The 71,408-nt window shown below is 37.6% G+C and overlaps 6 protein-coding genes across 11 annotated transcripts in view; 5 read left to right on the top strand and 1 right to left on the bottom strand.

Annotated features, from left to right (window-relative positions):
- The first annotated feature begins 1,033 nt into the window (after positions 1-1,033).
- On the top strand, positions 1,034-2,401 carry LOC140774156 (cyclin-D2-1-like). Its single transcript, XM_073117032.1, has 4 exons — positions 1,034-1,132; positions 1,222-1,504; positions 1,610-1,743; positions 1,982-2,401. Exons 2-4 carry the CDS (start codon positions 1,237-1,239, stop codon positions 2,246-2,248), a joined length of 669 nt encoding a protein of 222 aa, XP_072973133.1. The 5' UTR covers positions 1,034-1,132; positions 1,222-1,236; the 3' UTR covers positions 2,249-2,401.
- Positions 2,402-12,878: 10,477 nt separating this feature from the next.
- LOC140775027 (nucleobase-ascorbate transporter LPE1-like) lies at positions 12,879-19,989 on the top strand. Its single transcript, XM_073118247.1, has 14 exons — positions 12,879-13,241; positions 13,326-13,423; positions 13,521-13,697; positions 13,790-13,890; positions 13,995-14,070; positions 14,162-14,221; positions 14,310-14,494; positions 15,080-15,176; positions 18,018-18,104; positions 18,188-18,246; positions 18,331-18,422; positions 18,504-18,581; positions 19,197-19,357; positions 19,446-19,989. The coding sequence occupies exons 1-14, from the start codon at positions 13,145-13,147 to the stop codon at positions 19,662-19,664; spliced, it is 1,587 nt and encodes a 528-aa protein (XP_072974348.1). The 5' UTR covers positions 12,879-13,144; the 3' UTR covers positions 19,665-19,989.
- A 5,808-nt stretch (positions 19,990-25,797) lies between these two features.
- LOC140774098 (uncharacterized) lies at positions 25,798-27,417 on the top strand. The gene is made up of 3 exons (XM_073116953.1): positions 25,798-26,279; positions 26,392-26,522; positions 27,012-27,417. Exons 1-3 carry the CDS (start codon positions 26,027-26,029, stop codon positions 27,219-27,221), a joined length of 594 nt encoding a protein of 197 aa, XP_072973054.1. The 5' UTR covers positions 25,798-26,026; the 3' UTR covers positions 27,222-27,417.
- Positions 27,418-28,505: 1,088 nt separating this feature from the next.
- Positions 28,506-47,155, bottom strand: LOC140773387 (uncharacterized). Of its 5 annotated transcripts, none has more exons than XR_012106454.1 (3): positions 45,720-47,155; positions 45,408-45,511; positions 28,506-28,897 (listed from the first exon to the last, which is right to left on the bottom strand). XR_012106454.1 is itself a non-coding variant. In XM_073115909.1 (2 exons), the coding sequence occupies exon 1, from the start codon at positions 47,013-47,015 to the stop codon at positions 45,732-45,734; it is 1,284 nt and encodes a 427-aa protein (XP_072972010.1). In that variant the 5' UTR covers positions 47,016-47,155; the 3' UTR covers positions 44,283-45,569; positions 45,720-45,731. The 5 variants fall into 5 exon arrangements, 2 of the variants coding, with proteins under 2 accessions (XP_072972010.1, XP_072972009.1); XR_012106453.1 differs by having other exon boundaries at positions 28,507-28,853; XR_012106455.1 differs by having other exon boundaries at positions 28,507-28,848.
- An 819-nt stretch (positions 47,156-47,974) lies between these two features.
- On the top strand, positions 47,975-51,794 carry LOC140773388 (uncharacterized). Its single transcript, XM_073115910.1, has 4 exons — positions 47,975-48,114; positions 48,196-48,555; positions 48,634-48,767; positions 51,511-51,794. The coding sequence occupies exons 2-4, from the start codon at positions 48,288-48,290 to the stop codon at positions 51,652-51,654; spliced, it is 546 nt and encodes a 181-aa protein (XP_072972011.1). The 5' UTR covers positions 47,975-48,114; positions 48,196-48,287; the 3' UTR covers positions 51,655-51,794.
- Positions 51,795-64,139: 12,345 nt separating this feature from the next.
- Positions 64,140-71,408, top strand: part of LOC140775023 (uncharacterized) — a 9,479-nt gene continuing 2,210 nt past the window's right edge. For both annotated transcript variants that reach the window (XR_012106679.1, XM_073118243.1), the window contains exons 1-8: positions 64,140-64,253; positions 64,358-64,580; positions 64,658-64,815; positions 64,893-65,038; positions 66,783-66,845; positions 66,935-67,027; positions 70,879-71,040; positions 71,151-71,257. Coding sequence is in view for 1 of the 2 variants with exons in the window: in XM_073118243.1 (XP_072974344.1) it covers positions 64,169-64,253; positions 64,358-64,580; positions 64,658-64,815; positions 64,893-65,038; positions 66,783-66,845; positions 66,935-67,027; positions 70,879-71,040; positions 71,151-71,257 (1,037 nt within the window). In the remaining variant the exon portion in view is untranslated. The remainder of the gene's footprint in view (positions 64,254-64,357; positions 64,581-64,657; positions 64,816-64,892; positions 65,039-66,782; positions 66,846-66,934; positions 67,028-70,878; positions 71,041-71,150; positions 71,258-71,408) is intronic.

The raw sequence follows: 71,408 nt of genomic DNA, 5'->3' as shown, positions 1-71,408 counted from the left end.
GAAAGGTATGTATTACTATTCTACTATATATATATATGTGTGTGTGACAAAGTAATTGTTTACTTAGCGTACCAATATAAAAATACTTATATTAGGATGAATGAATTATTATTCCATAAAAAGTGATCCGAGGGCTGCTAGCGTTTTATGTGCCACGGAAGAAAATTCAAATAAGCGAATGCAATTTTGGTTCACGAGGGAATAAATATATTATTGATATCATAATACTGTCAAAAAAGTATGTATGTAAAAATTACATTAGATATAAATTTCCCTGCGAGAGAGAAAAAAGTAAATAATAAAAGAGAGTAGAGTAATACGTAGCTCAAGCGAAACGTCCTTCCCCTCGGCGCACGCGAAACAATATCCCATCTCCTTGCAGTCAAAAGATCTCTCACCACACTCCTCCCCTTTTCAGCAAACAAACAAACAAACAAACATAGAAGAAGTAAGAGAGAGAGAGAGAGAGAGAGAGAGAGAGGGAGAGCTAAACGATACCTTTCTCTCATCCCTTCTTCTCTTCCTCCACCTTCCATGCCCAAACGGGCCAAACCCATTGCCGCCGCCGCCGCCGCCGCCCGCTTCCCCCCATCCACCACCAGCCACGGAAACTCCACCGGCAACCATGCGTCTTCTCCGTCTCCCCTGAGCCCCGTTTCCCCTCCGTTCCCAACTTCTGCCCATGGCCGTCACACCCGACCTCCTCCACTCTGCCTCGTCTAGCCTCCTCTGCCCCGAGGATGCCGACGACGTGGCGTCGTGGGGCGTCGACTGCGCCACCTCGGACGAGTGGGCCTTACCGCTACCCGACCCAGGCGGCAGGCAAGTGCCCGATCTCCTCGCGGCGGAGGCTGAGCACGTGACACACACGGGCTTCCCGGCACTCGAAGGTGCTACTACCTCTCGTCAGGACGCCGTCTACTGGATCCTTAAGGCACCCCCTATTTCTATCTCAAAATAAGATGTCTTCTTTTTTCAAAAGGTTTTTAAAACCCACCACTGTTTTTCTATCTTCTTAATTAATAAATCATTAATTAACCCTCAGGTGAACGAGTTCTACGGTTTCCGGCCGGTGACAGCTTGGCTCTCCGTCAACTACCTCGACCGGTTCCTCTCTACGAACGGTCTCCCGGTAAGCATTACCTTAACTTCGCTATTTGCTAATCAACCCCTGGATTTTCCTTAAATTAACCCAAAAGAGAAAATTTCCCTCAAATGTAGGCGGGCAGGTGGGCGATGCAGCTCGTGGCGGTGGCGTGCTTGTCGGTGGCGGCGAAGATGGAGGAGACGCACGTGCCGCTCCTTCTCGATCTCCAGATCCTCGAGCCCGAGTTCGTGTTCGACCCGCGCACGGTGCGCCGCATGGAGCTCCTCCTCATGTCGGCGCTCGGGTGGCGCATGCTAGCCGTCACCCCCTTCGACTTCCTTCCCCATTTCGTCCCGGAAGCACGTGCCCAAGTTCTCCTCCCACGTGCCGCTCAGTTCATCCTCGGAACGCGTCGCGGTAACGTACACTCTCGTGTTTCGGAAGATAACCTGTTTTTTTTTAAATAAAATGTGGGCTTAATTTTTCTTTTCTTTTTTTTTTTAAAAATAAATTTCATGGCAGTCGTCGATTTCTTGGGGTACCGGCCCTCTGTTATTGCGGCCGCGGGGGTACTCTGCTCGGCTAATGAGATCGCCGATTACGTGGCCGAGGGATTCGACGCGTCACTGTTGTGCTTCGACAAGTGGGTTGACAAGGTAAACTCGTTTAGTACTTGATTATTTGTTAATGTTCACCCCCTTTATTATTAAAGAATTCGAATAAAGCTCTCTTTAACTCTGTCGGTCATCCACCCGGGAGGGTGGGGTGGTGACGGACATGCACAATGGGGTTGGAGAGTCAAATCCTAGCAGTAATTTCTTTTGGCGGTAGTGGTTTAAATATACCACCTTTAATTATTTGTTTAACACTTTCCTACTTGCTCTCGAGAAGCAGGACGCGGTAACCAGATGTCGCCAGCTAATGGAGGAATATTTAACCGACGCGTGTCCCTCATCCCGACTGCCGAAACCACGCCATGAGCCGCCGAGCCCGGTCGGCGTTCTGGACGCCGCCGCTTGCGGGAGCTGCGACACCCACAAGTCCGGCGCCGCGCCGCTTGTCGCTGAGTCAGCCGGTGCCGAGCAGCCGCCTCTCAAGCGCCAGCGGTGTACAGCCAGTATAGATACGGCGGGCGACGGCGGTCAGCCTAAGAAACCTTAATGGTATGACTAAGGAACCTTTCTTTCACCTCCTTAGTATAAATTAAGACTTCGGTTTGGTCCTCCGGAACTATGGAATCCTATTTTTGTTACGTTGTCTCTATTTGTAATAATTCATTAATAGAGGGATTAAGATAGTAATCTTGTTACTTAATCATGCTTACACTTATTCCCAACTTTATTCCGAACACCATGTGCACTTCCGTCATTTCCCGATGCGGGGTATAATAGTAAATGCGTCTCCAAAATCTTTTGGTTTCCTAATTCCCGGTAGAATCCCAACAAAGGACGAGGACGAGCTTTAATACCTGGACAAATCGAGGTGGGACACGTAGACCTAGGTGGTCCCCGCGACCTTTCTATCCGCGCGCTGCGCCAGCGCGGGAGAATGCGTCTCTCGAGATTGATGATATATTCACACTCACTTTACTACGCCGGGCTTCGGGTTATTCATAACGGGCATATGGCCGGCCTGGGAAAAGGACAGGAGTGCGATTTTGATAAAGCGAAGTGAAAATATCTGTGACAGGTGGTTTGGTCCTGTTGACCTCGAGAAGAGATCTCATCCGACCGTTGAATAAACCGACCCATTTGGAGGCCATGTATGGTCAACGGCATCTGACCGTCTGATCCAGGTCCAACGGTGATATCAAATAACACGACTCTTAACGCCGGATGGACGGCCGTTGATCTATCTAGCTTCGATACGAATGACGTCGCGGTGACGCCTGCGCGTCGCAATGCAGGGGTGGGGGTGGAGAGGGTGGTGGACAATGGGAGCCAGCGGGACAAGAGTTACAATGGCTGGATCTTCTCCAGGCGTAGGATCACGAGGAGGTCGTACAGATCCTCGAATGGAAAAGACGCGTGTCGTTTTCCTGCGTGTAACTTTTATGTCCAGTCACATCAAAGCCGAAAGTGCGGTCCGATTTGGATACCAGTCGTCGTGGCCATCGACGTTGATGTTAATAATAAGCGGATATCGGAGTTGGAGATAGAGTGACAACTATCTTACAGAGAATAATGTCTTTGTTGAAACGTTTCTTTAAATTTTTCTTTCTTTTATTTTTTTGGAGAGTGAGAGTGAGAGTGAGAGTGAGAGTGAGAGTGAGAGTGAGAGTGAGAGTGAGCTTAAACTATCTAATAATTTCTAATTAATCTTTTATAATATGTTTATGTGATGGTGTGAATGACTCCACATTCTATTATCTTTTCATCCATACTGCATACAGTGTAGTATAGAGAAGGCACGCGGGGAAGCATCTTGACTGCTGTATGAAGTCTTTTATTATGTACTTAACGCATTGTGCTAGCAAAATCCAAGTTGGTAGAAAGTTAGGGGAGAACGACCGATGGACAGGAAGTATGGGGCTAGAGTGATATGAAGGAGAGCTATATATATATATTTATAATCCTACTAGTTAGAAGGAGATCCATCCAAGGAACATTATTAGGTAGCAATCTGCAATAAATGCTACTTCTGTGCTCATCACATCCCCTGTTTTTTTTTAATTTAGAAATTTAAATATTTATTATTTATAAATTGAGTCTTATAATTTATTAACAATATATAAAAAATGTCTTTGGTTAAATTTGAACTAACTCCATCGAAATATTTTATTAAATAGAGATATTTTATTTTTAAAATAACTAAAATATTATTAGTACGATTTGATTGAAAGTATTTTTATAATTTTTTAAATTTAGTTAACTTAACTCAGAAATTTTATTAAGTTTAACTAGCTGATCTAACGAACAAGGTGATTTCTGTATATATTCATTAAATTATATAGCTTAATTTTTAAATAATAAAAATATAGAATATAAGTTATAATTTTATTAGACTAAAGTTATTTTAATAATTATATTAAAAAATTCTCTTCTTTCTCTTCTAGTACACATCTATCTCATTCCACGAACTATTTTATCCACTTTACTGTACTTTTTTTCCACCTATCTTCTGTCACTCCGCTTTATCTCATTTTATTTAAAAGATATATTACATATATGTCAAATCAAAGATAAATCTACTATTAAAAATACTTGAGTTAATTCTCACTTCTTATTTATACTTTTTCTTATCATAGCTTTATATTACACTAAAGATAATTATTACATTACTGTTCTAAATGAGAATAACTATTCTAGATTCTTTTGACTGACCGGCAATCACAGTGGGCCTTAAGTCCCTTTCTTTATATATATATACATATATACTATATACTGTATATCAGGAGTTAGCCAACTAGTCAGTGATCACTCCCAAGTCAGACTAGGAGACTAGAAGGTCAAGGGAAGAGTACCAGTACCACAAGTCCACAACCCCCGTTTCCTCATAACTCCATTAGATATAAGTATATAACCTAGCTTGCAGTTGTGAGTTGTGAGTCCTCCTCCTTAGCATCGCAGTACGTAGTAAATTACAAGGACATGCAAGAGAGGCAGTCAGTCTCCAGGCTGGAATTAGAGTGAAAAGTGGGCCTGGAACTCCTCAAAGTATACATGTGAAAGACTGGCAAGAGGCAGCGTTAACACAGTGATGGCTATTAAAGGTCTGGTCTTAGAAAGAAAGAAGCCCAAAGAAGTGACAAAACGCCATTAATAAGAACCCTGTAGCTAAGCTAGCAAGTAAGCAAGCACGTGCCACAGCAAAAGTTTGCGTGTGTGTGTGTGTGTGTGTGTGACGAGAGGTCAAATATATATATATCAAGATGCTTTATCCGGCATCGATCGACATGGCCAACCATCGCCGTACCTTCTCTTGGATCTCCAAGCTTGGCCACATTCGAGTTGGCCCCTAGCCATGTCGGACCACCACGTTGGCCGCGTCGGTCTTTCACGTGGCCCGATTGATAGTATTATTATTATTGTTATTATTATGTTTTTGAAAGAGATCTAAGGACCATCTTTTGATGATAGCGTTCTGTTAGAATGCGAGCTTTATAATACTTTGTGTATATATATATGTATAACGTGAGCTATTTAAATTCATCTGAACATAGTCGGTACGTATAACTAGCATATTCATATGCGAGGGGGGTTCATTCGTGCATAAACACACAACCATTCGAAAGAGAGAAAGAAAGAAAGAAATCAAGGGATCAGATAAGAGAACTTTGTAGGTATATATATACGAAAAGTGAGACAGGAAGGTCCAGAGGCAGTTGGCTGTGCTGTTATCATGGAATGATTTGGGTAAACGAAGCTCATCATTAAAGGACAACTACATCCATCGCCTCAGCTTAACAACAATCTACATTATCCCCCCACCTCTCTCTCTCTCTCTCTCTTACTATATGACTAGAATTATCTATATTCAAGAATAAGAGAGAGAGAGAGAGAGAGAGAGAGAGAGAGAGAGAGAGAGAGAGAGAGAGAGAGAGAGCCCCACGTACTGCAGCAATTAATCTCACGGACTCGTGAACTCAATTCAATGATTCGATCTTCTCAAATCGCTGGTCCTACGAGCTCATCTGGATTTGTACCAGCCCCACCGAATTATTGGACTGTGCCCCTTCATCATCCTCTCTACCCTAATTCTTACGTTACAACAATTACAGTCATAGGCCTAAGTTTAATTCAAGCATATCGAAGCAGAAGTTTCCGAGCTTAAATCTGATATTATATATGTTCGAAGGATTAATTACATAAATCCCTGAATCATCACATTATTTTACATAGCTCTCTTTAAATTTTTTTGAGACATAAACCCTATGAACTATTGAAAATTTCTCAAACCATTGGGTTTTCACTGTCTTTTACATTTATAAGTTGTCACCTATAAGTCATGTGAGTGGTTTATGACATGTTTACCTCTAGATTTTGGAGGGAAAGAAAGAGCAAAATTTTAATTTTGCCAAGTGGTATTTTAGTTCTTTTTTTCATTTTTCTTTCCATCTAAAACATTATGGTGTGAGATACTTTAAATAATTTGGAAGGTTCCCATATTTGAATAGAGAGAATAGATTGAATGAGAAATATAATTTAGATGCCATTTCTTTCTCTCTTTTTTTCCTCCTTTTTCTTGTAATTTTGTTTTTTTAATCCAAATGAGAAAAACACCCTCTTATTTTCTCTTCTCTCTTGTTCTCTCTAACCAAACAAGGTAGAAATTTTCTCTAATTTTTCTATTGAAAGACACTATTGAGTGGCAAGGGTCACATGTTATTGATTTCTGAATTAATAAGAGAAGAGAGGAATGGGGAAAATAAATGCAACTGGTTTGAGTCAAACTACAGATATAAACTGTGTTGTTCTTTGTGGGCTTGAAGAGGAGAACTTTGGCCATCAATCCTCATGAGCTGGCTCATATGACTGTAGGGTTATTCCTGTTCTCAAGGGTATAGAGATTAATTACTCCTGTACTAAAGAATTTAATATAGATTGACTTCCTCCCATGTGTTAGTTTGAAAAGGTCTCAAAGTTTTTCTTATATATATATGTGAAATTATATTTTACCTCCAGTAGTAAAGCCTCAATTTACTTCATACTCTATAACTTATTATTATCAGTGTTTTACTTTTAGATAAGTAAAATGTTTAACAATTAAGTGTTTTAGTTAGGGTTATAGTAAAATAGATGACTTTTGATATTTAAGGTTAAGTGTTATTTATTTTGATAAATAAATTTAAATGTAGATCTATTTCGGTCTACAACTCGAAAATAACAGCCCAAAATAAATGGTCTATGGTGATAATGATGCTTTATTATATAGAGAAATTACTAAGTAGCTAGGATTGTAACAGTAAATATAACATAATTAATACTCACTATTTCTATACGTGTTAAAATATTTATGTGTTACTAGCATTATTAGATATTCATAGTGTCACTACAACCACGGGAGACAAAATTAAGGTATAACTTTTAGCTTATAAGAATATCATGTTAGTTAATATAGTATTAAGGAAAAAAATTTCAAACCTCTTGAACTATCATTATTTTTTATATAATTCCTAATATTTCTCTGACATAGACCATTTAAAATATTAAAAATATATTAAACAATTATTTCATTAGGTTTTCATTATTTTTTCATCTGTAAATTATCACATGCAAATCACGTGAACAACTCTATGAAATGTTCACATTCATGCTTTACAATGAAGAAGGAAGAGAAAGTTGAGGGATATTTTAGTTTCTTCATTTTTTTTTTGTCTACAACACGAGCGGGATGAGATATTTTCAATAGTTAGGTGGTCTATGTGTTATAAAAAATAAGTTCAGCGATTATCTAAAAAGGGATGATCATTTAAGGGTCTAAGTGTAATTATCCCATCATTAAATTTTGTATTCTTTCATTTTTATAGCCCAATACCTAATGGAGCCTCATCTTGGGAGGACCTTTTGTGAGACATATATTAGAGCAGGCCTAATTAGGCTTGATCCATCTTAGTTTGGAATTAGCAATGTAGCATTAGGTGGCCATGGCTTGATTTGGGGAGGCCCAAATTGAAATTGCTGGGCCTTCCTAATGAAATCATTGACCTTTTTTCGAAAAAATATTGTATGAATAGTTTCCTCAAAACTATCCAAACCATAATGACAATTGTGAAAGATTCAAAAGATTTTAATGGCAATTATGATACTTTAAAAATTGTAGTGATTTTAATGACAATTATGCAATTGATATCATAAGGGCATTAGTTTGAGATCTTTTAGCAAAAGTTGATAAGCATTAAGGAACATTTTCTAATATTTGAAGCTAGCAGATTTTTTTGAAAAAAAATTTAAGGCCATTTTAAACAGATATGCTATAATCCTTTAAATTTAAAAAAATATGTTCTAATCTGACTGAGTAGTATTTAGCCCACGCAATCTACAAAATAATTTTCCAATATGACATTTTTGTGTAAAACAATTGAAAAGATAGTGTTTGAATTAATTAAGAGCGGCGACCGATTAAAATGTTCGCACCATATAAAGTCAATTTTAAAATATATATTTCTCTTTGTTATCCCTAGAACAAGATATTTATTTTAAGACTAATTATGTTTATGTTCACTTATATTCTAAAATAATAATATAATGATTATTTTTGATGTGATATAAAGTGAAGAAAATATGAGTAGTAACTAGGGGTGGCAATCGGGTCGGGTTAGCCGGGTTCGGGTCGTGTCAGATTCGGGTCGGGTTAAGATAGTACTAACACGAACACGACCCGTTTAATAAACGGGTCAATTTTTCTAAACACGAACACGACCCGTTTATTAAACGGGTAACACGACACGACCCGTATAACCCATTTAATAAATAAATTATATTTTTTATATAACCCGTTTAACCCATTTAATAATATATTATATTTTTTATTCAACTCATTTAACCATCCGTTTAACCCGTAAATACAACCCATTTAAATTTACATCCATTTAACCCGTTTAGAGTTAATCGGCGTAATACATCACCCGCAGAGATAAACTATCACAAATTTACACAAATCCAGCATAATTTACAATATTGTAGGAAAATTTAGTAAAAATAAATTCAAATGTCTCAAGCTTCAACGTTGGTGTTGACAAAGCAGCAGCGGTGGAGGCAAGGCTCTAGGAGCTGGCTCCCATGGCGCGAGCTCCGGATCTGCCAAGGAAGACGAGGTGGTCGGTGCGGCTAGGGACGGAGAGGCGGTTGGAGGAGAGTGAACACATCAAAGAGAGAAGAGGAGGGCAGGCGGAGACGGGGAAGGGGATGGAGGCACCGTGGCAAGCAGATACAAGGACGGAGGCACCGCGGCAGACGGTTGCGGCAAGCAGAGAAAGAGCGGGGGCGGCAGGCGGAGATTGCAGCACGGCGGCAGGTGGAGACTGCAGCACCGCAAAAAGCGAAGACAGGGAGAGGAGGAGAGGAGACGCGGCAAGCGGAGAAAGGGAGCGGGGGCGGTAGGCGGAGACTGCAGCACCGTGAAAAGCGAAGACAGGGAGAGACTCGGTGGTGGGCGGTAGGCGGAGACAGAGAGAGGAGAAGGCAGGCGGAGATGCAGGAGATGGGGAGTGCAGATGGCAGGCGGAGACGCGGGAGGTACGGGAGATGCGGAGTGGAGACGGTAGGAGGCAGGCGGAGATGCGGGAGGCGGCAGGCGGAGACACGGTGGCAGACGATCGCCGCTGGAGAGAGAGATTAGAGATGGGGGCAAATATTTGGAAAGGCAGAGGCGGCTGGAGTGGAGAGTGGGGAGGGTTAGCCGGTTAGGTATATATATATATGTATATATATATATATATATATGAGAGAGAGGGTTAGGTTATATATATATTATATATATATATATATAAACGGGTTGGCGGGTTGACCCGACCCAACTAGACCCGACCCGTATAATTAAACGGGTCAAACGGGTCAAAACGGGTCAGTTGTATAAACCCGAACACGACCCGTTTATTAAACGGGTTAGGCGGGTTGACTCGTTTATGACCCGAACCCGATTATACCAAACCCAAACCCGATTAAATGCCGGGTTATCGTGTCGGGTTATCGGGTCGAGTCAAATTTTGCCACCCCTAGTAGTAACTGTGTTACTTTGTGGTATAAGATATAATTTTAATAAATAATATTTATATTCTAAAATATAATTATTATAATATTTAGTTATTATTTTAAATTAAATATTTATATTTTAGAATAAGAAAAAAAATTATTTATAAGAAATAGAATGCTTAATATAGATATAGCAATGAGTAATTCCATAATGCTGGGTGGAAATAAAATTTTATCATTACATTATACAGAATAATATATTGCTGCTAAACTATCTAAAGATCAATTAAAAATCTCATTAAAAGATAGGAACATAATAAATAATTATTACACTTAGAGTTTTTAAACTATCGCTATTTTTTATATACCTCTCGGATCTATTTAAATGTGTCATCTCTTTGTGTCATAACATAAAAGCTAAAATGTCTAATACCCAATAAGAAGATAAGGATTTTAGTAAACCAAGATTTCTCTCTTCTTTTCTATAATGATTCACGTGACTTACACACGACAAATTATGAATAGAAAAAAATAACGAAAATCTAATGAAAGGGGTGTTCGAGATATTTTTAATAGTTCAGGAGATTTATGTGTCACAAAAAAGTTTAAAATGATATATTTTAAAAATAGTGATAGTTTAAGAGATCTAAATATAATTAACTCTCATACTTATAATATAAAATAAGGTTAACTGTATTTAAACCCCTCCCTATAGTCCATTTTCAGTTTTCACATAGGCCTTATTATTTTATTCCTTTTGACACTTTGAATCCCAAATATCTAATATTTCTCTCGTCTGGCCATATTAATTAATAGAAAACATCAAATGACCATTTAACCTTCAAAAGTTTATATATTTATTTCCTCTAAATAAAAGTAAAATGATTCCTAGAAGACTTAAAATTAAATCAGGTAATATTTTTTTAATCTAACTACTAATAACTAACAAAAGAAGGATTTTAGAGATTTTACATAGTTTACATAGAGATTTTAGAGATTTTACATATAATTATCCCTAAATCTTTCTTTACTTAGGTTTGTAGTTACTAAAAAAATCTAGGGAATTCCTTCTTCATTTTTAAGGCTTTTTTTTTAACCTCACTTTAAAAGTTGATCAATTATAAACTAGTCAACAGGAACACAAAACTAGTACAGCAAATAATAGACTAAAAAGTCTCAACTCAGCTCAGCTTGCTCTATCTAATTCCTTTTTTTTTTAATTAAAGTTTTTAGTGAACTTCACAATCCAAAGCAAATTAGACATCAGAGCATCAAATCCACACGACAATGTTAGATTAACAACTCTACTTTCTCTTTCTTCTGTTAGAAAATTCTAATGGTAGCTGTAACTTAATCAACTACCATTGCTTACAGGCATTGCTTTAAGCTTTGATGATCTGACCTAACTCTTATATCCAAAGCAAGTTTATTCTTTTGATTGATCTTAAATCCACATATTAAATTGCACAATATGATCAAATAGTAAAAGGCAGAAGTGGAGCCAGGAATTTTGATTGGGGTGGGAGCAATATCTCTAAAAACATAAAAATACTTGGAAATAAAAGAGTATATGGAAGGTTTTCTTAATATTTTTTCTTTTTTGATTTAAGAGGTGGCCGATTAGTGCTGCCAATAGAAAGTTATTAAATATTCTTATACCAATATTAAAATAAAAATTATATTTTGGGCGGGCACCGCCGCCTCTTTGGCTATACATGGCTTGATTGATAATTAAAGACTCATATTATGTGAGGTTTTTTTGAGTTTGAATCTCAAGAGTATTAGTTTAATTAGGATACCTATAAACTCTCACTTCTGTCGAAAAATATACAAAGAAAAACTATATCTATTAATGCACTATTCCTACCCTTTTTCTTTTATGATACATAATATCTATACCGTTTTCTGCTTGGTGAGAATGTAAATATAATATATCAAAACATAATGCGCATTAGATTAAAAATAAAATATATGAGAAAAATGATGAATATTAGTTAAGAATAACACTATAGGAAATGCATCAAATGCCTTCTCAAAGAATTTTCCTTCATAATTTGTGTAAGATGGTCAAAGAAGAAGTCAACTTAGGCTTCCAAACCTAATTTTATTTTCTTGGAAGCTTCCAATGATGTTGTAATCCCCTTACCTACTATGATCTCATTCACAAATTAAAGATCTATTTCAAAGCATAAGTCTAAGTATGTTATCCAAATTAAGATCTTCACAAGCACTCTAAATTATGAAATACTAAAATCAAGCAAATCCCTTTGGTTGTTTGATCAATCAAACTATTTGTGGAGTTTCTAATAATGAGATGCCAGGATTTAACTTGGTTTTGGTATTGAAATATATACTTTGCTGTCAATATCAATATTTTGTACCTAATCTCTGTCTATTTTTATCTAGAGATTTTTGCATAGCAGCTAATAAAAGCTATTTTAATATCACAATTGTCATTGTATACTTTAAAAATATCATAATTATCGTTGAAATCATTATGCTTTTCGAAAAAATACTACTTCATTACTTAATAAACATTGGGGCAAATATATATAAAGGATTTTTTTAACATACTTTTCACTAATTATTTTTTTTTCAAGTATTATAATTGCCACTAGATTTTTAAAATAAAGGAAATTATATTTTACCCTCACGTGATAAGACATAATAGTTTTATTTGTGTCACTTTAACTCCTTATTGTTATATTCATATGAAAACTATTATATTTTTTTTATTATACTTTAATAATTTATATCTCAAATTTAAAGTCATAGATAATTGAATAAGCTCCCTAACGCATCTAAAATAATACCGATTAGATTTCAAATGATAAATATGTTAGCGAAAAATAGCATGTCAAAAGTATAGAGCGTAAATGATAAATTTTAAACATTTTGAGCGGAATTCGATAAAATCTGACTCGAATTTATGAACTTAGCGGTAGAAAAAGAGAAAAATTTAAATTTAAATGGTATAATCCTCCATAGAAGAAAAGAAATGAGTAAAAAAAAAAGAATCACAATCAAAAGCATCATAAACATGGAGGTTGAATTGGGTATGCCTATCATTCCCACAACCGTTGGCCAACTCCCATCTAATAAGTAAAAACTAGTAGTACTTAAAGTGGAGGGTTGCTAATAAATCCTACCCAAAAATAACAACCACCAAAGTCCGAATCCTTGCTCCATCAACAACGGTAGTTACTTTTCCGACCAAGCCATCATACACACCGGGTTGCACGAATTGTGTACGCTTATTCTAGTAGTCATTTCCCAGTCAGTATACGCCACGTCTCAAAGAAGAGAAAAAGCGCGGCTCCCGTTTCTTAAACTCGCTTTATATTCTCCCACTCCCTCCCGGGCGTTGCTCTCCCTCTCTCTTCTCCGCAACCCGTCTCTTCGCAAGTGAGAGAGAGAGAGAGTGATGGCTCCTGGCCCAAAGGTAGACGAGTTCGTCCCCTTCCCCGTGAAGGAGCAGTTCCCCGGCATCGACTACTGCATCACTAGCCCCCCTCCATGGCGTTCGTCACCTTCTCTCTCTACTTTCTCTCTCTACCTCACTCTTCTTTACTTAGTTTTTTCTTCCCTTTTGTCTTCTCTTGCAGACGAAGCCATGCTCTTGGGTTTCCAGCACTACTTGGTCATGCTGGGAACCACGGTCATCATTTCCACCATCTTGGTCCCCCTAATGGGTGGCGGAAATGTGAGTTTTTTTTTTTTTTTTTTTGAAAATAAATATATATCATTTTCTGTCTATTTTCGACCAATTTCGAATTGGGTCTTCCATGCTTTAATCGCAGGAGGAGAAGGCGAGGGTGATCCAAACGTTCCTCTTCGTCGCTGGGATTAATACTCTGCTGCAGGTCTTTTTTGGGACTCGGCTTCCAACTGTGATGGGGGGGTCGTTTACTTATCTTCTTCCAACCATTTCAATCATTCTCAGTAGACGCTATGCTTTCATTATCGACCCGCATGAGGTTTGAATTCGATTTCTGGGTTAATTCATTTGTTCATCTGGTTTGAGTTCGTCGGGTTGAATTCTTGTTCTTCTGTTTGAATGGTTTATTAGAGATTTGAGTATACTATGAGAGCAATTCAGGGGGCGCTTATCGCAGCCTCCTTCTTCCAGATAGTTATTGGGTTTTTTGGCCTTTGGAGAATCTTCATCAGGTTCTTCTGCCTCTATTCTCTTTAAATTGGGGATTACGAATAATAATCTGAATATTATATATATATTTTTTGTTACTAATGTGGTCCTCTTACAATTTGGTTAGGTTTCTTAGCCCACTTGCTGCAGTTCCTATTGTGATTTTATCAGCGCTCGGGCTTTTCTATATCGGATTTCCTGAAGTGAGTTATTACTAATTTACTATGAGTCTATGACTTTGATGCTTTTTTAGCATAAATTATCAACAAATAATTCTTGCAATTGCACCTATAGTTGGCAAAATGTGTGGAAGTTGGGCTTCCGGCGCTTGTTCTTTTGGTATTGTTCACACAGGTAATTGTTGTTTTCTTAAAATGATCGAGCAATTTTATTACAGTATCACTCAGATAATCTTATATGCTTGCAATTTTATGATTCACAGTATATTCCTCATATGATTACCAGCAGAAAAGTTATATTCGATCGGTATGCGGTAATAATCGTTGTTGCTATCGTGTGGCTGTATGCATATATTCTCACACTTGCCGGTGCCTATAAAGATAGGCCTCCACAGACTCAATATAGTTGCCGTACTGATCGTTCAGGACTCATTGGTGGTTCTCCCTGGTACTGCTCTGCTTCAGTTTATTATACATGCAGAAACAGCTTATGCTCTTTAGCTGTAACCTCTATGGAGACGCTATCAACACTAGTTTATATATTTTCAGCAGTTCAGTATCTATCAAGATGTTTAGAAGGATGAGTGGCATAATTTCATACAAAAAAGTTCGAACTTCAAAGACTTCAGTTTTCAGATCATAACAGTTCTCAAACATTCTCAGTTAGAACAAAAATCTCTGGTCAAAACTTATATTGGAACCATACCTTTACTATTATCTGCTCTATATTCAATAGATTTTTGCTCTGGGAATTAGGAAATAATGGGTCAATGTACTTTTGGAGAATGGCTATTGCGGCAATTAAAATTTTCTCAACTGATTAACACAGTTCCTTTTATGGATGTGAACAACAGGACTATAGTTTTAGTACAAGTGGAGAGGATGACTTTCTGCATTTTTTATAACAAAAATGGATTGTAGAGTATTTTACTACAATTCAATTACTTGTCGGATTAAAGGATGTTCGTAGAGTGTAAAATTCATGCTGGATATAGGAAAAAGAGAAATAATTTTATCTTCTACAATCTCACAGGATAAGAGTTCCCTATCCATTTCAATGGGGCCGTCCAATTTTCTTTGCAGGAGATGCTTTCGCCATGATGGCTGCTTCATTTGCATCACTTATTGAGGTTTGCATGTTGCATATATATCCTTGCTTTACTTTCTTATTCACATACATTCAGTTTTAGAACCTTGCGTAGATAAATAACATAAAGATATGCTATAACTTATGTTTCCCCTTGTATGTTACTACGCTACCTACTGTGCAATATTCGTATAAATTCTTTCGTAACTATGTTAATTTGAGTTGCAATTTATATAATGTTTGTTTTGCAAAAGCTTGTGCAAATATGTTAATTATTTCTTAATTATGTTGTTTTGTCAACATTTTCCTAATTGGCAGTTGCTAAAGCAACTACGACAAAAGGGATATAGTGATATATCAGGGATAAACTTTTCCTTCTCTAGTTATATTTGGTAGTCTTCATGTCTCTTCTTAAGGAGGAACCGTTCTTTTGAAATGAGTTTTCAATTGTGCTGCTAGTGCTGTTGTAATATATCAGAAGCAGTTGAACACAAATGTTGCATTTTTGTCCTTCGTATCTTTCTTGCTTTTCATATATGTTGACAATACCACAGGCAGCACAAAACCTGTTTGTACTCTCAAACCTTCTGCAGATATTTTGATTACCTGCTGTATGAATAAGGATGGCCTTTATAAAACAAACTGAGCTCTGTATAAAACTCAAAAAGATGATAGTTTTGTTAACATATTTAGTTCTCGGTTTCAAGCACAATGATATCACATTATCATTGGGTATATGTTATAGACCAGATCTGGAACGAGTCTTCCGTAGGATGATTATAAAAATATAGATGGAGGTAGCCTCGTGAGATAGGGTTCTAATAGCTCTGGTTTCACCTAAATCGGAGGTCGGGATAAAAAGATAAAAATAAAATAGTGAAGATAGATCAGGGAGGGCAGAATGGTAATTTTCATCTAAACTTAGATTTTTCTCAATGATCATTATCAACTCATGTCCACCCCTATTTATAGAAGTAAAATTCCTAGCTGATCGGATTCACATGCGAATTATTCGATTTATTTGAAATTTAAAACAGAAAAATAAAGCTAAGTAACTAATTTAACTCAATTCGACGTAACCCATGTAGTCGAATCTTAACAATATATTATTAATGTGATGCACTGTTCTGTTCAACCTCCATTTTTTGAAAAAGACTGACGTTTCTTGTTTCCCGAACATGCTAAATTCATTTAGATTGCTTGGTCTGCGAGCTTTTCTGGTAATTTATTATGTTAACGAGAGAAATAGGACATATAAAAGTCTAGAGGAACAATGGTACTGAAGATAGATTAAAGTTTGTTTTCACTTTTGCAAAGATTACTTTAGATTAGCATTAAGAGATTAAGAATCTTAACTGGTTATTGACAAGTGACAACAATGAGAGCGACCGAGTAATATCAGTTCAACTTTGCACTTCTTTGAAGGAGATTAGTGCAGTCACGTATTCATAGTAAGATTCTGTCTCTTCTGAAGTTTGAGATAAGGAGCAGGATTCTGGGGCATACTACGATTGAATAGTTGGAGAGTAATATCTCTGTTCGTTCATGCTACTTGGCATCCAGGGTTGCATATGATCTGACTGTATTTCTTTAGCAGAAATGAAACCTTTAATTAATATCTCATGCCTATTGTACTGGTCAGAATTACAAGAGCAAGCCAAGAAGGCAGAAGCAATGATGAAAATTTTGAAAAAAAGAGTCCTGCAGTATAGTTTCATGTACTTTCATCACTGCGGAGCTTAGACTATCTATTCCACAAAGAAAAAGGTGGGCAAGGAGATAAACAAATATCATTTAAGAAAAGTTTACGTATCAGTACTGCATTTTGGAGTTCGGACTATCATTGATGGAGGAAGAACAAACACTTGATATCTCCAGATATAGTAGAGTAAGTTAGTTTGAAGATGGAAACAAACACTTGGCCATTCACACTAACTGGTTTTGCATAATGACGATGAGATATTTGGTTTAGGTTCTCCTGGAAGAAGATTAAACAGAAGGTTCATCATTATGTACCTATTGAAGCTTTAGATTTCACTTGGGTGCCCTAATAATTTAGGGTCTGTTTGGTTTGAGTTTAGGGTAATATAATTCAGTAACCGAATATCTTTTCATCTTTTTTATACTTAACAAAGTTCACTCTTCAAAAAATCAAGACTAAGAAATAAGACCAACTAATCAAGTTTAGGACTAGCCTTAGACCGAACAAGCCCTTATTGCTTCTCCGGATCCTATCTATTTCTTTCCAACAATAAGTTTTTGTCTTTCGATTTGTGAAGCTAGGGCCATCTCTATCGAGAAGCTGAAGCTTCTGATGGAAGACAAACCATGTAATAGAGATAGATTATTAGGACCATACCGAGAGTTAATTTCAGCTTGAAGGCTAGTTGCATGTGTATCATGAAAAGCTGATGCAATGCAGATAGCTGAATCTACAATCTCTAAGCTTTGGATTGGTGGTTGGACATCAATAGGCATATATATTTTATGAGGCCGTAAAAGCCCCCTTTCTCTCTATTGTTTCTCTTGTCGGAAGATTGCCTTGATTGTGAGGACAAAACAAAACTAGATTATAGACAAGGATCCAATACTGATTGTATAGTTTTTTCCTTTTTTTTCTAAATCTGAATCATTTTGCTTTGAGTCCAGATTTGTGTCGTAACGTACTAATTTATTGAGATGTGAACTTCCCTGGATCCAGTTTAGGCCTGATGGCCTTATCTGTGCATCATTCCAAGGCTAGTTTGGCTAATGTGACATTTGTTGCTAGGGAATCTTATAGAATTATAGTTTCCTAATATGAGAAATCATTGTTATTTGTCTCTGTTAGGACTATTAAGGAGGATTGCAATTTTATTTTCTTAGAAAGATTCTTGGTTCCCAGTCAACAGGCACTCTGATTGCTGTGTCAAGATTTGCAAGTGCTACATTTGTACCTCCTTCCATTTTCAGCCGGGGAATAGGCTGGCAGGTGAAACAATGTCTGCAAATTGATTACTGATATTCTCTTTGAAATTGTATATGGTATTGCTTATAAGGATGTTTGAATTTCAGGGAATAGCTCTTTTGTTGGATGGGATGTTTGGTACTGCAAATGGCTCAGCACCATCAGTGTAATTAGTTGATTCTCTTGGAATTTAGGGAATAAGCAGTCCAATGATAAAATCTATTACCTAATTGGCGTGTTGCTTCAACAGTGAGAATGCAGGTCTATTGGCTTTGACACGAGTAGGAAGTCGACGAGTTATTAAGATTTCAGCTGGTTTTATGCTGTTCTTCTCAGTATTAGGTAAAACCTTGTATATATTGTCATCAAATTAGCATGATGTTTTTGGAATACTCTTGACATGCTGGTACTAATAATACACAGGAAAGTTTGGGGCAGTCCTTGCTTCTATTCCATTGTCAATAGTTGCTGCTTTGTACTGCATACTCTTTGCCTATGCTGGTATATCTTTTGTTCTTACCTATTCAGTCATTTTATTCCTCTAATTCAAGCATTTATTGTACAACTTGTTTGCTTTTCATTAATTAGACCCAATTGGTTGGTTTACCACAGATGCATGCATGATTTTTGTTTGATTATTATTCTGAACAGGCCCATGTGTTACTTGCTCTGTCTCAGTCACAGTGATGCTAATTAATTGCCCTTATGCTGATCTCCATGCAATAAAAGGCTTGACCCTGTATGCCTTGTTAAAGTTAATGTTTTCATATTGTGGAGCCTGGACTACTTGGCATCAAGTTATTTCACCATTTTGCAATTTGCAGTAGACTAGTAGCCCCACAAAATTTGTTTCTGATTTTCTGTCTTACTCATTGAATTCAATGTTTAAAACTTCTTTGAAGCACAGGAATCAAAAGATGGTGAGTTCTTTTTCACTTTGTACTAGCTATTTATTACTCGTAGCATTGAGCTTATCCATAAGAAAGCAAAACATTAAAAGCAGCATAAATGAAAGATATCTTATCATTCCTTAATTACTCAATTCCCTGTTACACTTTCCTTCAAATTTTATCTCTCTTTGATCTAACAATTACCTATGTTTTTCATGGCAAGCAGCTTCTGCAGGTCTTGGTTTCCTTCAGTTCTGCAACCTTAACAGTCTGAGGAATAAGTTCATATTAGGATTCTCTTTGTTTATGGGCTTGTCGATTCCACAGTATTTCAGGGAATACGAATTAGTAGCTGGTTACGGCCCAGTGCACACTCGTTCTAGAGCGGTATGTGTATTCTGATCATTCCAGAAGTCTCAATATAATTTAGGTTGATTTATGGCCTCAATAACCATACTCGCATTCGCTTTTGCAGTTCAATGATATTGTCAATGTGATATTCTCGTCGCCCGCAACTGTGGCGGCTATAATTGCTTATTCCTTGGATAACTCTCACCTTTACTGGCAATCTTCTGTAAGGAGAGATAGTGGTTGGCATTGGTGGGACAAGTTCAGATCTTTTAGAACAGACACAAGAAGTGAAGAATTCTATGCCCTTCCATACAATCTGAGCAAGTATTTTCCTTCGCTCTAGTTGCAACAATTCAGCTCATCAGAATTTAAGTTGCACGAGTTGAATTGTGCTAAAAAGGAGAAGAATTCAAGTATAGTTATGGAAATTTTGCTGTAAATTTATATGTCGAACAGACTAAGCGCTCTTTTTTTGTTGCTTTTGAGCAACGAATTTGGTGCCAAAGTGTTTTATAACCTACTCCTGGAACAACCATTTTCCATGTATGATTGATTTATCAGCATGAAATCACCTACTAAGTCTAGAGGCGCTGATTTCTTTGTCGTCGAAAATGCCTTCGAATGTATCTTAAAGCTTATTGTGCATTCAGTAGTATTATTCTTGTTCATCTACATGTGCTGATGGATAGACTGTTACAGCTTGTACATGTGGTTCTGTTTCATGGTTAAATTATAAAAACTTGACTATATATTACATACAGATACAGCATTGCATTAATTTTCAACCTGAGGTTTAGTTCATATCAAGCAAGGTACAGGGTTTTAGATTGATTACCAGGGCAGTTGATTGTTGATATATTTATTGGGAGATAGCGAGTCAGTGAAAAATGGAGTTTGTCACACAAACTTCGAATCTGAAATCAATCCAAAATTCTGACTTATCCTCTCAATATGTTCGGCTCACCAAATACTCGCACCAAGTGAAATAGAGTTTGACATAAACATTAAAACCCTAACTTAACATAAAAGTTAAAACTATTAGGTGAATGCCCGAACAGTCTATATATATTTTTTTCTTTATTTTCTAAATGGGACTAAATCCTTACATATGATACTGAATAACATAGCCATCGAAGAACTGGTTTGGTTTTGTTATTAGGTGAACCGCTTTTCTTTTATTTTTTCTTTTTTTCCCTTTCCATCTTTTCCTTTAAAACTACTCCGTAGCCTGTAGGCTAAATTTATAATTCTAAGAATCACCTAACAAATGGAAAAATATTGTTGGAAGATTTGCTTCAAAATATAGAGGGTGTTTAAACGGCTCTATAAGCATTCAAATGTATTGGGCGAACATTATCGAGTAACATACGTGTAGGGCATTCGAGCATACAACCTAGCAAATCTGTGATGATGTGTATATATATATATAGTGAAAATTTAGAGAGCTTTAAATTCTTGATTTTGGGTTGAGAAAATTTATCCCTTATAATTTCTTTTGTTCTACATAGTGAAACCAATAGTACTTCTGTAGACCTAACTCTAGTTAGGTAAAATTACCTAAAATTTGTCTCCTTCCTTATTTTCTTTTCTTTTCTTCCTACATTTCTTGTTTTATCTCCCAACAACTCTGATGCTAAAAAAGAGTGATCTTTTACAAACTAAGTTTGTAGGCACAAGTATGGATTCTATATCCGCATTCGCATTCGAGAAGTTTTAATATGCCTAAGAAATGGATTTACACTCACGATCTCCAGCTCTGATATTATGTTAAAACTCGATCGTTAGAGAATAGTAGGTTTTATTATTTCATGCTATCTAATCTTGCTTATGGTTCTCAAACAAATGTATTAGTGACAATTGATAAAAAGTAGCTTCCTTGTAACAAAATGACAACCTTATTGATTGCAAAATGATAAAAAAAACTGAAAGAAAAGGATGAAGAAGAAAGGCAACGAACTACTGACGTCTCTTCCTGTAGATCTAGTTCTAGGCCTTTTGTCTCATTCCAAAATATTTGGATTGGTCAAGAAGATTGAAAACTTGAGAAGATTTGTTTCTTAGGCTGCAATCCATCACAAAGTGAATAAGAACAAGAGCTAGAGTTATTGGATTTTGTCAGTATCCCAACCTACACTTACATATTATATGCAGCCATGATTCATGCCAATTCACCTAATTGGGTTCCTTAAAGCACCACTCCATGATCCTCTATAATGACTACTAAATAGTTTGACCTCTTTTGCATGAATGAAAGCTATCAAGGAACTACCGAGTTTTTAACCAAACTATCTCTCTTTCAATTTCTTTTTATTTTTATTTTTTTACCAAAATATATTGCCTTTTAAATTCAATATCAAAAATGCTATATTTCAGTGCAATTGATGCTAGTATGTTTAATGTCTTCTTCTTACGTATGACACTCACCGATTTGTTCATTATTTTATGTAGGACAAAAAGAAAAATTAAGACAGACTTAGTGTAATATATTGCTGATAATATTAGTATTTTATTTCATTAATTACATATATAAATGCTGAGCTTATTGATTTAATCAATATTTATTAATAGCTAGTTTGGAGAAAAACTTGAAAACACATCTGGATTGCATTATTCTACTATATATGTAGTAGCATTTGACATAATGTGGCAGAATTTTACTTTCTCTATTGCAATTAACCTATAGATGCATCACTTATAAACCAAGGATTATTTTTAATATAATCATCACTGAAAACTTTTCTTAATGTATTTAACATGCTAAACTTTGAGAAAGAAGGCTATTTTGATCATAATAAATATATATATTTCATGAACATTCCTTCAAAATTAATCATAATATTTAAATTTTTCGAAAGAGGTAGCCTAACGATTTTAGTGACAAACATGAAATATAATATATATAAATATAATGAACAACTATGATATTAATTAAGTGCATATGCTTTTGAAATGTTGCTTGTGAAAGCTTCATAATGAGTAACATTAATTATAAATGTCAATTAGAGATTACTCAGCCATAGAGTTTAACATTCTCTTTCACTCTCTCTCACTTATTCTGAAAACAATGTTTGCCAATGACAGGAAAACCCTAACCTCCTTCCCATTTTAATACACCCTTTGGTTAGAGATGTACATATCCTTTTGGCTTCTCTCGTTACTAAGAAGAGAGCAAACTTAATGAATGAGAAAGACCTCCAACTCCCATAAACTATGTCTCCCCATTCTCCTTTTGGCTTTGTACTACATAATTGCCTTTTAAAATAGCATACTTAGCATTATATTATTTCAAAATTATCACTATGATTAGTATTTAATAAAATATTCCTAACAGATTCTTATTAGAGTTAACAAATATACATATATAATTAACTAAAATATTATTCTTTTTTTGAAGTATAGATTGTAAAATATTTATTCACAATTTTATTATACAAGTGATGTTGGATAAATTGTTGAATAACTTTTATACTATTTAAAATATTTTATATAAGGGAAATTTTTTTAAAATCTAAGTTTAGTTTAAAATATGATTATTTATTTAGCAAACAAAATGGTATTTTTAAAAGTGCCCGTATATAACACCCTGATTTTTAATGAAATTATAGTTTACGACCTATATTTTTATTATTTACATATCGAGCCCATGATTTAGCAAATATATATAGAAATAAAATATTTTGTTAAGTAGAAGTATATTATTTTTGAAATGACTAAATTGCCCGTAGTATGACTTAGTTGAGAGTATTTTTATAATTTTTTTAGTACAGTTAATTTAACCCAGATATTGGTTAAGTTTAACTAACAGATCTAAATCATAGAGCTCGATTTACAAACAGTAAAAATGTAGGGTGTAAATTATGATCTTGTTAAAATACCGGGCATTATATTTTTCCTATTTTAATATTTAAAATATCCCTTCTCTTTTTAGCATGAAATTAAAGATGTCAATTTGATTGATAGAAACAATACAACAATCCTTATGAGGAGTCAATTTGGAGTCCCCCCTCTCTCTCTCTCTCCTCTCATATTAATTTCATGACTTGAATGAAGTATTTCTCTCTACATAAGAATCCAAAAGATGATGCTAACTACTACTATAAATAAAAAATCACGAATTTTTCTCTTTTTCTTTTTAAATTTAAAAATACACCAATATAGGTGGATATGTTCAAATATGTACATATAGCAACACTTTATTCATCAAACTTCTTTCTGATCCCTTGCTGACAATAAATAAGGAAGATTTTAATTAATGACGAACATACCAAATAAAAGCAACAGATTTTGATAGTGGATTAATTCAAGTTTGCAAAAATGACACTAGTGCAGGTTTTGCAAATAGCCCACCATTTAATGATTATGTTATGTCTTAAGCCCTCGTATTAAGCATACGTGCACATACCCATTTTATGTTTGTGGTTGTGACCTGGTGATCTTTTATGATAGGAGAATATGTGTACTATATATATATATTGAGGGCTTATATGAATACACTTGAAATTCTAAAACCCTTGGCATTAGTTTCTAACATCTTGCTTATTAAAATATTAATGCAAAATAATAATAATAATAATAATAACTAAATAAATAAGCGGAAGCGAACGCCAAGTTCTTTAATGTAGAAAAATCTAAAATGAATAGAAAAATCACGGATCCAAACTTAAATCAAAATAAATTACTAAGATGCACTTATAGACACCCATCAATCTCTATGATTCTACTTAAAAAATTTCTTACTCATTAGATACTAAGACTTTCTATAATTTTGGATTGATTCTCAATCTCTATGACTCTCGAAATTAAAATAATCGCTTCAGAAACCCTCGAGATGATGTCCTCGATGATCAAGAACTTAGTCATATAGATTGAAGATTGAAGTATATTCCATCTGAGAAAGTTAAGTTGTTTAAGTTTTTTGATTGAATTGAATATCTAAGATCTATCCCAAAGCCTTTTTTTTTTTTTATCTAGATTAGGACTTCCCCGGCTCCTTAACAAAGCTCAAATATCTATCCTAAGGTAAGAGAACAAATCTAATTTGCTTAAAGTTTACCTATATTCTATGGTTTTTCTTATATGCCATATAGGATTATTATCACTAATTTTCATATGGCCCATCATTTTATAATTAAAATAAAACTCTGACAATAAGAGAAGTAAGACATTAAATATAATTTAAATTTTAATATTTATCTCAACTCAAATATATTTTCACATGTAGATTAGTAATCACAAAATCAAATAGTCGAGTCAAATTAGTTATTTAGATTTATTTATTATTTTAAATTTAAATAAAGCGGATGTAAGTCAAAAAGGCAGATTGGATCCGACACACTATGATTTTACTCCTATAAATATGAAATGTCATGGGTTAATTATTAGGTGTAGATATCTTTACTTCTGTCCCGTTTTAACTTTTTCTCACTATTTTATTTTTATCTTTTCATCCTAATTTTAAAATCACATGAAACTAAAATAATAGATACGTAACTTGTAGGGCTATCACTTACATAAATCTCAGAATTTTTTTTATATCGAATCGGTCCAGACGTGGTTTGCAACAATAAGATAAAATATTATAACACATCATAATAATTAAAATAATATCATTACACCATACATTATACCTATTTTGTGATTCATAGTCCGTATTTGATGATTTTGTAATCCAACCCCTTATTTTTCTTTATAATTCTCGTTTAACATTGTGACATTATTTTGACTAACTTATATCAATTAACTAAAATACCCTTACCACTATTTTTCCTCTTCTCTACTCCTCCTTTCAAAAAGGCACAAGTTTATAGATATTTATAAATTCTTTTATATGTTATAATGAATATTATTTTGTTGGTACCGTTTAAATTAATGAAGGATGTTAAATATGAATTATAAGGAAAACAGTAAAGGTTGGGCTATAATAACCTCAAAGTCGGGTTGTGAATCATAAAATAGATCAAATGTAACGTGTGATTTATAAAATTTTCTAAAATTAAAAAAAATGTGACTTTATATGAAATCCATGGATAATATTAAGAGAACTAATAATAAAGCCCCGACTACAATGTATTATTTTTCAAAATATTAAAAAATAATTAGAGTTCGACCGATTATAATCTAAAAATTAGAGTGAGTATTATTCTCCAACATTTTTTTTTTCTCTTTACATTTACATGGGTAAGATGTTAGGTAAGAATATTGTGATAATCCTCTAGTGTAGTTAGCTTAATTTAGAAATTTAATTAAATTCAGTTAACCAAACAAATATTTGAGCAAAAAAGCTATTAGAAAAAATTAGTAGAAAAGATGTAAGGTGTAACGTAAATCGAGAATAAGTGAAAAAATGAACAGTGATAAGTGCAAATTTCTCTTTAGACAAGCATAAAAAACAGTGCGGATAAAGCTACTTTATTATCCCCCCCCCCCCCCCCCCCCCCCCAACTCTTCCTAAAAACACAGCTTTTATTCAAATAATTTTGGAAATTTCCTTCCGTCACTTGAGCGGTCGATCGATGCGGATTGCCGAGTTATAAATAAGGTCAAAGGATGGGATAGCAACCCCAACCCCTTAACTCCTCCCTTCCCTCGATATCCCAATCTCTCCTCAACTTATTCTTCAACTTATCCTCCCCCTATCCCGACCCCGAAATAGAAGCATTTCCACCTCCCAGAAACTAATCACAGCCGTGCATTTGTCATCGAGATATGGGGAATTGCCAAGCGGCGGAGGCGGCCACGGTGGTGATCCAACACCCGGGAGGTAAGGTAGAGAGGGTATATCGGTCTTTAAGCGCCAGCCACGTCATGACGGCCAACCCCGGCCACTACGTCGCGGTTATCATCACCTCCTCTTCCGGTAACGGCGGCGGCGGCGGCGCACCGGTGAAGCACCTTAAGCTGCTCCGCCCGGACGACACCCTCCTCATCGGCCAAGTCTACCGCCTCGTCAGCTTCGAAGGTTGGATTCCCCGCTCCACGTTATTATTATTATTATTTTTTTCCTTTTTTTTGCCGATTTATATTTTCTCTTTTCTTCTGTTATATCTAATGGACGACGGAGATTTCATCAGAGGTGCTTAGAGAGTTCTCGTCGAAGCGCCACGTCAGGCTGAGTCGCTTGCTCGTCAAGCCCAAGGTGAAGTCCGCATCCAGAAGAGCCCGTGGAGATCCTGCGCCGGATTCCGTGAGCTCGCCAGTGACGGTATCGAACTGTAATTCATATCACTTTTAGGGGTATATTTGGTAATTTCTCTAGGAAATTTGCATACGACATCCTAAAACACTCACCATGATTCATATTAAAAATAAAGCAACAATTATATTTAGACCCCCCCAAAATATCGTAATTTGTCATATACTATTTTTTTTAATTTTTTTTAACACAGTCTCTCTAAACTATTTAAAATATTAATACAGAAAACAAACCAAGGTATTCTCTTAATATATAAGGGTATTTTGGTAAATTAGATTGTTTTTTCTTTCTTATGTAATATGTTATGTAACTAATCATATAATTTACAATCGACAATTTATAAATAAAGAAGGTAACAAAATTTTAATGTCAATAGTTCATAGGGTTTATATGTTATCAAATATATATATATATAGTCTAAGTGTAATTAATCTTATAAAAAGAAACTATTTTGTTTAACAGCAGAAGTTGAGTTGAGTTCAAATTGATTGAGTGCAGGATCTAACTGTTAAGACGAAGGCGAAGGCGAAGGCGAAGGCGAAGGAGGAGAGGGAGGTGGAGGCGGAGGCGAACGAGTCGTCGGTGGAGTTGGATGAGTTGGACTCGGTGGTGCAAGAAATGGACAGCAGTAGTAGTAATAGAAGGGCGGCTTCACGTCGCTATTGGAAGCCTGCCTTGCAGAGTATAGCAGAAGGAGCCGGTGGTTGATGAGTCGAGCTCAAACTACTTTAAACGCCAATTTAATTAACTGCTAGTTGAGTATATATATCTATATATATGTCGACGTTATTAAGTCAAGTCTCGTGGTTCATTAAATAGTGTGTTAATAGCGGTATTGTTGGTTTCACTGTGTTGTTGATAAGATATATGTGATATGCTGCATGGTTGCCTCGTGTTTAAAGAAGTCGTACATTTTTGCATTAATCTCGTATATTACGTTGCTTAGTGTGGAGAATTAGTATTAGCTAGAGAAGAGATTGGATTAGTGGACATTGGAATTGTCAATAGCTAGCAGATCGTGTGATTGATAGATGGACAGGTTTGATTATGATATAGATATAACGTCTTGTTAATTGTTAGATTTAAGTCAGTGGTCAATTTCACCCGCAGATCTTCCACGTGGAAGGTACAAGAAGTGAACGACCACCAATCCATTTGTGATTATTCGCCTAACCACCACTATTTGTTAATTAATCATCCGTATACATACTTTTAGACTAATTCTACGCAAAGTAGTACGAGGATTCATGAGGAGTCCCAGGGCTGCAATCAAGAGATTAATGAATGAGTGATATAAATATAAGCCCAAAACACACACCTCTCAACACAAACTAACCTCAGCTCACTCATATTTAGCCAATATAACTTGAATTATGTATATATGATATTTATGTCAAACCTAAATCTGCTACTTATTTTATCTCTTAATAACTTCTTTTTTGTCTGTACAAGTTTCTCTAATTGATATTTAAGTAATAAAATAAGAGACTAATGAGAGGTAATTAAAATTACTTAAATAACTAAAAACTCTATAATCAATCTTTCAAATAAAAAACAAAATTGTTTAATTCATATTGTTTGGTTTCCTCAAAAAAGAACTTACTTTATGTTGCGAAAAAGTTATAGTATGGATACTGCAAATTTTGAATGGGGTAGTATCTCTCTCATTCTTCTCATTCTCCTTCTTTTTCTAACTGTATTTCATATTTAATTTATAAATTTTATAAATTAACTATAAATTTTGTAAAAAACCGTGTATTATGGTCATAGTTAATTTACAAATATCGTAGTTAGTTTACAAATTCTATATTTATATATACTAACCTTCTTTCATTTCTTTTTTTTTTCATTAAAAATAATTCTATAAAATTCTTTCATACAAGAGAAATAAGGTGGTGAAAGAATGAGATATAGAAGAATATATAGTTTGTAAAATATACCAAGCTTTGTTGCGAACTTGCACATGAGAGTAAGGTTATCAGATAATGTAGAAAGTGCATCTATTTAAATAGGAAAAATGTTATTCTCTCTTCTTATTCATACAACTTTTAAAACTTAATTTAATAATAATCTAAATTAATATTTTGTTCATACAATCGATTCTTCCATGCCACAACCATTGATAAGAAGAGAAGGAAGAATATCTCTTGCCTCTAGGTGGGAGAGGAGGAACAGACCCAAGATTCATCCAGAATCAAAGCTGCTTTCATCAAGCACTTCAAGACCATGTTCAAATCTACATGCTCGCGTCCATATCCAACTGTTATCATGATAGTCTGAGCAAAGCCCCTATAATCTCAGAGGAAGATCGGAGAAGCATTCTTACCATCCCCTCCTACACTGAGATAGAAGCAGCCTTGAAATCTCTTAGCCCGAATAAGGCCCTGAGCCCAGATGGATTAAATGCAAAAAAAAAATTTCACTTTCTTTTAATGCAAACTAGGTCAAATTAGATCATATTATGAAGACATTTGGCTCAATGGATTGAGCTTATTTATCTTTTAATTGATTCATGCTTATATAAGCACTTAAAATAAGTCTAGTTAAGTCATGCAAACCAATAAGATAAGTTTAATTAAGTCGTGTAAGCCACTAAGGTAAGTTCAATTAAGTCATTTAAGTCTCTCAGATAAGTTCTAGTTCAAGTTATATAAACCCTTAGGACTAAGTCTGAGTATGACTAATTGTACACTATCTTAATATATAAAGGGGTTGGGCTTTATTCATCCAAGCATCCAAGTATTGAGAATTAATTGAGTTTAGTTATTTTATTATTCTCACATTTATTATTTTTATCATAGTCGTTAGATCGTCTTTGTTTTCCTAGGAGTAGATCTAAATTAAAAACCCAAATTTTATCCCCAATCCATAGCCACCATCACCTCTAGCAACCACACTATCTTACGGTCGTCCACCACCACCACCCTTGGCAATCAACCATCCTCCGACGATCACTACAACGTTAGATATTTACCGTTTTACCTCATTTTGACCACGCTCTACTATTTTAATTATATCTTTTCATTCAGATATTCGATTAACGTGAAGCCAAAGCTATTAGAACCCTATTTCGTGAGATTATCACCACCTAAATTTCATAATTTTCTTATGTCCAGATTTGGTTTGTAACATCATTGGCCTAGTCTCAAAAATGAAGTCACAACTGAGGTAAAGAGATTCTTCACCACAGGGAGCATGGACAAAGGTCTGAACAGGTCCATCATTGTCTTAATCCCTAAGAAGGAGAATCTAGTTGTGGTAAGTGACTTCAAACCGATAAGCCTATGCAACACCATTTATAAGTTGATAGCAAAGCTTGTTGCTGCTAGGATTAAATAGTGCCTGAGTTTTATTATTTCCCATAGCCAAAATGCTTTCAACTGGGGCAGGCAAATTGTTGATAGCTCGATAATTGCTCAAGAAGTACTCTTATTCCTAAAATCCATCTAAAGTACTAATGGCGCATTTATGCTAAAAACTGATCTCTCTAAGGCTTTCGACCGCATGGAATGGAGCTTCATTGGCGACTGTCTCAAACTCCACAGCTTCCTAGATAGATTTATAAAGCTGGTCATTACTTGCCTTAGCACTACTAGCTTAATTTTGGATGTTAATAGTAGCACTGTTTCACTCCCTCTAGAGGACTAAGACAAGGGTGTCCATTATCTCCGTACCTTTTCATCATTGGCTCAAACATTCTCTCTATCTTACTTGATGAGGAGCTCAATCTAAAAAGAATTTCTAGTGTCAAAATCTCTAGAACAGCTCTGCTGCTAACCCATCTCATGTTTGTGGACGACCTACTTCTCTTCAATAAATCCACTGCCAAAGATGCTACAAATCTGAGAGCAATCATCGACCTCTATTGTCAAGTCTTAGGCCAAGCCATCAACTATGAAAAATCAGCCATTTTCTTTGGCTCCAAAGTTGACCCAAGTAGGAGAAGTCAAATGATATCAACTCTTTGTGTGAAACTCTTGGAGGGGAGTGAAAAATATCTTGGGAATCCACTGATTACGCCGCTCTAAATGCAAAGCCTATATATTTATCTAGGAAAAATTCAAGAAGCGCCTGGCGAGACAAAAAGCACGTCAGTTATCCCATGCCGGTCGAATGGTTCTTATTAAGGCAATTCTTAGCAGCATTCCAATCTATTTTATGTCAAGCATCCTTTTCCAGAAATCATTGTTAAGGCACTTGATGCAGTTATGTGTGATTTCTGGTGGGGTTTCTCCACCAATAAGAGTAACCTCTATCTAAGAAGGTGGAGTTTAATTTGCCACCCAATAAGGACCGGAGGCCTAGGCATCAGAAGCGTGGGCCTTGTCAATCAAGCCTTGATTATTAAACTAGCCTGGTGTTTCATCACTAATAAGAGTAGTGTCGGGGCAAAGCTCCTCAAGGACAAGTATCTCTCAAGAGCCTTCTTTTGGTTGGCAAAGATCAGTGGAGTTGCATCTTGGACGTGGCACTTTATTATTAAGGGTCGGAGTGAGTTGAGGAAGATGATAAGGTATGAGATAGGTAATAGAAACTCTGTCTCTATCACCAATGACCCATGGTTGTTAACTTTTGATCTCATCTGTACACAACTCCCACCTCATATTTTTGAAGTTGGAGATCATTATTAATCAGGAAGTAAGGTGGAACAATATTCTATTGCAACAACTCTATCCTGTTGAAACTGCGCAAGCTATCATGAGCATCTTCCTCAGCCCAGCCTCAATGGACAGGGAAGATTGATTGCTTTGGACACCCACTGCTGACGGCATTTTTAGCTCGAGGTCAGCTTATGCAGCACTCTTAGAGGGAGCTTGGCATGCCTCTTCATCCAGTATAAGGATGGCTAATACCTGGAAAGCAGTTTAAAAAAATATTGAAACCATCCCTCGTATAAAAGTATTCATCTGGTGCTGCCTGGTAAGAGCCCTTCCAGTTAGGATGGCACTATTCAAGAGAATGTCTCAAGTTGAGACAGTGTGTCCCCTCTGCCTAAATTTGTATGATACGATCTCCCATAGATTAAAGTTTGATCTATCCTGTTTTCAGATATGGACAAGATTTTGCACAAAACTTTAGAAGAAGATTTCTAGAAATATAGCCATTGGATCAATGTGAAATTTTGATAGGTCGTAATCCTAGAAAAGCGCTTTACAACGAATCTATTTCAGGTGAATCGGATAATGGGTTTTGAAGATATCTTTAGATAAGTGGGCAGACATCAGGGAGTCCGTTCTTTGGATCCATGGTGGGGGCATGAGACCTTAGGTGGATTATGGAGGTGGTAGGCTGGTGGTAATGGGGTGGCACCAGTAAGAAAGGTGGTGGTGGAAGGACTATGGATGGTGAAAAGGGTTCGAGCAAAGGTAGAGCATTCTGAAGAAGGAGGAGGAGTGGGCCGCCCCTAAAGGACTAGGGTAAGTGGCCGGTCGAGAGAGGCTAGAGGCAGCGGAGTCGTGGGATGAGGGAACGAGAGAGAAGGAGAAGAAGAAGATTAGGGCAAAAATTCAATTCCTTAATTTTTTTTTCTCTTTTTGGTTGTCATCCGCATCTTAAGAGGCTAACCAAATTATTGAAAAATGACAATTATTAACCCTAGAAATAGTGAATTTTCATCGACCGATTCTCTGTATTTGTGAACACCTATAGGCATTCGCAAGCGCGTTCAAACGCACTCACCCACGTTCGAACGTAATCTACAAAAATTTTATTTTTTTTATCTGAATAAAACACTGACACAATAAGAAAAGACACTCATAAGGTGTATCTTTGCTCGAGACGACATCGGTAAAGTCCAAATCGTATCAATCCACCATGCTTCCGCCACCTTGTCCTCAAGGTGTGAAATTAGGGAAGCAATCCATAATATCTTACTCGAGCTCCTCCATGACTCAATCCTCTGCACTAGCTCTCTGTAGATCTGAAAATAAAGGGAAGGTTGGTACTAAGAAGAAAGCGAGCTCACTTACATCCCCTGTACATGGGAGTCCAAACAGCGGTTGCAACGCTAGCCCTTGCTACGACTGGTTTTCATCAAGCAGCACTCTCTGACCATTTCTCCGAAATATAAGTGTGAGGTTTGTAAAATTAAATATTACGGGCCCCAAGCTTTGAAGCCATTGAGTCCCCAAGATAATGTCGGCACCCTGCAAAGCCAACGGATAAAGATTTAATATGAAAGTTTAGCCTTGCACTTTCAACTCTACACCTCCATAAATAAAATCAGTCCGCAATATGGTGCCATCTCCAACTATCACATCGAACTCATCCATGGGTTTCTGACTCCAGCCCAATTTTCCTAAGAAGCCTCTTGTTAATGAAGTTATGAGTGGACCCGGTGTCAATTAGGATTCTCACTGTGGTCTTCTTGACTACACTGTTCACCCGCAAGGTTTTTGGTGCGGCTGTCCTAGAATAGGCATGGAGGAAGAATTCGACCATAATGTTTTCCATGGGCTACTCCTCCACTACTCCTTGCTGTTTAGCCACATCCTCATCTTCAGCTGCAACCTCATCCTCAGCTTCCTCCAATCCATCTATTAGCATCACCGATCCCATCGGTTTGGCGCAGCGATGTCCAAGTACGAACTTCTCATCACAATGAAAGCAAAAGCCTTTGGCTCTCTGCTCCTCCACTTTAGCAAGTGTGAGTGCTCGACCCGGACCTCTAGGCGCGTACTTCACATCATGGGAGGGCCTTAGGGGTGCCTGACGAGGCACCATTGCAGCAGCTCTTGGTATGCCAGCTGCATTTCCTACTGCTATGGTAGGCCGAACCAAGTTGCAGCTATCTTGGCTTGTCCAGTTTTTTTTTATGTGCATCCTCATTTCTCGATGCTTGTCTTCCATTAGTACCGCATCCTCGAAGGCCTCCTTTAAGGTTTTAGGCCTTAAAACCCTCACATCGGCTTGTATGTCTCCCCACAACCTCGAGATGAAAGTGCTGTGAAGTTTGTTGATCGGTCCAAAGAGGTTGGCAACGGTAACTTATTCTCTCAAATTCTTCTTGGTATGCTCCAACCGTGGTCCTTTGTACCGTCTTTGAGAGGAGAGCGTCAAAGTCTTTATACCCCAATGCTCAATATCGCCGCGTGATATTGGTGCAGAAATTGGCCCAACTTTTAATCGTATCACACGCATTGGCTGCCCGAAACGAATGAAGTGCCATATCTTTAAGGTGGAAGCTCACAAGCGTCACCTTATACTCATCCGCTATACCTTGGTATGTGAAAAATTGTTCCGCCTTATACAACCAATCAATCGGGTTGCCACCTTTGAACTTCGGAAAGTCAAGACACACGGTTCGCCCACGGATACCATTGTCTCAGTCTGGATCATATTTGAGCCCTTGTCTAACCTGAGGAGGATACATCATGAATGGTGGATGATCTCTCCTTCAGTTTATGTTAACCCGACGCGATTCCAATTCGTCTTGCTTCGCCCAAGGGTCTAGACCTCAAAGATGATATCTATTTAGGTTTGCCTGACGGACGAGCTTACCTACAACTTAGCCTAGCGGATTCATCCTTGCTGGTCTCTACCCATAGGTTTGTGGCAATAGGGCTTCTTGCTGGTGAAGGTTCTAAACCGGTGGTGGCGGCTTCATGGTGGTAGACTTGCGTCGGGGAGTCATTGGTGCGCTTCCGATCACTATAGCTTCTCTTATTGCTCGTATTTCTCGCATCATCTCCATCATCATCTGATTATTGATGGCCATCTATTCGGAAAGAGATCCAATCATGGCTTGAATGCTAGGCTCTTCCGTATTCAAATTCGGTCAGGTGGTTCCGTGGGTGGCAGTTCCTGCATCCGTTTCCCTTACTCCATTTGGGGAATCTCATCCTCCTCGTTTCGCCGTGCAACCATGGCTTTGGATGTCATCATAGGAAGAGCGTGTCCAAGAAACGATGGCTCTGGTACCACTTTTGATACGATCTCCCCTAGATTAAGGTTTGATTTATCCTATTTTCAGATCTAGATAAGATCTTGCACAGAACTATAGAACAGGATTTCTGAAAATATAGCCATCGAATCTAATTTCAGGTGAATCGAACTATGGGATCTGGAGATATCTTTGGATAAGTGGGCGGACGTCAGGGAGTCCATTCTTTGAATCCATGGGTGGGGGCATAAGACCTTAGGTGGATTATGGAGATGGCTGGCCAGCGGTAATAGGGTGGCACCGGTAAGAAAGGTGGTGGTGGAAGGACTATGGATGGTGGAAAGGGTTCGGGCGAAGGTATCGCATTCTGAAAAAGGGGGAAGAGTTGACCGCCTCTAAGGGACTAGGATGAGTGGCTGGTCGAGAAAGGCTAGAGGTAGCGGAGCCGGGGGATGAGGAAACTAGAGAAAAAGAGAAGAAGAAGAAGATTAGGGCAAAAACTCAATTCCTTGATTTTTCTTTTTTTTTTTGTTGCCATCCACACCTTAAGAGGCTAACCAAACAATTCAAAAATGACAATTATTAACCCTAGAAACGGTGGATTTTCGTCGACTGCCTTCGAATGGGGTCAACCGCGTTTGACCGCACTAAATGCATTCTCTATATTTATGAACGCCTACAGGTGTTCGAACACACTCACTCACATTTGAACGCAACTTACAGAAATTTTATTTTTTTCTCTGAATGAAATACTAACACAATAAGAAAAGACACACATAAGATATATATTTGCTCGAGACGACATTGGCAAAGTCTGAATCGTATCACCGTAACAACCTATCTTAAAATTTTTCTTAACAATTTCGGCACAACGTGATCAGCCATATTGTGGTTAGCCTCATGCCCAAGCTGAAACCAGCAGGTGAGAAAATTTTCTCACCTGCCATGGTAAGCCATGGGGGCACCATGCGCTGCTAGCCCAGCAGGCCCCGTCACCACCGCCATCCTCCTTTCACCACCTCTCTCCTTCTAACCCTCTCTTTCTCTCTTACCGATGCCGACCTACCACCGCCGCCGTCCTTGGAACCCACCGTTGCCACCTTCACCGAGGGCTGGTGAGCCTTCCTCTCCTCCTCCTCCTCGTCGTCCTCCTCCTCCTCCTCACTCTCTCTCTCTCTCTCTCTCTCTCTCTCTCTCTCTCTCTCTCTCTCTCTCTCTCTCTCTCTCTCTCTCTCTCTCTCCCTTTCTTCCTCTTTCTCTCTCGGGTTTGCTGGAACCGAGCCGCCGGCCTGGCTCTCCTCCCTCCCTCCCCTTCTCTCTCTTCTCTTTTTCTTCTTCCTTCCTTCCTTCCTTTCTTTCTTTCTTTCTTTCCTTTTCCTTTCTTCTCACTCCACGGTTCCTCCTTCTCCTCCTCTTGCTACAAAAGTGTTGGGCTCAGCCCAGCACTATAGCAAGGTTGATTATTATTATTTTTGTTAATTATATAATTTATTTTCTAATGTTAGGTAAATTAGTTTATTTAGGTAATTAATTATTTGAAAATTTACACTCACTAGTATAATTATTAGCTAAGTATTTTTAGTATAATAATTTATTAATTAAATTATAAATATTTGCATATAAATTTTATTTATGGTTTAGTTATTATTTATTAGATTAACATGTAGCCTTATTAATAATAATCTTATATTTATATTTATATTTTATATAACTATATTTAGCATCTTATTATTGTCTACTACTTCGTATAAAATGAAATACTAAGCTTGCATATTATTTTTGTATAATAGGATAATAGCTATTTTTCATATAATCTATGATTAATTAAATAAGAGTAAGTATCACAAAATAATTAATAATAAGATTATATTTATAATTATATTTTTATAAATCATATATATGGTTGTTATTAATGATATACAAAAAGTGATAAATTACTATATTACTTACTTTATAATTAGCAAACTATGATTCTTATAATAAATATAAATTATGGTATTAGCATATTAATATTATCAAATTTAAATTTATCATATGAATCTAATTAATTTTTAAACATAATAAATTATCATATTTTTACTCGAATGGATTATGATTAGATAAACTACCTAAATATTTTTAGACTTTAGACCCCTTTATTTGAAACCCCGGGGACCTTACTAGCGATGAGTGACAGTTGATTGATAGACATGAGGCATACATGTGTTGAGTCTTTTGATCAGATGGTGAGTAGTCTTATCCTCTAGACGTTTTTCTCAAATTAGGATATATTATATAATTATGTATATGTATGTTTTAGCCTCTAGCATAATTATATGACATTATCTAAAGATGATTTTAGTTGAGCATATTTTATCATACATTTAATTAGATCGATCTACGATATAAGTATACTGGTGATATATAGAAATGATTGTAGATGACTATACTATTATGAGTTTATATCAAGATGATATCTAGCATGAGTATGCATGTGATAGACTGGAATATGGATGCATATGTTAGATACATGGTTGAAGACTGTATTGCATTATTTTTCTCTTGGTCTCTTTACCACCTAAATTCCTGAGTTGCAGGATTTGTTATAACACTAGATAAAATTTATATGATCTGTTATTTAGAAAGAAAGTATGAAATATGATTGATATGATAGTTAATTGAAAGCGCGAGGATACCCAAGTGGACGCGAGGGTTCGGACGCATTTGGTAGATAATTGATCGCTCAATGTAGTCGCGATCCTATGGCCTTACATCTTAGGTCATTAATTTGTGTGCGCAACAGATATTCGAACACATGTCATTCGGCAAGGCATATGTTGCAAGTTATCCTCACATAGTTTCTATCAGCTAGAAGAGTGCTCGATCTGGATGGGTGTTGATACCCTTAGCGGATGACATGGTATGATTATGATTGAGATACAATTTATGGATGGCATGATATACTCTGAGCCTTTAAGTATGTTAATGAGACCGAGTACCAAGTGTTGATTGTGCATAGTGATCTAGTATAATGATGATATTTAGATATGACATTGATGATTGAGATATTGAGAAATATATATAATTTTATTATCATTTGATATACCTGATTATCGAGTGACCAATATGCATTCTATGTGGTTGCATTTGATATCATAGCATGGTCATAATCAGCATGCATCATAAGTGTCATATTTAAAAGAGAGTTATAATAATAGTATGATATGAAAATTTGTTTATATATTGTCGAAAATTATATACTTTGATCAATTATAATATGATATCTATTTTTCATTTATATAGTATTGAGAGTACATTCATATATTTATTCATGACATAATGCTCATATGTGATTTATATTATCTAGTACATGATTTACTTTTTGTTTGGCATCACTAATTTAGGGTAAAGTATATTCACTGAGCCTTTTACTCATGACTCGCTTTATTGCTTTTCTAACCTTCTCAAATATATGGTATGTGATAGTGCTTGAGATATTCTGAGAAGATATTTAGAATAATGATGAAGTGAGCTATAGGTGCGAGACGGTATAGATGATAGTTTATATAAAAATGGAGTTGTATCGTTGTTTGTTATATTTGTACTTTATTGTATCAAATGATAATTTGTATAATATAGATCATGTTAGGTTTTTATATGTTGGCAATTGTGTACAAAATATTCTAAGTGTATTTTTTACATGTATATGAGCTTTACACAAGTCTTGAATATCTCTGGTCTGAAGAATTGCAAGGTTATTGGAGAAAAGCTGTTGAGTTCACACCGCGTTCACAAACGCGTTCGAACGCGGTGCGTTCACAAATGAGTTCGAACGCGAAATCTGCGTTCACACAGACAGAGAGCAGCGTTCACAAACGCGTTCGAACGCGAGCACTGCGTTCACACAGACAGAGAGCCGCGTTCACAAACGCGTTCGAACGCAACCTGAAGAATTCAAGCTGTCGCGTTCGAACACACTCGAGCCCGTTCGAACGCACCAACAAAGTTTAAAAATATTGGGCTTTCATGAGTACGGATAAGATTCGGAGTTGGCTCTATCTTGAAGTTTATGAGTACGGATAAGACTTGGATTTGTCTTTACCTTGAAAATCATATATAAGGATTGTGAAACCCTATCTCAAGGTGAGTTGAAGAAATATTATTGAATGAGACTTCTTGAGGCTACATCGATTCTTCAACTAATAATGTTCCACTCATCTACAAGAATTTAATCTTTCGTCTTAAGGGTGATCTAGACGAAAGATCAATCTCGAGGGCTACTGAGATTGGACTTCAATCACAAGAAGCAGTGAATCGTGGGTTCTAGCGATCAAGACTGAGAGAAACAAAGTCGTTTGGATCGACGGGGTGTTTTGTGAGTCAGTCTTATAACTGCTACTATTATAGTGATTGGTTTTGATCCGAGTTTGGATCCGTGTTTTTTTCTCGGGTTTTTCCACGTTAAAATCTTGGCGTTCATCTCTGCTTTCGTTCTTAATATTTCTTTGGACTTTTATTTAAGTGAACGAGAAATATCATTGCCTAGAGGTTAGATACATACGTGTGTCTAGGGATTTATTTTTTCAATTGGTATCAGAGCAGGTTCTCTCACCCTTTGAGAGAGATCAAATAGGCATGTATTTTCATAGAGATGGACCCTCATCTATTAGACCTCCTATTCTAGATGGATCAAATTATGGATATTGGAAACCTAGGATGAGAGCTTATTTGAAGTCTATAGATGAGAGAGTTTGGATGGCCATTATGAACAGTTGGAGTCCACCAATATACATGGTGAATGATGAGTTAATTGAGAAACCGATTGAGTCATGGGATAAAACAGATTATGAAAAAGTTGGCTGGAATAGCAAAGCAATAAATGCAATTTTTAGTTGTGTTTCCTCGGAAGAATTTAGAAGAATATCTACTTGTGAAATAGCAAAACAAGCCTGGATGATCTTAGAAACAACTCATGAAGGTACTATGGCTGTAAAACTTTCGAAACTTCAGAGGTTGACTACTAATTTTGAAACCCTACGTATGGAGGAGAATGAGACATTTGATGAGTTCTATGCAAAGCTGAGTGATATAGTCAACTCTAGTTTCAACCTAGGAGAGAAACTTCCTGAAAACAGAATTGTCCGTAAGATCCTTAGGTCCCTTCCAGAAAGGTTTCAGGCAAAAGTTACAGCTATTGAGGAAAGTAAGGATATCGATTCAATGAAAGTTGAACAATTGGTAGGAAATCTACAAACATTTGAGTCCAGTCTTTCAAAACCGAGGAAGTCCAAAGGGATGGCCCTATCTACAGTTGAACAAAATTTAGAGGAGTCGGATGATGAAGGTGATTTAGATGTTGAGATATTGACCATGTTTGTCAAAAAGTTCAATAAATTCTTTCGGAAGCCAAACAAGTTAAATGCTGAAAAACTTGAGAAAAGCAAAGCCTTTGTAAAAAGGAAGAATACTGTGAGTTCAAATACAGGTGGTACCAACAACAATGTCAAACAGAAAAATAAGAATTTTGAGAATAAAGTTTAATGTTTTGAATGTTCTGGTTTTGGACACATCGCACAAGAATGCCCTAATCGTCTTAAGAGGAAGGGCAAAGCTATGAAAGTTACTTGGGATGACTCAGATGAATCTATTGATGATTCTGAAAAGGACGAAGAAAACTTTGTAGCTTTTACCTCCTCTACTTTATACTGACTCTATTGTTGATACTGATAGTACAGATGATCAGGATATGTTACCTGCTGAAGAAGATGAATCTGAAATCCAAAAGGCATATAATGACTTATACCTAGAGTCGTTTAAACTCAAGAAAAGCAATCTTAGACTACTTCAACGACTCAAGGTAATCGAACCAGAAAGAATTCAATTTGAAGAGATGTACAAATTGGAGCTTGAACGTGTCAAAGACCTTTCTGAACAACTTGACAATGCAAAAAATAAAATGAAGGCTGATGAAATTGAACTAGAGCGATTGCATAAGGAAGTTACATTTCTAAAAGGGAAGAACAAACTTGACGAAATTCTAAAAGCTCAGATCTCTGGAAAAGACAGGTATGGTGTTGGATACACTGGTAATTCAAATAATAATAAAACTGTATTTGTTTCTGCAGGTATACAAAAGGAAGAATACCTGAAGCCATCAACCGCATTTACAAAGCAATCGTGGATGAACCCTTCTAAACAGAACTTGAATATACAAACTGGTGAATCTTCGACGGTACCAAAGGTAAACTCTAATCACTCTCCTCGACATAAGGTGAGTAGAAAAAGGTTTGTTCCGACATGCTATCATTGTGGCATTCTAGGGCATATTCGACAACATTGCAAATTTTTGCAAAAACCTAGAAGTGCTTTTATTTATGGGATGAAAACAAAGGCCATATGGATCAAGAAATCTGATTTGAAATGTTATGTTGTGCATACTGCCTTGAAAGCCTTAAATTCTGAATTGTGGTATTTAGATAGTGGTTGTTCAAGACATATGTCGGGTGACAAGTCTTTATTTTCTAATCTCGAAAAACATGAAGGGGGAGTTGTGACATTCGGAGATGGTAACTCATCCAAGGTAATAGGTAAAGAAAGGTAAGTACTCCAGGGATTCCTAGTCTCGAAAATGTTCTTTATGTTAATGGCTTGAAAGGAAATTTATTAAGCATCATTCAATTTTGTGATGAAGGTTATGAGGTAGAATTCTCTAAAAATGATTGTACTATTCTAAATCATGATGGTAATGTTATATGTTTTGGATCTAGAACATCTAATAATTGCTATATTGTTAGAACTTCACATAATCTGAAATGTAACAAGACAAAACAATAGCAATAGAACATGTTGAGACAGAGAAACAGTTGGGTGATTTGTTACAAAACCTTTTGATTTACAGAGATTTCAGTATCTTCGCACTTCTTTAGGGATTTGTGCTTTGGATTGATTTGTGTTTTAGTCTGCGAGTTTCTTATTATTTTGTTTCATTTTTTTTTAGGTTTTATTTTACTCTGAAATTTTCTTTGGTTTCAGTTTTAGATTTGTCGAGAGTTTTTGTTATATAAAAAAAATTGATGCACTCCTAGATTCAATAATATACTCTTGACATAAAAATATGATTTTTCTCTTGATTATGAGTTATTATAGTCAATTTTGTCATCTTGTAGTATATTGTTTCAATTTTGATTTTGTCACTCCCTCGACTTCTATAATAATAAAATTTTAATGCACTCATAACGTATGTGTATTCTTGTATGAGCATGATATCATGAATATTTTTTTAAATAACTCACTATTAACTTTGATTTGCACAGTTTGACCTCATACTTAGTTATCAAATATATTTTTATAAAAGATCAATGAAAAGGGCTACAATGAGTTAGTGTGAAAGCCGTCTTGTTTCGAGTCCAGTTTGACTCAGTACATTATATGCAAATTCAAAAAAAAATGATAGATGTGAATTTCTTCTTGCATTTTATTTGATTTGTACTACAAGAAAAGGGCTACCTACTCATGTGTGAAAGCCATCATTGCACATATATGTTTCAGTAAAAAAAAAATACAGGAAAAATTCCTGTTGTGTTATGGAGAATAAGTCGAAAAGTGCAAAATTTCTATACTAAGTCGGTTTGACTACTGTGTTGCATCATTGTTTATATAGTAAAGTTTGTTTAAGAAGATTGGTTCATGTTTTCTATGCTCATCTTGCATATGCATATCGTTATGATCAATCAAGATTAATTTAATTTTGAGTGATGCATTCGAATTGATTATAATATGCTTTTGATGATTTGATTGATCTGTGTATGACTTATTTCATTTGATTATCATATTCTATGTCTTGAATATATTTTGAAATTTTAGAAGTGCATCTCCAAAAAGATTTTTGATTTGTTTTAGTTTAAAATAAAATTAAAAAAAATAAAAAAAACCTTCGTTTTCTCTCTCCCAAATCTTCAAGATCTTCATCTTTTTCATCAAATTTTTTACTTCAAACTCTTTTAGAGGGTAGTTCTCCTCCGGATCTAGCATCTTTCGGCCGAATCTTTGAGATTTTCTTCACTTTTTGCGAGGTATGATCATTCATCAATTTTCTTATTTTTTATTCAATTAAGTCTCTTGATCTTGATTGATTTCGTGTAGTTTCAAGTTTTGATCACGTTAAAGTTAATATCTTGATGTTTTTTGTGCGATTGAACGTGATAACTTGCATTTTTAAGTGGAAGATGGATTTCACTTAGGGTCTTCATGGTTTCTAGAATTTTTGGGTTTTTTTTGTATTCTTTGGGCATATGTTGAATTCTTTCTCTAGAATGCCTAAAAAAGCTACAGTTACCAAGAAACCAAGACCGCCTTCTTTACCTACCTCGACTCTGTGTTGACGATTCTTCATCGTCAGTTTCCTCCGAGTTCCTAGTCTTTGGCATTTGTGTCAAAAAGGGGGAGAGTGTCTTAGTGTCTAGGTTAGTGTCTAGATGTCTAGGTGTGTAGGGGGAGTATGTGTATAGGGGGCTTAATCATCTGCAAGCATGGGTTCATGAGTACGGATAAGACTTGGATTTGTCTCTATCTTGAAAATCATATATAAGGATTGTGAAACCCTATCTCAAGGTGAGTTGAAGAAATATTATTGAAGGAGACTTCTTGAGACTACATCGATTCTTCAACTAACAATGTTCCACTCATCTACAAGAATTTAATCTTTCGTCTTAAGGGTGATCTAGACGAAAGATCAATCTCGAGGGCTACTGAGATTGGACTTCAATCACAAGAAGCAGTAAATCGTGGGTTCTAGCGATCAAGACTGAGAGAAACAAAGTCGTTTGGATCGACGGGGTGTTTTGTGAGTCAGTCTTGTAACTGTTACTATTATAGTGATTGGTTTTGATCCGAGTTTGGATCCGTGGTTTTTTCCTGTTTTGGGTTTTTCCACGTTAAAATCTTGGCGTTCATCTCTGCTTTCGTTCTTAATATTTCTTCGGACTTTTACTTAAGCGAACGAGAAATATCATTGCCTAGAGGTTAGATACATACGTGTGTCTAGGGATTTGGTTTTTCAGATCAAAATATAGTGTGGTATTAGCTGTATTAGTTGTATCTTGATAGTTTGTCGTGGTCTGTGTGGGCCCTATCAAACTATATAGCTGTGTAATATGATTATTGTGGATTTAAATATAGATATGTTAGTAGATTTTATTCGATGATGTCCTAATTTATTTTGTGTTTGAGTATGTGAGCTCTAGGCTTATCTTTGCGTGGCTGCCTCGTCTGTCCTATCACGTGTGCCGCGCGTGTTGTGTGGCCGCGTGGGTGTGCACGTGCCGGTGCTAAGTAAGGACATTACAGAACCACCTTGAAACCATTGAACATCTTCTTATCTCGTGCCATTTTTCGAGAGCAGTGTGGTTTGCAGGTGCACTTGGGGCCAATCCCGAGTCCAAGGAGCAATTGGATTATGCCTTTACTAGTATGTGGTTTATATGGAACGCAGAGAATGCAACAATTTTCAAGAAGGTAGCGCAGCACCCTCTAAAGCTAATCTCCGGCTCAACAATTTCAATACTAAGTCGTGGACCACAACTATCCAACAATGCATGCAACTAAAAGCCCAAGCCATGCAACCGAGTTGCAACTCGAAGGAAGTCGACGTAAGTGGTTTTACTTGCTAGGTCGACGCAACATGGAAGGGAGATCACTGTGGAGGCGTGGGAATCTATTTGATCAATAAGCGCTCTAACACCAAACTATATAAAAGCATCTTCCTTGCAACCTGTGCTAACTCACTAGTTAGAGAAGCACATGCACTACTTATTGGTATCAAGGAAGCTTTGGATCTCGATGAATAGGTGGGAGTTATCTAAAACAATTGTATGAAGGCAGTAAGTACAGCAAACTCTACCTCTAAGTCTATGGATTGACAGATATCTCCCATTATTCGAGAATGCATCAGACTGTCTAGAAAGTTCCCCTATATCAAGGTTCTCTACTCGAGCAGGAAAAAGATTTTTAGAACAAATGTTTTAAGGAATGGACTGCTTGTGATCCTACCTTTGTGTAATGATTTTAATACAATGAAATTGTCTACGGACTTATTCTATAAAAAAAAATAAAGGATTGCTAGTATCTAACTCAATATAGCTTTGTAATATTTTATAATGACAAGTTGATGAAAAGAAAACACCAATGAATATTTTGTATCCGTGCTTGCCAATCTTCTACTTGGAGCACAACGAAGGGGCTTAATCATCTGCAAGCAGGTCTACTTCCATTGAAGAGCGACTTTGATCAATGTCAAGCAAAAGACAATCAATCGGATACAACTTATGTTCACAGAGTAATTCATTATCATAAAAACTCGATATAAGTCAGAGGTTAATTTAAATAATATTATGTAGGTGTTCTTCACCCTTCCACTAAAGATTATTTTAGTCAATTGGTATATAATCTCACTAATTTCCTATAATCGCCTAAATCAATCTAAATTTTCTTATTTAATTTTTTTTAAAAGAATAGCTAACCTAATTAGAAGGTTATTTCACAAACAAACATAGACTTGATAAAACGGTTCTGCTCGTCCATGCACAGCCTGAGCCTGAACTACAAGTGGACGACATAGACTAGCCTTTGCCCACTCAACCCTACCCGAAAGGTCGTCCATCAACCCGACTTGAAAGATAAGTTCGTCAGCCTACCTGTTCGGCTCGCAACTAAGTCCGCCCATATTGATACAGTGAAAACCAATAGGATTTTGGTACTTTGTACTGTTTTACATTTTTTTAAAAACTCAACTCTCCCATCATTGATTAGCTCAGTACGGTACGGTACTACTCTGTTTAAATATTTTTGAACATATTATTTTGACATATTATTTTTTTCACATAAAAAGGGAGGAATAAAAATATTTTACAAAAAACTAAAGGTAATTTTTTTTTAATAATAACTAAAAAAATTTTAAAAATTTATAAGCGAAGATGGGTGTGTCAAACCCGCTCTCTGACGAGTCGATAGATGATAATGAGCTAGACTATACTAACCTGGCCCGAGCAGCACGCAAGTGGAAGAGTACATTGTCCCGCTAGGATGGCCCGGCCCGTCTGAAGATCACTTCTACCAAAACACCACTTAGGTGTAGGTGCATCTGAATAAGAGGCAATCGTACTGATGATTAAGGCCATTAAGGGTGGGTGGAGCATGTACTACATAAGAATTAATTAAGATTATCATCGATCCGAACGCAACCATAACTTCAGCTTTTTGGTTTCCCCCGTAATAACCTCCACTACTTGTATAAATCATCCGTATAGTTACTATTTTAAAATCACAATAGTGAAAGATTTCTCTCTTACCACCGGAATCAATTATGAGTTGGTCGTCTTCTTCACCCAAACCAGCTCGCACCCACCGGGACCTCGAGATTTGTACCTTCCTTCACGCGAGCTTCTGACCGTTCGATTCCAACCACTTCCCGTTCCTCTCGTCCGTGTCTTTCCCTCCTCCCCACCGTCCAATCTCCGATCCCCAAACCGCTCCTCTTCCTGCACCGTATGTTTCGGTCCGCCACCGGTTACCCTAACCGGGCGGTACTCCGAACTCGATGGAGCGGCTTTCTCCTCTCCGATCGGTTTCACCGGCACCGGATCAGGGCCACTCTTAGCGGATTTGGTCACCGCCTCCTCACCCTTCTTCTTCGTTTTAACATAATTTTCCTTGACGGCCTGCTGCACGGAAGCAGTCACCGCTCCAGCCTCCTCAGTAGCCTCCCCATTCTCAGATCCGGTCGCTTCCTCGCGGTTCTTCTCCGCCTCAGCTGCCTTTCCCTTTAGGGCCTTCTCCTTCCCGGATGTGGTCACCGCCTCGCTGTTCTTAATAAACTTTTGCCTATAGAGTCTCTGCTTCACGGATGCAGTCACCGCCCCGTTTTGCTCATTCGCATTCCCATTCTCAGATCGGATCACCTCCTCGCCGTTCTTCTTCTTCGCTTTAACAAACTTTTCCTTATAGAATCTCTGCTCCGCTGATGCGGTCACCGTCCCGCCCTTCTGATTGGACTTCCCATTGTCAGATTCGGTCACCTCCTCGCCGTTCTTCTCCGCCTCAGCTGCCTTCTTCTTTACGTATGTGATCACCGCCTCGCCCTCCTCCTCCTCATTTTTCCCCTTCTCGGATCCGGTGACCTCTTCGCCCTTCCTCTCCGTTTCAGCTACCCCTCCTCCCTTCTTCTTCCTTTTCCTATACTTACGCTTAGATCGTCCCACCACTTCTCCATTTTCCTTCCCTTCCCCGGAGTTCGGACCGTTCGATTCGGTCCCGATCGCCTCTGCTGCATCGAAATTCGGGGACGACGGCATCGCGATCCTCCATCTCCGACCCCGCCCGTCCGATGGCCGATCTCGCCGGTGATATACCTCGGACCGTACGGCTCCGCACGGAACCTCCGAGATCTCGTCTTCCTCCTCCGCTATCGGTTGACTCGATTCCTCTTCTCTTGTAAGCTCTTGCTGGATCTTTCCCTCTCCTCCTCCTCCTTCTTCGTGGCCTCGATTCGGCTTTTGTTTGAGCCGTAATTCTTGGAGCTGTCTCAAGGTAACGTAGTTCGCGGGGAGAGTAGGAGGAGGAGGGGATGGGTTTCCCTTCGCCTCCATCTCGCCGTCTCGTGGGATTTGGGAAGCTCCTTTCGTGCGCAGGAAGGTCCGAAGGCTTTAAAATGTCGTACAATGTTGTACAGAGAGTTAGAGAACATAGGAAGCCCCACCCGAGCCCAGCCCAGCCCAGCCCAGCCCAGCCCGGCCGGGCTCAAATGCCAAGCCCAAGCTCTTGTACGAACGAACTTGGGAGTTGGAAGATATACCTACCAATTGATCCATCCAACGGTTAAGGTATTTGTGATCTGTGATCCACGTGTCATCTTATCCCACCAATCCAAAGTAGACCCACTCCAACCACCAATAAAAGACTGTTTAATTGCTGGACGCCGTATTTAGTTAGTTCCCAGTTACCAAACTCTAAAATGTCCTTATTAAACTCATAACTCTCTCATGTGTGTTAGTACGATACTAACTATTGAGCTACAGTGGTGCATCATAGACCAAAATATATTTCTTAGACAGCACTTTATTGTGTACGTGTATATCTAAACAAACATATGTACGTTTATCTTATTTTTTACTTTTCCCTGCCACATGTTCATTTGCAACTCTATAACTATAGGACCACCTTGACATCAACCCCATACCCTCCAAATAATTTTGGATTTATTTAAATGTTTGTTTTATATTTTTGCAAACACAACGCATCAAAGTAGTAGTAACACATACACACATACGGACGTGAAAGCTAGCTAGAGAAGGAATCCATGCCTAGTAAATAGAATTAAAGTAGAATTAAATGGTGGTGCAGTACATCTATCCAAGACCAAGAATCTAAATCCGAACCGTTCGGTAGGCCAGCTACGACTTACGGCAGTCGTGCAGAGTGGGAAATTTCCGACTCCTGTTTTGAACGAAATCAACAACCCTTACATCTTCCAAACTATACCGACCCATATATCCTTTAAAATGATTTCTTTAAGTTGAGTCCGACGCACTCAAACCCAACTCCATCACACGGTAACAATCAACAAGGCTGTACCACGTGTCTCACAGCCACTAAAGGAAGATACTTGATGGCCCAATCAGAAGCAGACAAGTAACTCGAATGCACAAAGTTCCTACAGCCCGGGCTGCCGTTGGTTCCATGTAGCAAGTGCGTTCCGACCTCCTTTGACATATAAACTCTTTCAAATGAAAAGTCTCCTCTTTCTAATCTCTTTTCCATCCTTTCCAGCCCTATATATATATACTTGTACCAAAGAAGAGATTTACGCTTCTAGTTCGAGAGAGAGAGAGAGAGAGAGAGAGAGAGAGAGAGAGAGAGAGATGGGGAATTGCCAAGCGGCAGAGACAGCAACGGCGGTGATCCAACACCCAGGAGGGTACACGGAGAGGATATACTGGCCGCTCACAGCGAGCCACGTCATGGCCTCCAACCCCGGCCACTACGTCGCCGTCATAGTCACCACCGCCCCATCCAATAGCAACAACGGCAACAGCAGCGACGCCGCGCCGGCGGTGCAGCATCTTAAGCTGCTCCGCCCGGACGACACCCTCCTCATCGGCCACGTCTACCGCCTCGTCAGCTTCGAAGGCATGCATGTTTGTTGTGACCATTTCACCCTTCCATTTTGCTTCATATTTACTTATATCTCCCTCCCTCGATCTGCAGAGGTGCTCAAGGTGTTTGGTTCGAAGAGGAGTGTGAAGCTTAGCACGTTGCTGAGACACGAGAGGAAGCGGAAGATCAAGCAGCAGGAGAGCGATGCTGCCGGTGGCCGTGGAGAGAGTGGATCGTCCGAAATGGTAAATATCTTGTCTTCCTAGGGGTAAATTGGGGATAATAAACGTATATATAGTAGTTTAGAATTTCTATTTTTATTTTTATTTTTTGGTTGTTTGCCCGGGAATTCCGTAGGATACGTATAAGGTGGCGTGCTCGTCTATGTGCCGTCGTTCGTCACAGCGTCTTGTCTCTTTCGGACAATTAGACGGAAGAAGAAACCAGTAGAAAATTAAAATAAATAATGCTAAGTAATAGTTCTGCACCCAACTTTGCCCAAGGTTCTTTTTTTTACTATTTTAAGTCTGTCTTTAGGAGTTTAATTCACTTTAGATTTATCTATAAAATTATGTGCGATTGAAATCGTTGTCCCGTCAATAGTTTTGAAATAGAAGTCGTTAATGGATTATATAGAAAGTTTAAAATAAGAAAGAAAATTTGTCTAAGTTTGGAGAAATTCTTTTATATAAAATTGTTTTCCAGTTCAATGATTTTTACATAAATTGTTGATTGTGAAAACGGTTTATATAGAAAAAAATAATTTCTTAGACTTACCAATTTTATGAGTGATTTAAAAATTTCCATATAAATCGCTTAATTGTGTCGGCAAATTATATTTAAAAATCGCTTATATAAACTTTGAAGTGTAGATTAGGAAGGCTAGTTTGGCCAAAAATTAGATTAATTATGATCTACTGCTTGGATCACAATAATTTATAGCACTGATCATCATAATTTCATACTCTTATATTGTCATGTGGACACCATCTATAGCACCGGCCATGGCGACATGGTGTCCATGTGGCAATATAAGAGTATGCAATTATGATGACTCGTGCTATAGATTATAATGAATCTAAATTATGCACGTATAATACTCTGATAAATTTTTATCAATCTCAATGTTTAGAGAGGGTTTTTAGTGATAATCTCTGCCATAGATGATCTTTATCATAACGAGAGTTAAGGTAATATTTGGTCCGCAAGCACATCAATCACACAAATCCGACAAATCTAACCACACTTGAAAGTAAATTCATGAAACTCGAAAAATTAGAGCAAGCATGATTGAAACCGTCGAATGTGTACAGTAGATTTACTAGCATGTATTCGACAAGTCAAGTTCCTCACCATATATAATTTGTGATAATTAAGTGCAACTATCCTTATCTTATGATAGCAACCCTACCTTTTCCCACAACTTCCCACCGGATTCCTTTGTTTCTGGCCATGGAATTACTAAACGAATACTTATTAAAGTATTAACTATCTATAAAGGAAAATAAGACTAAAATGAGGCACAATGACTTAGCACAATACATAGAAAACTAATTCGAATCCATTTCATCAACTTTCCTACGTGTGTGTGTATATATATATATATATATATATATGTATGAGGGAGGGGGTAAGATCTATATAAAATAATGCCCAAGTCTTAAGCTTTTAATTTAGAAGAAAAATAATGCAAGGAGATTATTGGACCATCTCTTCCTGATCGTTGAACTAGCTTGAAGAAATCCACAGTAATAAATAATCCATACTTAATATTATACCTATACATATGACGGCATCTAAGACTACGTCGTTGTATTATATTTCTTCAATCTATGGCTTTAATATTCGCACTGTATTTCTTAATCTGCTGATTACGTTACTTTAATTGCTTAAATAAAAGTTGAAGTTTATCACCTGACATCAAAATTTTGGAACAAGAATTTAGGGGATATTTTTTTTGCATCACATTCTATATTTTAGTAATTATGATTTATATCTGATATTATTTAGAAACAAAAGCCGTGATGCATTTTCTGACCAAAATATACCATGCAATGATAGTTTAGGCAAGATATTTGGAAATTAAGAGAATTAAACTGTTCCTATAAATGATTCTCTAACCAATTATACATGTTTTAGGGACATTAAAAGGTATGGTTAATTACTATTCCTAACTTTGTTTATATATTATTTTACTGGAGTTAGGTTTAAGGATGAGCTAACCGAAAAGGAAACCGTTGCAAAAAAAAGTTTAAGTTATGATACAATATAGACTTATTCAGAGATAAACTTTTTTATCTTAATTTTTTATTAGGTTATTGGTTGCGAATAAAGATATAAATGCTGATATAAGATGATGTTTGATCAAATTAAACTTCATGCCCTTTTCCTACTTAAATAATCATATTCTAATGTAAATAGATATTTATTATATTATTATTTTTAGAAAGAGTAAGACATAGTTTGAAAAGTAAATAGAGATTCTAATTTTATTTTACAACAATTATATTATCATATCATGATTATTTTTAGAATTTCTAGCCAAAAAATAATTTAACTTTAATTTATCGTAATTTACACATAATAGTTATCATCACAAATAGCATCATAATTAAACATTCTATATCAAAACATTTTCCCTATGAATATATTTTAATATATTCTAATATATTATAGTCATTCTGAAAGGGCAATTTGATAGCTTAAAAAGTTAGAATAAATGGATGAGATATCCTGATTTTCTTATCCTAACTAAAAGTTGGGATAAAGATATCTGAACAAATGAAGTTTATAGTTTGTTTTCTTATTCTATTTCTTTATCTTTTGGGGTAGAGGAGGGTTTATAGAGGAGGAGAGGATTAAAGTAGTCAAAAAGTATCTTTATTTGGTTTAGACTGAGACTTAAGCCTAACTTAAAAAGAAAAGAGAAGATTCTCTAATGATCAATGAAAAGAATCTTCACCATTTCTAAGAGCAATTTGGTTCCAGGTAATGGAAAGTGAGACGCAAGAGGATAAGGTCATGGGATTGGATGCAAGCAATGGAAGCACAGGAATTGCAACTACCAGTAGGATGACAAGGTATTGCCAATGGAGGCCAACATTGCAGAGCATTGCTGAAGCAGGGAGTTAGATTCATTTGAAACATGGGAGCTTCTTTTCCAAGTTCTAATTGAACTTGTATTGATAATTTGATTGCTAACTACATAGTTAGATATTTGGATGATACCAAAACTTTAAATTTCTTCTTGATGGTGGGATTTGCTGTGGTAATTTTGTACTTTTAACAGCTTACTCTAAGATTGGTGTAAGTGAGCACCAGTTAGTTTAAATTTGAATTTGGTTTATGTCCATGTCTATTTTGCAACATCATAAGATGTTGTAGTCTATATATTGTGAATTATTTAGTTTGACCATCTCCATGCTTGGGTTATTTCTTCACTGTAATATAATCCAGGGAAAATTACATTTTACCTCAATGTGGTTAGCTCTAATTTCAGTTCACCTCTTGTAATTTAATTTGTATTAGTTTACTTCCTTGTGGTCTAGGCTAAGAAGTATCGGTTATTTTTTTATCATATTTGACAAAAGAAAGGTTGAATTTAAAGATATTCATTGGCATCTCCAACGGGAGACTTTATATTTGGAGGCGAAAGCTAGAATTTGGAGCTTTCAAATATAAAGCCAAGAGCCAGGAGCTATTACGACTCAGTCCATAATGGCTCCACTCGCGACATTGAATTTATTGGGATGAGCATATTTATCTAATTAATTTTATTTGAAAAATAAAATAATTTTTGCTAGTGGGGCGTCTGAATGCATGGACAGAGTTCGAACGGGTTATGCGAACACCAGCACATGTTCACAAAAACAGAGAATGTAAATTATGCATTCGAACGGAATTAGGTCGTTCGAACATAATCGTTTGAACGCTTGCACACGTTTGCAACGATAAAGAACTATAATTCCGCGTTCAAACGTGATCGAGTATGTTCGAACGCACCGCGGTGAAAATTATTGGTTTGTTAGGGTTTTTTTAAACTTAGTTAATAGGTCACTAGTGTGAGCCTCTATAAATATGTAAAGGAAACCTTGATTGGAGTTTATCTGATAATTGAAGTCGATATTGTGCCTTTATCTCATTCTTTTCTTGCTCTAATCATTAGCGCCCTCTCCTACCTCCTTTCTTTCACTGCCTAAGTCTTTGGTCGGTTTTTTCAAACTCATAATTCCCCTCTTCTACAATAACTTCTTCCCCTTCACTCTAAGGAATTAACCTAGCACCTATCTAACTATTGAAGAGCTATCAAGCTAGGATTTATTTGACCTTCAACCACTATTCAGTTGATATCTCAAAATCTATCCATCCAAACCTTGCGATCGTAGATTTATTAGAAATCTCTTTTCAAGAGCGACAACATATCAAAAATTTGAGAAGATCCAACGGTTAGATTATACGCAGCTTCCTTCGAAAGTCACATCCTCAATCTAGTCCAGAACCGTTACGAATTGGATTAAGCCGATTCGTAACAATTAGTATCAAAGCCAACACTCATTGGACTCTAATGGTCACCACTAGATTGAAGGTGAAAAAGCAAACAAGTGATCAAGGCTTGGAGATGGACCACATGGCTCCGTTAAGATCTCCATCCCCATAGAGCTCACGAGGATGGACAGAGGACCTTCCTGATCTCACGCAAACCATGGTGCTCATGGCGTAAACGTTATTGGAGATCAAGACGACCCTTGCTAACAGAAACCATAATCCTCCAAGGTGTACCCCTAAGCATCATCGAAGATGAGAAGATCGTCCCTTACGAAGAGATGGGAGCCGACGAGGACCGATCCTGGAGGCACCATGGCAACAATGTGACAAACCTCACGGGCGCTGCACCAATTTATCACCCTTGCACCCGAGGGCACCTATGGCCCCACATTTATAGGAGGAACCTTGGGAGGACTAGGAGAAGCCCCCATATCAACCAAGGGTCTAGCATCAAGAGCCACTTCACTAAGAACGTGAGTAGGAATGTGACCAAATGCTACAATCTTGCACCGTTCAAGTCGATATTCCTAAATTCAGCGATGGTGACCCGTTAGATTAGATTTATAGGGTGGAGCAATTGTTCACCTATCAAGAGATACCTGACCACCAAAAGATGCTTCTGGCCTCATTCCATCTTGAAGACGTAGCGGATGAGATGGTTGCAAGCAGCATATCATGCGTGCACCTTCACCACTTGGGAGGAGTTCGCCAACGCGCTTTGTATGCGTTTCAGACCCTTTGACTATGAGGACTTCCGAGCCACCTTGACAAAATTAACCTAAAAGACCTCTATCAAAGCCTATCAAAAGGAGTTTGAAAGAATTAGAAATCGAGTTCACGGGTGGTCGGACTCAGCTCTCAAAAGCACTTTCGTCTCCGGCCTTCGTCGTGATATTCAAGCGGAAGTCAAGATCACTCGTCCCTACTACCTTGTTGGTAGCATTCTCAGTGGCTCAAATGATGGAAGAGAAGACAAAGAAGTTGAAGGTGACACACTGTCCAGCATGGAGCACTAGCAATCAGCGTTCTAACCCTAGACTGTTGGCCTAGGGTGTGGAATATTCGGGGTGGGTTTGGCTAAACCTCAATCGGCCAACCCCACCACGAACAGCCCCTAATCCTAGGGAACAACCATGGATGATAGGACGATGCCTCACACAGCGAAGATCGAAGATCGACGCTCGAAAGGCCTATGCTTCTATTGTGACGAATGTTTCACACCAGGCCACAAATTCTCCAAACAGTCCACTGCCCTTATGCTCATAGAGGAGATGATCAAGGATGATCTCATTTAAGATCTTGAGGAGTAGCAAGAGGAAGAAGGTGGTCAAACCGAAGAGGACAACCTGCTTGAAGTCCAAGCCAAGCTCTCCCATCATTCTTTTGTCGGCGAGTCAACTCCAAAAACTCTTCAAGTCGAAGGTATGATCAAGAAAAATAAAGTCCTAATTCTTATTGATTTAGGAAGCACCAGTAATTTTGTAGATTCTCAGATGGTAAGGCATTTGGGATTGGAGTCGGAGCCTTCCAATAGCTTTGATATGATTATTAGTGATGGCACCATATTGAGAATGGACAGCATATGCCACAAGGTCCAGTTGCAAATTCAGGGCTATTGATCTTTATCCGTTGGCTCTACAAGAAGCCAACTTGGTGCTTGGGATGCAATGGCTTCGGAATCTTGGATCGGTTACCTTCAACTTCACCATCATGACGATGGAGTTTAGTCATAAAGGCCAATCGATCCAGCCACTAGTTGCATCAAGCAAAGAAGCCAAGTGAGCACTGTAGTCCTAGAGGGGTTGCCTAAACACAGGTGCCATAGGTTCCTCATGCAACTCATCGAAGGGGCCAAGGACGTGGACGATCCAACGCATTTACCCACTGATTTAAAGGCTGTTTTGTAGAAATTTGAAGATATATTCCAGTAGCCACATGGATTTTCTTCACCACAGACGCAAGACCATCACATTGAGATCATGTCCGGAGCTGGTCCAACAAATGTGAGGTCATCCCTTCATCCAAAAGGAGGCTATAACAAAGATGGTCCAAGAGATGTTGTCTAGCGGGGTGATAAGACCAAGTCGAAGCACCTATTCTTCTCTAGTCTTGCTCGTACGGAATAAGGACGGATCGTGGCAGTTTTGTGTGGACTATCAAGCCCTTAATTCTATCACCATCAAAGACCGGTATTTCATATCGGTGATCAAAGAGTATTTGGATGAATTAGCGGGTGCATGTTACTTCTCAAAGCTGGATTTGAGGGCGGGATACTATCAAATCAGAGTTAAACCATCCGATGTGCACAAGACGACATTTAAAACTCATGATGGGCACTATGAGTTCCTCGTTATGCCTTGTATTCTTACCAATGCTCCCGTCACCTTTCAAAGCTTAATGAATGATATCTTTAGACCTCATTTAAGGTAATATGTGCTGATATTCTTTGATGATATATTGGTATATGGTCGTACATGGGAGGTTTATATGCATGACGTGGCCAAAATGCATGGTATGCCAAAATTGATTGTTTCAGATCATGATCTTATATTTGTGAGTCAATTTTGGCAGAAATTATTTGCTCTCTAAGGGACTACCTTTCGTATGAGTTCAGTCTATTATCCTCAAACGGACGGCCAATCCGAGATGCTAAATTGTTGCTTAGAGCAGTACTTGCGGTGCTTTATCGACGAGCGACCACAGTAGTGGCTATCTTATTTGCCATGGGTTGAGTGGCTATATAACATGGCCTTTCACTCGGCCATTGGCATGACTCCATTCAAGGCCATCTATGGTCAGCCACCTTCAACCTTGTATACATATTTGCCATTAGTCCGAGCCGACCAAATTGAGGTGGATATGATTTTGCGAGATTGTGATGAGGTATTGAGGAGACTCAAGATGCACCTAGTGGTTGCTTAAAATCGGATGAAGCAAGTCTATGACTAGTGGCACTAAGAGATGTCCTTTTCGATTGGGGACTGGGTCTATATCAAGCTCCAACCATATTGGCAAAGCTCAGTTAGATCTGTTCCTAATTAAAAGTTGGCTCCATAGTTTTATGGACTGTACCAGGTGATCAAGAGCATTGGACTCATGGTGCAACGCCTAGACTTACTTGAGGAGGCGCAAATACATCCCGTTTTTCTCTTCTCAATCCTTAAGACTCGAGTTTCCCCCGTCGAGCTAATTGGAACTGTTTCACTCGAGCCAAAAGGGGTTGAAACCGACAGGTCAAAAGTGAAACCGAGTACTCCTATTCCAGTTCAGATCCTAGCTAGACGATGCACTCAAACGAGTGGGTGATAGAGATTTTGGTGGAGTGGCGAGGACGCACAGTGGACAAGGCGACTTGGATACCCAAATTCGACTTCATGGATCGCTATCCCGAGCTGACACCTTGAGGGTAAGGTGAACGGAAGCGTGGTGAAGTGATATGACTTGATCTATAGTAGCTCTACTTACAATATTGGGTTCATTGGGATGAGCATATTTATCTAGTTAATTTTGTTTGAAGAAATAGAAGAATTTTTGCTGGGGGCGTTCAAACGTAGAGATCATGTTCGAACAGGTTATGGATCAAGTCATATCACTTCACCATGCTTTCGTTCACCTTTTTCAATAATGAATTGATGTAAGGGTTAATTATATTTTAACCTCCTTAAGTCACTTAATATCACTTTCACCCTAATAAGAAAAAAATGGATATATACAATCCTGAGCTATTTAAGTAGTGCGTTCGAACACGATCGGGCGCGCGAACGCGATTGACGGGAATCCTCTAGAATTAGGATTTCATATTATTTTAGGACTTGTTGGCTAGCCTCTATAAATATGTGGATGGCAACCAACTTTATTAAGCTATTAGATTCTTGATATTTTGCCTCCTATCTTCTCTCTAGACTCCTCCCTCCTCCCTCTTCACCACTCCTCGCTTCAAATCTCTCTCGTCTGTCAAGAAACCTTCCTCTTCTTTGGGATCTCGACCATTTTGTTCTCCTTGTCTACTTCCCTTAATCATTCCTTTAATCACTTCCACAATCCACCCTCATCTCCATACTCATTCATAACCCTAATATCCACTCCACTCGTCACCACCACCATCACCCACGTTATTCTGTATTTTTGTCCCTGCTACAGTTAGAATATGTGAAGGGAGTAAATACAAAAGTTGTAGATTAGGGTGTTATGGATCCAACCCAATTAGTTTCGTAATTTTATGACTATTGGATAATATCTGAAGAATATTTTCCTACAATTGTGCGGACTACTTTCTATAATAAATTCAGATCTTAAGGAATTATTCCGTAGCCGATCTTTTGATTCCAGATCTATCAAATTGGTATCAAAGCTTATCATTGGTAGCAGAACCTTATCAATTGGTATTAGAATAGGCTGAAAAAACCCTTAGACACACGTATGTATCTAACCTTTAGGCAATGATATCGTTCGTTCGCCTAAGTAAAAGTCGAAAGAAATACTAAAAACGAAAGTAGAGATGAACGCCAAGATTTTAACGTGGAAAAACTCAAAACGGGAAAAAAATCACAGATCCATACTCGGATCAAAACTAATCACTATGATAGTAGCAGTTACAAGACTGACTCACAAAACAACCCGTCGATCCAAACGACTTTGTTCCTCTCAGTCTTGCTCTCTAGAACCTACGATTCACTACTTCTCGTGATTGAAGTCCAACCTCAGTAGCCCTCGAGATTGATCTTTCGTTTAGATAGCCCTTAAAACGTAAGATTAAGTTTTTGTATATAAGTAGAACCTTCTTCGTTGAAGAACTGATGTAGCCTCAAGAAGTCTCCTTCAATAATCTTCTTCAACCACCCTAGAGATAGGGTTTCACAATCCTTATATATGATCTTCAAGATAGAGCCAAATCCGAGTCTTATCCGTACTCACGAAAATATAATAAATTGCAAACTTCATAGGTGCGTTCGAACGCGACCCGGGTGCGTTCGAACGGCTTGACTTAATCTCAGGTGCGTTCGAATGGGCCCAAGTGCGTTCGAACGCGATAGGTTGAATTCTTCAGATTGCGTTCGAACGCGTTTGTGAACGAAGCTCCGGTCTATGTGAACGCAGTACCCGCGTTTGAACGCATTTGTGAATGCACTCTTGGTCTGTGTGAACGTAGTACCCACATTCGAACGCGTTTGTGAACGCGGCTCTCTGTCTATGTGAACGCAGTACCCGCGTTCGAACGCATTTGTGAACGCGGCTCTCTGTCTGTGTGAACGCAGATTCCGAGTTCGAACGCAGTGTGAACTCAACGACTTTTCTCCAATAAACTTGCAATTCTTCAAACTCGAGATATTCTAGACTTGTGTAAAGCTCACATACATGAAAAAATACACTTAGAATATTTTGTATACAATTGCCAATAAATAAAAACCTAACACAGGCGAACCTCAGACCTCCATTAATGTTTGAAATAAGAAAGATGACATCAACAAGGAGACCTATGAAGAGCACACCGATAAGGGAGGACTCAATGCACGATGATCCTAACCGTGAGGCCGATTCCTTTGGAGCGATCACGGTAGGACCGAGTCAACCAACGTTCATAAGTTCGAATATGGATGAACTAAGGGGCATGTTCCAAACATTGTTGCATACAGTTGACAACATACAAAAAGATCACAATAAATTCAAGGAATATGTCGTGAATCGATTGGGTTCGTCATCTCCTCGATGACGAATAGAGTTTCAAGAAGGACCAACAGTGGGACCTCATCGAACCGATACCCCACAGGTCTAGGTGCGTCATATGAGTGTCAATGATCCCTTCCTACCTATGCCTTCACATCATCCCCCACCTCCGTTACAAAACCTAAGACCGGCGGTGGTGAAACCTGAGAGGCGTGCGGCACTGGTGCGCTTCATCGATGATGAGGATTAGCACTATGAGGATGAGTTTGATCCCTATGGAGTTGGTGATGGATGTGCTCAAGGATTTAGAGAAGGTGATCAACATGCACAAAGGTTTAGACCTGAACCAAGAATGTTTCGCGAACTTGACAACGCTATTCGGGGGAGAACCGCACGCTTGGACTTTCCAAAATTCCAAGGCGGTGATCCAACGGATTGGGTGTTTCAAGTTGAACAATAGTTTGATTGTCAAGGTACAGCGGAAGATGCAAAAGTCTAGATGGCAAGCTTTCACCTCCAAGGAACGGCATTGCATCGGTATAGATCAATTATTCATGGTGATGGATTTATTGGATGGGCTGATTTTTGTAGGAGGATTACACGTAGATTTGGGACAACGGCATATGAAGATTTTACTGTCATATTAAGGAAGATGGTTCAAAGGACTACCGTATTGGAGTACCAACCTGAGTTTGAAAGAGTTAGTAGTCGTTGTGAGCCACCATGGCCCAAACATACATTGATGAGTATATTTATTTCAGGGTTGCGAGAGGAGATACAAGCTGATATTCGTGTTCTATGTCCTACTCTTGAGGAGGCCTTTGAGAAGGCTGTGAGGATGGAACAAAAACATAGGGCTCTAAAGATGGCAGCGAAAACCAATTGGGGCAACCGAGATGGGCGGTTTGCACCTAGAACGCCGATTGGAAATTCTACGGTTTCAAAAACAGCGGTTGCGACTACTAGACCACGACCACCCTTGAGACCTTCTTCCAACGTTAGAGGAGGCACTAGATCCCCCCGTTCAAACTCTCATACCTGCCCAGGTGGAGTAGCGAAGGGCATTTGCTTTCGATGGATGAGCGTTTCACCCCCGGTCATCGGTGTTCTAAACTGATTGGGAGTGTGATGCTTATCAATATGATACGATCATGCCTCGGGCTATGGAGCTCTGATATCAAGCTTGATACGATCATGCCTCAGACTATGGAACTCTGATACCAAATTGATATGATCTCCCCTTAGGCTAAGGTTCGATCTCTTCCAATTTTCTGATCTGGACTAGATTTGGCACGGAACTTTGAAATAAGATCCCAAAATATGCCGCTGTCGGATAGATGTAAAATGTTGATATGTTGTAGCCCCAGAAAAGAGCTTTCTAACAAATCAAGTTTCAGGCAAATCGGAGTTGGGGATCTCGAAATATCGTCCGTTTAGTGGATGAACATCAGGATGATCTATTTTGGATCCGTGGATGGAGGCACGTGATTCTAGGTAATGGTGGTTGAAGGTGGACCGGCGTTAATGGGGTGGCACTGGTAAAAAGTGGTGGTGGAAGGGTTATGGTTGATGGAACGGTTGGGGCAAGTGTTGGATAGATTAGAAGAAGGGGGAGGAGAGGGCCACCTCTAAGGGACTAGGGTAATTGGTCGGTCGAGGGAGGTTAGAAGCGGCGTCGCCGGGGATTGAGAGAACGGGAGCGAAGAAGACGAAGAAGGCAAGGCAAAACTCAATCTCAATATTCAATAATCAATCCTCAGTTTGGTTGCCATCCACATCCTTTTAAAGGCTAACCAACAACTCAAAATTAACCCTAAAAATACAATTTTCGCCGACCGCATTCGAACTCGGCAGATCGCGTTCAAACGCACCGCGTTTGAACGCACTGAGTTCACTCCTCTGGATTTGCGAACACAATGCAGGCGTTCGAACGCACTGCAAGCGTTCGAACGCGCGATTGAACGCCCCTCTCGGTATTTGCAAACGCGATGTAGGAGTTCACAATGCGTTCGAACGCACCGCGTTCGAACGTACAGTGCACTCTCTTCACCCACGTTCACAACCCCGTTCACAAACCGCGTTCGAACTCACTCTATCCGCGTTCGAACTCACTCCATCCGTGTTCGAACGCGACTTACAGAAAACTTATTTTAATGGAAATTAAACACTAAAACATGAAACAAAAACACCCCTAAAGTGAATCCATGCTCGAGATGACGTCGGTGAAGTCCGAATCGTATCACGATGGTCTTGAGGAGGATGATGAGATTAATGATGATGGAGAGTGTCTAGAGGAGACTCATGAGGAGGCCGTTGTGGAGGGCGTTGAGGAAGATATCCAAGCTGAAATATCGATACATGTATATTCGGGTACTTCCGCACCGAGGACGTTACGAGTAGATGGATTCGTTAGAAAGCATTGTGTGCACATCCTCATCGATTTAGGGAGTACACACAACTTTCTAGACGAGAGGCTAGTTAGGAGATTTGGTTTGAATGTCGAACCGATTACGAAGTTTGACGTTGCTATTGGAGACGACATGAAGCATAGGGCAGAGAGCTCGTGTCGTCGAGTCGATATACGGGTGCAAAGACACGACATCATTGTGGACTTGTATCCGTTGGTATTGCAAGGAGCAGACATTGTCCTTGATGCTCAGTGGCTATAAAGTTTGGGACCCGTCACATTTGATTTCTGGAGCATGTGGATGAAATATAAACAAAGAAACAAAGATGTGCGGCTTGATGGTGTTCGATCTTCGCCGATTTTTGCGATGCAGCCTATGGTGGGACTGCGTTGTGCATATGGTTTGGCCTATCTTCTTCAGTTAGGACCAATAAGAGATGAGCCTCAAACGAGTTCAGGTACTACCATTGAAATGTCTAATTTATTAGATAAGTTTTTTGGACTGTTTGAGGAGCCGTAGGAGTTACCACTGAGGAAAGCGGTAGACCATCGTATAGAGATTGTACTCATTGCTGCACCAATGAACGTGAGTGGAGACCTTATTTGATTGGTAGATGATTTATTATCCAAACTGATCAAAAGAGTCTTTCATATTTTATGGGACAGCGCATACGCACTCCGGCACAGTAGCAATGGGTCACAAAATTGCTGGGGTATGATTATGAAATTCAATACAAGAAGGGAACGAAAAAAAGAGCGGCGGATGCACTATCGCGCCAACCCGATACCGCCGAGCTTGTAATCTATTCATCTCCTACCTTTCCCTTCCTTGACGAGCTGAGGTATGCATGTATATCTGACCCAAATATTTTTAGCTTGTTGTAGGAGGTGATGGATGATCTGGAGTGCCATCTAGAGTTGGAGAATCGAGGCAATTTGCTGTTGGACCGCAGATGCATTCGAGTATTAGAGCGTATTGGTCCGGTTGCCTATCGTTTGGAGCTATCGAAGGGGTCAAGAGTGCACTCTGTCTTTCATGTTTCATTGTTGAGAGAGCGCATTGGAGATCATGAGATTGCTGGATTGGTTCTACCAGAGCCATTGGAGGAGATAGAGATCGTAGAGCTAGTTCGAGTACTTGCTAGACGCCGACGCCGACATGGTATCAGATTGAAGATGGAGATTCTAGTTGAGTGGCTTGGCAAGCTATTTGATGAGGCGACATAGGAGTTGGAGACTGATATCTTGGAGCGTTTCCCTGACTTTTCACCTTGAGGGTAAGGTGGGAGAAGCGTGGTGGGCTGATACACTTAGTTATGATCTTTTCTTATTGTATTAAGTGTTTTTTTTATTAAAATAAAATTCATGTAGGTCGCATCCGAACGCAGGTAGAATCGCGTTCGAACGTAGGTGGAGTGGATCTTCCTTGCCAACTATTTAACCCTCTACATGTTTTCTCCTCATTTCATCAATCTAGTCCTAGCTTGCATCACCACTACTACCTCTTGAACCCTTGGTACGACTCCTCTGACAACTTTTTCTCACCTCTCGTATACTCAAATGGGGTTGCTCTAGTCTCCCAACCTCTTCATTGTCGGATCTAATATATTCATTATTCTTCGTAATGAAGGCTTTTGATTCAAATGGATAGGAGGTCAAGATTAGCCAAAGTGCCTTGCTCTTACTCATTTACTCTTTCCAATGATCTCTTCTTCAAAAAAGCCATGCTGAGGGAGTCTTCAAACCTTAAAAAGATCTTAAGAGAATGCTACGTACACACAACACCCTTATCTCAGCCTAAAGGGCTAATCTGTTAGAGCATGCTTACAAATACTAAGGAACTTGCTCCTCCCGTGCCCTAAAGATATGATGCTTAGATTTTATAGTTAATCAATTCCACCAAAAGTTGCCTAGGTGGAAGGCTTATCACCCCCTCAAAATCATGCTTAGTGCATTACCCATCCCCAACAAAATTGATGAACTAGCTCTTGTTTTATTTTGTTCTTTTAAAATTTTGCATTCTTATTTATTTTTATTAGAATTCTTCACTTAAAAAAATATTCCTTCTTAGTGGATCTCACGTGATCAATAAAATATTTTTTCTTATACTAAAAGAAAGAGTTAGCATATTTATTATAACATGTAATTATACCCTTCATAATTATACAGATACATAGTTTATCGGTAAGCTTGCTTCGTTTGGGGTATATGAAAGCAGATACTTAAGTTTCGTTCGTTGGGTGTATCAAAGATGTTCTCTTAGTGTATGATAGTTTAAATTTTAAGGAAGTACTCTAAACCAATATTTTTACCATCATGTGCTTATGTCCAAAATTATTTTACCCATATATACTTCAAAAAGTCTCAAACTAATTTTTATACTTGTGATTAAGTGAATCATTATTTTTTTCTATTAAACTTAACTAAATACGCCAAAATAACAAAAATACTCCATCACATTTGTTAGACAAGACTTGCAGATTTGAGATAATACTGCTAAATAATTAAAATAGTCATAACGCTCATTTAAGTTTAATAGAAAAAACTAATAGTTACACTTTCATTGTAAGTATAGGGATTGGTTTAAAAATTTTTAAATATAAGATGTTTTGGGCATAAGTACGAGGTAGCAAAATATTTAATCGATGATTCAAAATCCACCAATATTCATGCTATAACTCTTGTCATAGAAGTGGAAAGAGGGAATTGTAAATTTTATCATCAAATTAGTTAATCTTTCTTTTAATATTTTACTGATGGAATCTTTAGGTTACTGTTTAGTAGTGTAATTAGGTAATTTAATGAGTGTATTTGTTCACTTTTTCATTGGAAGGGTGAAAATGATACGGTGCGATAAATGGGTCAAAATCGTAATTAACCCAAAATTGTATTATGCACCAACCAAAACCGACCTTAACCTTCCCTTGGACATATATATAGAAAGCCCGGAAACCTCAACCTTCGTCGGGAAACCATAAAACCTTTCTCTAAATCCTTTTCCCTCCCTTCGCCTCAACCAGGGACTAATCCATGCCGATCTCTCACCAATCCTTCTTCCTCGTCTTCTTTCTAGCCTTTATCGTCTCACCTCTCATCTCAGCGGCCGAGCTCACAGGTAACAGAGAAAGGATAAAAAAGAAGAATTTTCTTGCTTCTCTTGTTCTCCTTCTCCTCGTTTTTCATCTCATTTCACCTTCTCTTTCTTCCTTCTTCTTGCAGTGGATTCCTGTCCTTCCAAGCTCCTTCTCCCCCTCGGCGTGACAGTCGAGGATTCCCCGGGTTCCCGCCCCGGCGCTGCCCTCGCTTGCAACCGCGTCCACATCCGTGGCCTCTCGCGCCTCCGTCACCCGGAAAAGTTCGCTCACGCGCTCAAGATTCGCGTTAACGTCTCCCAGGTTGACGCTCTCTTCCGGATCCAAACCATCGAGCTCTGCTTCCATAGGTAATTTTGCAAAACCCTAACTTTTTGTTCGATTCTGGTATCTTGTTGGTTCGAATTTGCTGTTCTTTGTTATCCAGCAATGCGTCAATTGGAGTGGGGATGTGCCCGGCGTCGGAGTGGCAGAAGCTGTCAAAGAGCTCCTGGGTTCAATCCATGTCGCCGTACGGGTACAGGATTCTAGACATAAGGATGCTGCCCGACCCTTCGAGATCGATCGAGGTATCCACCACGGAAGGTATGTACTCTACTAGTAGAATTTTAGGGTTCTAGGAAAGTGAGGATCTTTACTTTGGTGAACTGTTGTGCTTGTAGAATTGCTGGTCCATCGGGTAGTGTTCCTAGTATTGGGGATAGTTATGATGGCAATGGCTCGTGTCTTGAGTGAGTCGGTTGTGTTCTACTATGGTGGTGCAATGACAATCGGTATTATTCTGGTGATACTGATGGTTCTTTTCCAGGTAATCGTCCAACTTCTAGCTTTAAATCTATGTTTCAAGCATGGTGTTTCGAGGGTTTTAGTGAGAACAAAATGTTGATATTTTTTTTAAAAAATTTTCCTGCCACATTTGACAAAAATTAGATCTGTCATAGAAAAAGCAAGAAACACAGTCTACTTACTTACATGGCCGTAGATCTGATCCTATCTTGTTGCTATCGTAATATCCAATTTTCTTATGTCATTCTTTTTTGTTATCCCTCCACTGTGTCTATGTAGACTAGATACATACTGTTCTCCTACTGAAGATGAGAACTCTAAACAATTATTCCGTATCCTTCTAGCTAAGCTGCAGTCAAGGAAAAATGTCTGCAGTGCTTTACTTTGTTGTAGAAAACACACTTGCTGAGTCCAACTGCCACCTCCATTTTCCTATTTATCGAGTTCCTCTGTTAGAAGCCCACTTTCATCCAACCAACCAAAATAAATCTCTGATTTCTAATGGTATTTTTAGTTTCCGACGTCCTAACACAAGATGAAAGCGGTATAGCTTTCCCCTATGTGTATGAATCTGTATAAGACATGACTGTAAAATTTAAATGTTCTATTATTTCCATATCTTTGCATAAATTTATCCCTTATTTCAGTGTTATTCTGCTGTGTACTTCCAGCGGTCATGTTATGAACTCAACCTCATGAACATTATTGCTAATTTGTTTGTACATTTGCCATCTTCCTATTCAGATACTTGCAGTACTTTACGTTCCTATTCTAGGCTATTTTGGGAGCCTCACGAGTTTGTTCCTTGCTATATATCCATACAATACTGTGTTATCCCTCTAGCTACCGACTCTCTTTGCAATCCCTACTTGAGACCTTCCTTGTTTTTACCATGTTTTTAGTCTCAATGTAAATATGCAACAAATTTCTGAGAAATTATCTTAGCCTATTAACTCCTTTCATGCCTGAAGTAGTCTTTTGCTCTACTTTGCAAGAAGTAGAGTTCATTCAATTTTTCTGCCTGATCATCTCGTTGTTTGTTTACCCAACCTTTCCCAAATAACTAGAGAATATTTGCTCTCTATTCGCCCCTGCTACAGAAATCTATCTTGTCTATTCATTTTCTTCTTTGCCAAGTCAGGAATCCAAGAAAAGGATATAAAGAATGGTTTGAAGTTTTCCCTGATATGGAAACAGTTTTGTCTGAAATTTATTGAAAACTAAGGCCAAAACTCATTGTTCAAAGTGGATTCTAACACTATTGTTGGTCTTGACTTTTGACCTTGGTTTTGAATTGTTATTGATCGAAACCAATCTGTTTCAGCTCAATATTTCTGTTTCCTTTAGGGGTTGAAACCAAAACCAATCACAACCAAAACTTTGAAACATCATATAAAGGAGTTGCACCTAAAACTGCTACGGCAAGAGTAATTCTTTCCCAATTTTTTCCTCAAAGCAGTAAACATTTCTCTTCTTCTATCACTATCATCAAATCTACTTTGTTAGATTTATTTTCTGTCAATTGAAAAAGATATTCTCCAATAGGTAGATTTACTGACTTGCAATCAACCACCTCTGAGTTAATCTTCTAGTCCTCTCCAATAGATGAACAAACTGTTACATCTTGTTGGGTGACAGTGTAATGATTTAGAGTTTGTTCCTATTTGGCATCTCACCCTTCTTGCTGACCTCATATTTACTTTGATGTATTAATTGGTTTACTTATCATAGAAAATAATTTCTGGAGCTTTTTTGGTTCATTGCAGGGAATGAGGCTATTGCCCACTGGTCGCAAGAGTTCTCTTGCAATATTTATGTACTCATCAGTTGTGAGTATTATCTTGAAATGTTACTTGCTTAATTAATTATGTTTCCTATCCCCTAATGATATGGATTGATGTGTCCTTTCTATTGTCAGGTGGGTTTGACAACCTTTCTTCTACATTACTTGTCTGGATTATTGCGATCTATACTCGTGGAATTAGGAATTAGTGAAGATATGCACAATCCTGTATGTAAGTTCATCTATGCTTGATTTACTGTTTTCCTTTTTATAGATTGTCGCCTTTACTGACTTTTTTAAATGCCAAATAAATTTCCTTGTAATATGAAGCAAAAGTATTGAAAGCATACCATATTGGCATGTTTCTAAATGAGAACATTGCATCACATCTGGCATATCCTTCATTGGTTGTTTTCAAAAAAGTTACATACAAGGATGACTATGTTAGAGCCTCATGTTCAAATTGTTATTTTGAAGATAGATGTTATTTATGCTTTGCACACACGAGCTGATCTCTAACAAGCTGATGCAGGCTTGGTTTGGCTCATAAGTAGGAAAAGCTGAGCTTGAATCGAGCTAAACAAATTTTGACTCTGGCTTGGTTCACTTTTTTGACAAGCCGACTCAAGCTAAACTTGCTAGCTTGGATTCAATTGGATTCAAAAAGCCTAATACTTATATATCCATTCAAACTAACGAAGGGATCATAGTTTATAAGTAGGCAGTGGTTTCTATGAAGTAGAACCATATAAATCTCTAGTAGAGATCGATCAATGTGGGATTAAAACATAGTAGAAAATAATCTTTAAAAAAAATAATAAATGAGGCATCAGGTTTCCAAAACTGGGCATGCAGCAGCCAACTATTGCTTGAACTTGCTTTTCTAGCAAGCAGCTTTAGTAAAATACTCATCTAGCTATATATAATATGACTATATTGTACTATACTATACAAGCCAAACTGAGCCAAGTTCGATTGTTAAATGAGTTCGAAACTTGAGCTCAAGCCAAGCTATAATTGATTCGATTTTGAGGGAGCTTGCAAGCCACAAGCTTTTTTGACACCCCTACACGAGCGAATGTAATTACAATAGTATGTGCCTTTTGATATATTTCTCATTTATCTTACAGGTTAGGCTAAAGTTTTGCGGAGATGATGATAAATAAAAGGGAAACCTAAAATGAATTGGTTAACTTAATGAAATATGTGCATCTTCTGAACTTGTTAGGCTTATAAGTTAGATAAACTTTTACGTGGATAATTATATGATGGACTGCAGTAAACTTAGAAATGCAACCATTTTCACTTAGTTTATATTCTCTTTGTTCTTTCATCTTTGAAGTTAGGTCAAATAAAATAAGAGATCATATTCCAGATTTGACCTTTTTATTGCCAATTTATTATGGAAGAAGTACATCAGCAGAGAAGTCCACTTCTAAAATCAGTTAATTTTGTATTAGAAGCATATTATTTTACAAAACTTATGATAAAATTTTAAAAAACATGTTGGGTTCGAAGAAACAGATATAATTGTGAGCTGAAGTTACATGAAGTTTCATTCAATATTACATGAAAACAGGTTTCGTATTACTGTCATGAACATCCGCAGAAAAAAGTGAATAACAACAAGTTCTATCAATGACAACCACGAGATTCAAATGAAAGAAGCATGCCCAAGGGCATTTCTATCAAAAAGGAAAAGTAAACAAAATAGAAATTAAATAAATGAAGCAGATTTTGGGATACAAAGTAAATGTAGTATATTGTATTAATAGCAAGGTTTGAAACTCGGAATCAAAATCAGCCACTAAAAAAAAAATGATACATATCTGTTGTATTGGCCTCATGGATTAGATAAGAGTATTTTTTAATTACGTAAAATTCTAAATATTATTTAAAAATATAAAAAATTTCTAAAATTTAAAAATGATAAAAAAAAAATAATAATTACTTACACATGAAACCTAAAAAAGTACTAACTCACTTAAAATTTTAATAAATACCAAATTGTCTCTCATCTAGTGAAAAAAGAAGAGAGGAAAAAGCAAAAAGAAAAAAGAAGGAAAAAAAAAACTTGTAGTGAAGAAGAAGAGAAGAGAGAAAGAAATAAATAAAATAAAAAATTATATACCCGAGGTCGCCGGAGTTCACTAGAGTTTGATCTATGTTACTAGAGTTTGCGGGAGCTGGATCTCATTGTTAGCGAAGCAACGACTATAAGAGAGAGAGATGAAGGGGATAGGGAATCAATTATTAATCTCTCAGTCGGATCCGGGTCAAATCCATTATGGACCTGATGGTATTGGCCGATTCTAAATCCAGGCATAAGCAATACAAAATATAACTAGTATACTGCACATATCTTGATATATACTGGTTGTGTAGAGACACAAGTATGCATATGCATATGTGTTTATTTTGCTTGATTTGCTTATGTTGTTTAGAATTGCCTCAAAGGTGCTTGTTGTCCAAATGGATGAACTCAGGTTTCTATTAAGTGTATGCGGAGTCAGACCGGGCAAACTTCGTCCTAGTCAATATGGGTGTCAATTCTATGTGCATCAGCTCATTGATTGTGCGCAGATTGCACGCATCGGACGCCTATGATTGTCTCTCGCTTTAATCTGTTGGGCTCCTCTGTAGCCTGTTTCATGCGTGATCCTGCATACAACGGCATGCTTGGACGGACTCAAATTGATCTACCAGCACTTCAATCTTTTTCTAACAAGTTGGCTATCTAGGACATATGCTGGTGCCTATGCACTAATGCATTCTTTACTGCATGGTGACACCTAGGTGACTGCCCAACTTTTGAGTTAACATGTCAAAAGACTACCTTATCTATGCTGGTTTATTAGTCATTTATGTTTCCAGTAAAGATGATTAGAATAAGTGGGATAAAACCAATAGAGGTTAAACAAGTAATACAAAGTAAAGCTAGTATGCTGTACATATCGTAGTAGCAATACAATTTGCTAGTTACTTATAGCAATAGGAAGTAAAACTAATGTATTTATTGTACATATCTTAACAGCAATGCAAAGTAAAGCTAGTATATTGTACATAACTTAATAGCAATGTATATACTAGTGTGGAGAGACACAAAATTGTATATATTGATATGTGTTTATTTGTTTGTTTTGCCTGTGTTAGATTGTTAGAAGTGCCTCAAAGGGACTTTATTGTCCAGATAGCCTAGGCAGTCAATAACAGGCTGGCTATCTACGACATTTGATGTTGTCTATGCACTAATGCACCTCTTAATTCATGGTGACTGCCCAATGCCTAACTGACTAAACAATTTAGTGAATTATTATGTTAAACTCAAAAGATTAGCTTCTGGACCAATTAATTAGGCATTATGCTTCCAGTAAAGAAGATTAGAAGCTAAGAACAATGAAGTAGGATTGAACCAATAGAGGTTAGATAAACTAGGCCGATGAAGCTGTATAAATTGAATATCGTATAAATGATGAAAATTAGGCCCTTCATAATGAAGTACGGCCTTTTATCTATAATTTGGTGTTGACACTTGTTATTTTTATTTGCTTACCTTAAATAGTTATATAAATGAGGCAAACCTGAAACTAATCTTGTGATTGTTTACACATCTTGGGGCTTTAGAGGTGCTCTTGAACATTTGAATTTGCTGCCTGGTTGTTAGGTGGTTCAAATAAATACTAGGGTTCAATTAGAAAATACCACCACCTAGGGACAACCTACCTTTTTTTTGACAATGTTGTCTTTACTCTTAGTGGTTAGGATTTTCTGCAAACCAAGTTGGAATGCCCTTAGATCAAGGTGAAACATTACCAGCATTCCTGGCAGGCTGAAACAGAGTTCTTGCATCATTCTTACATCCTTTAAGTACTTTTCATGTTAGCTGTTGCTAGAAATACTAACTGTCCATTATATGTGTTCTTAATCACTTTCATTACTGAGTGCACATTTTCTTGATCTCCTTGAGTATATTCTGCTTGTTGAGTATGCAGGATTTGCTGCTGCTTGACACATCTTTCTAGTTATGTTTTGATGGACTAATTGATGTTGCACTTTCATCAAATAAATGTCTGCTGCAGTTGGGCATATTTCTTCTTGTATGCCTTGTCTTGGCTGGAGCTTGGTTTGGTTATTGGGGTGTTCGCAAACTTGTTTTAACTGAAGAAGGAATAGTTGATTCTGGTGTGGCTTATTTTGTTGAATGGGCAATCTTAATTCTTTCTGCTGTTATGGTTCTCCAGGTAAATCCTCGTCCGACTAATTTTAATTTATTGGTCTTGTATCCTGTTGGTTCTTTTTGTATCTTAACAATCATTGCACCTTATGAATGTTTCTTTTCCCTCCCACATAGAGCTCTCTGGACACTCTTTTTGCAATAGAGGCTTTGGGTTTTGCAATCTTAGTAGTAGCAATAACAAGGAAACATGGAAAGGCAAGATTCTTCCGTCGCTTTTACAGGTAAATATTCAGCTTCTCCTTCTTCTATCATTAAAGCATGTTGCAATGTACTGTTCATTTTTTCCATGAAAGAAAGAATTTCTGCTAAGAAGGAATAATTTTTTTTGTTTGTCTTCATGACTATCCATTGCATTATGCTGTGTAACTTTGT

Source organism: Typha angustifolia, chromosome 13 (assembly GCF_048772165.1).
Source record: "Typha angustifolia cultivar Huaian chromosome 13, ASM4877216v1, whole genome shotgun sequence".
NCBI classification, from domain to species: domain Eukaryota; kingdom Viridiplantae; phylum Streptophyta; class Magnoliopsida; order Poales; family Typhaceae; genus Typha; species Typha angustifolia.
The sequence above is the reverse complement of the archived record's forward strand: the minus strand, read 5'-3'. Positions and strand labels throughout refer to the sequence as shown.

Coding starts and splice junctions, on each gene's coding strand:
- LOC140774156 (XM_073117032.1), top strand. CDS start 1,237: ATGCAGCTCGTGGCGGTGGCGTGCTTGTCGGTGGCGGCGAAGATGGAG. Junction 1,505..1,609: donor CATCCTCGGAACGCGTCGCG/GTAACGTACACT, acceptor ATTTCATGGCAG/TCGTCGATTTCTTGGGGTAC. Junction 1,744..1,981: donor TCGACAAGTGGGTTGACAAG/GTAAACTCGTTT, acceptor CTCGAGAAGCAG/GACGCGGTAACCAGATGTCG.
- LOC140775027 (XM_073118247.1), top strand. CDS start 13,145: ATGGCTCCTGGCCCAAAGGTAGACGAGTTCGTCCCCTTCCCCGTGAAG. Junction 13,891..13,994: donor CTTTGGAGAATCTTCATCAG/GTTCTTCTGCCT, acceptor CAATTTGGTTAG/GTTTCTTAGCCCACTTGCTG. Junction 18,423..18,503: donor GCTGTTCTTCTCAGTATTAG/GTAAAACCTTGT, acceptor AATAATACACAG/GAAAGTTTGGGGCAGTCCTT.
- LOC140774098 (XM_073116953.1), top strand. CDS start 26,027: ATGGGGAATTGCCAAGCGGCGGAGGCGGCCACGGTGGTGATCCAACAC. Junction 26,280..26,391: donor CCGCCTCGTCAGCTTCGAAG/GTTGGATTCCCC, acceptor AGATTTCATCAG/AGGTGCTTAGAGAGTTCTCG. Junction 26,523..27,011: donor CCGTGAGCTCGCCAGTGACG/GTATCGAACTGT, acceptor GATTGAGTGCAG/GATCTAACTGTTAAGACGAA.
- LOC140773387 (XM_073115909.1), bottom strand. CDS start 47,015: ATGGAGGCGAAGGGAAACCCATCCCCTCCTCCTCCTACTCTCCCCGCG.
- LOC140773388 (XM_073115910.1), top strand. CDS start 48,288: ATGGGGAATTGCCAAGCGGCAGAGACAGCAACGGCGGTGATCCAACAC. Junction 48,556..48,633: donor CCGCCTCGTCAGCTTCGAAG/GCATGCATGTTT, acceptor CTCGATCTGCAG/AGGTGCTCAAGGTGTTTGGT. Junction 48,768..51,510: donor AGAGTGGATCGTCCGAAATG/GTAAATATCTTG, acceptor ATTTGGTTCCAG/GTAATGGAAAGTGAGACGCA.